We start from the raw sequence: 65,470 nt of genomic DNA on the forward strand, positions 1-65,470 counted from the left end.
TAAAAATTTGGGCAGCAGTTAGATGTTAATTTTTCTCCATTAACAAAACCGCTTAAGAATAGAATCCCAAACCAAAAAAGATAAATGCTTTACTTTTTTTAATCCAAATAAACAAAATTCCGCCCTATTGAAAGAAAAACGAAAACCAAATCCAAGCGGCAAAATCCCAAAGCATTACGTAAATTCCTTTTTTTCTTTAAAAAGAAGAAGACGAAGAAGAAGATTCGGCGACGAAATACAAACCTCGCTAAGATAACGCTTGTGGGAATGGAAGTTGTCGAGGTAGACCTCATCCTCCGGATCTCTCCCCCTCTTCCCGTTCGGCGACGCCACCGACGGCGACGACGAACACGCGCTCGCTGCCGCCGACGCGCCGCCTCCCCGCCCCCGCCTCCCATCTCGCCGCTCTTCTTCCCCGTCTCTCGTGACTCAGTACCAAAATATATAAAGGAGGGAAAAAAGGAGAGAGAGAGGAAAAGCATCTCTCTCGGTACCGCTCCGGGGGCCTCCATGTTAAACATATGACGGTCAAAAAAGTTCAGGTTTAATCAACTTAATTTACTACCAATACCATTATTTTTCTGTTAGTATTAGTCTAATAAATATTCACTATCAAAGCTATTAGGGAAAAAATTTTCAATTAGGACCTTTGCGGTGCGGGTTGTGGACCACAGAATACTCTGCAATCTCTGGATCGCCGTCTATCTTCACCATCAAAAAATGGACGGCTATCCACAATTATACAGCATTCCACGGTGCCACGTGCATACCATGCATGTACTTGGCTAAAATTTAAGAGTTTTTTTGTGTGAATATTTTTTACAAATTTAAATTTACTAAATATTTTATAAAATTTATATTTATTGCTGTATTTTTATAAATACTATTTTTGTATATAATTGTTCTTCTCAATAAAAATCATATTTATTTTAATTAAAAATAAAATAAAATTTTGAAATTATATTTTTGTTTTTCATTACGACCATTATTATGCATATTTTTTTACATTTATTCGTTAAAATATTTTAATTATTTTAATTTAAAATTGTTAATTTTTTAACGACATTAAATAATATAGATACATATGCAAAAATAAGAATAAAAAATAAAAGAGTAAAATGAGTGTTTAAGAGGATATATATATATAAATATTAATTTTAAAAAGATATTTATGTAAAATTTGATATTAGAAAAATATTTATAAAAAAATCAATAAATTAATGAAATACTTTTCTCTCCCCGTTGGTACGCATCTATTGCTGGATCATGAAATAATCGCTTTAAGAGCTGTGCAATCCAAAAAAAAATTGAAGCGCTTTAATATATGTGTGGAGAGATCCATCATTTTGCTGCGCGAAAGATTACAACCGAATCCGTAGTTGCCAGCCTAACGACGCCACCTCAGCAGCAAAGATGGTTCGTGTTTGAGCCCTTTAGCTAACGGCTTCAGAGAATAGGGATCCAAGGGAAGCCCTCTCCTGTTTACAGACGTCCCCATGCGGCGCGCAGGCGCCGAATCCATGGACGAAAGAGACGGAGATTTCGATCGGACGGCCAACGTTTTTTTGTAAGCCCATATGATGGTTGATGATCCGTTGGATGAGCTGGTTACACTTCCATAATCGAAGAAAAATCATGATGCCGGCTTGCGTTATATGGGGTTCTTGGAATAGGGGTGTATAAATTTCTTTCTGCTTCAACTTGCATGTAGAACTATTTCCCCAACATAGTATATCATGTTTGATTAAATCTAGTTAAGCCAAGTCCTTCTGAAATCTTGATCAAAGTAAACAAGGGTTTGGTCATGAAAACTAGCAAAAGGATTGATTTGTACAAATGGATAACTTTACATGAATATTGATATTTGTATGAAAAAACAGTGGGACTAATATGCAAAACACTTATTGCCCATTCTGTCCAACATAAGCTCTTCCAAATCAATAGAACCATGTTTAAGTTTGACTAACAAAATTCAATAATTTAACCACACTTCACCTCTGTACCAAAACAAGGCAAAAGATCTTGATTACATAGGTTATGCAGCTATAGCACTCGACCTAATCATGAAATATTTAGGCTACCAATTCTGCATCACTTACAGATGAAACTATGCAACATAATATGTAGTTGGACAGAAAAAGGTTAGCAAGAAGGACCATGGTGATCTACTAGAGTGGTACAGCATCCACCCAAGCTGAAGCTTAGCTGAAGCCTTAATCATGTTTGCAATAAGCCACTTTACAATAACCAGCTTTTAACTACAACCACCTTGTCAGGAGAAAAGATGAGGTAAAATTATTTTTTAAAGGAAAAAAATAGTTCAGCAGAATTATTTGCACATAGTGTCTTCTAAAAGCCCTTCCAATATGTGTACATGGTTCATGGAAACTATGAAATTATTCTAGAGCCATGTCAAATGCATCCTTCAAATGAGTTCGTTCATCCAAACTCTTAAGGGGGAAAGGAAGGGAATTATTAAGATCCTTGCACAACAAATAAGCCTAAATGGAGATCTTATTCCATGCAAGTGGGTACACCACAGCAGGGTGTTTTAATGCAATTTGTCATCAAAAAAGTCATATACATCCACATAAGTGTCCCTTAGAACCTAAGTACTGGGGAGAAAAGGCTAAAGCCACAAGGGTGCAAGTGCAACCATTCACAGATCAACATATCCTGCAAAGGTAATTATAAATGATGTCAATAGTCACAAGACAATATGAAGTGACATTATCCTGGGAGTATAAAAAACTGAGAACAGGTCACATCATTGGATTGTGGCCTAATATGTCAACAACTGAAGATCGCCCCTGGCTGGCTGGCTGCCTCTCAGAATGTGGATGTAGAAAACAAATAACCATAGCCAAAGACTAGGGCTCATCACCCAAGATTTTCCTACGCTTCTACATTCAAGACTTTTAAGCCAGTACCCCATATAAATGGAGAAGGGAATGATCCATTAGACATAAGGTTTAAGATTGAAATGCTAAAACCTAAGCTCCCTTTCTCTCCCTGCAAAAGACGACATGTGGAATGATGGAACTCATTAGACTGCATTTAAGTATGCAAGTTATGACAGTCAGAAGAACAGATTTTAAAGTAACTATGATTTACCAATGGAACTAGCTCCTAGGAAATACTAGATGATCAGATACTCAAAATTTCAATCTCTACAATTGATTACCACGACTACCATCCATCATAGCAATGAGCATAAATGCTTAACCAACAAAGACATCAGTCCAAATTCAGATGTGACCTTCACCAGAATCAAGCCAACAAATTAATTGACTTTATTACTTAAGAATGATGTGAGTGATGCCATCTATTGAAGCAAGGTCCATACAAATATCAAGAGGAGGATCTAATTAAGTTCAGAGAAAAATTAACTAACTTAGCTAATAGTAAATTGATATTCTCCTTCAACTCAAACATCAAAAAGATCTATAAGGGAAAGGAACTTTTGTGTAGTTGAACTACACGTGATGTTTAAACTCAGGGAAAATGATAGATTTGGCCTGATAGCAGGAAAATCAGAATGCTTCATGTTCTAACAGGTTTTCTAGATTTCTTCAAAATAACCCCTGATTCTGAATGTTTGTTGTTACTGATTAAAGGAAGAGAGAAGGAAGATAAATATTATGCAGGCGCAATCTTTAGGTGCGACCTGTGTAAATGATAAATAACTGAACTTTTTTGCTCTTTTCCATCACCAGGATTGACCGGAGCATCGTCTAATACTTGATTTGAGACGTGCAATGTCAGTGGTTCTTTCTCAGTCCAGGTTGTCATATATGTAATACTTTTGCAGACGAGTCTGCATAATCAACAAAAAAATGTTACAATATAATGATACCATGCAAAAATCAAACATAATGTAAACAGTGGTCATGTAAAATATCCTCCAGGAGAATCTTCCTCAATATGAGAAACAATGAAGAAAAAGTGAAGCACTTCTTCCATTGGACAAAATCATGGGCAACTCTCATAATTTGCCTTTATTTAAAGAGGTTTGGCCTTAATTACTTTGGTTTAAATGCTTGACCCCTCTAGGTTGTGAAGTGGAACATGATTTACTAGCTCGAATTTTGAAATTGACCCCATCAGGATGATTTCAAAAAAGGATATGATGCTTGGTACCCATGTGATTTAGCAGGAAAATTGCAAGGAGAGGAACTTGAGGGATTTTAGAACACAATTTATTTTGTGGACACTCTGTCGCATGTGACCATCCACCATTTGTATTGAGCATTATAGAACTTTTGAACTTCTTCTTTCTATGTTTTTTACTCTTCATTGTTCTTCTCTTTCCTCTTACTCTCTTGGTAAGGAACAGAGAAGAAATTTTTGTTCTTCACCTTGATAATGAATGCTTTTGACACATGCACACAGAGGATAAGAATGAAGCATAAACGTGTCATTGGATCTCATACATGTTAAAAATTCCCCTTAATTTCCTCACATTCGACAATCCCACCTGGTGCCTCACAGCCCATCATAGGATGAGAGTTCTTAATAGTTAATCTCATCCATCCATGTGGAACTACACATGGCACCTCGTATTTACAGATCATCTCATGCCATGTCCTAGATCCTAACTATCCATCCTACCTCCACAAAATAGTGCCTCCAATCAACCCCTGCAAAAAAGAAGAAAAAAAAAGAGACACTTTCAAGGAAAAAATTAGCAAATTGTAGGAGGCTCTACTACTATTCTTTTGGAAGACCTTTACATTCTTTTGCAAGTGGTCTGAAGGAAAAAGAGCCACTGTCACCTCCTTGGTTAGGAATAAACGTAGATCCAATATGAAGAAGGTTTGGGTGGGGGAAGCAATAAAGGAGTAAGTGACTATCATGATTGCCAGATATCTCCTATGCTGCTTCCTCTCTCCTTTCATCATTTTTTTTAATTTTCTTTCTCATTTCTTTTCTCATTGAAAGCCTAAGAAAATTTAGTTAGGGATCCATCTTTGCCGGTAGAGGGATGTTCCTTAAGACCGTCCCTCGTTTTAATCAATTAAGCCCTTTTCTTTGATTTTTAAACTAATCTTAGAATATCAAAGAATCTAAATCTGATGGGGAAACCTGTGAAAGTATAGTAAACATCAAATATCTCGAAGGTCTTACAAAATAGTGAAGTAGCTAATCCCCCACCAGCTAAGATGGGTCTCTAAATAGGTCTTTTTAGGCATTCTATGTTGAGGTAAAGATAACGCGGCGCGGGGGGGGGGGGTGGCGGCGGGGGGCGAGCGAGCGAGAGAGAAACAAGAAAAGAGAGGAGAGGTAAGATGTCTCATTCACTTCCTCCTGCCAAACCTCCTAGCTATTAGGTCTCTATATGGTAGACCCCTAACCAAGGAGGTGGAGTCTTTTCCTCAAGTTGCCCTCAAAGGAGCCATGAGGTCCTTCATTGTGTAAGGTTCTAGGTAGAGGAGGGTGAAGGCTATGGTAGAACTAAGAAAAGGATAGCAAAAATGGTGGAGAAAATCCTCAATTAGAGAAGTATAGCATATGGTAGCCTCCTTGAATATCTAAGTTTCACCTTATTTTCTGTCTTAAAAGGAGAGGGGTTTTTTTAGGGGGGGATGGGGGGTACTTACAGAGGAAGCTAGGGAAGTTTAAGGATTAGAATGATATTGTAGAAGCTTATTGGCTGGAAGAACAGTGCAAGGATTGCTTAAAGGGGTGGCATGAGATGATTAAGGATAGAGGATGCCATAAAATTTGCTCCATGGATGGTTGAATTAGCTTCTTGAAACTTCTCATCCAATAATGGAGGATAAAAGGTGTTTTGGAATATGGGGGTGTTTGCTCCATAAAATTTACACCTACATGGAATTTAGAATATTTGGTTGTTAAGACAAAAGATGTTTTCTTGGGGGTAAGACAAAGGGCTAACCCCATAGTGGCTAGCCTTGAGAGGCATCCATTTGCATACCAATGTTCTGCATAAGTTGCCCTTGTCTCAGCCAACAAAACACTAACATCCCATAATGGAACAGAGGTAGCACAAGAAGTTGGCCCATGTGATCATAATAGCAAATTATCCACCAGTAAATCCTATACTCATGCAAAACCATCAAAATATGTTTTCAATCAAATAGTTGGTTGGCCAAAAAACGAGAAGGTTGTTAAAACACAGTATGGGGAGTTTGTCACTACAACGAATCAGCCAGTACCAACACTGTAGCAGCATGATACCAATATTGGTACCGAAACTAGTACCGCGAATTTAGGCCTGACCAAATTCACAAGGGGGGAAGGAGATAATAAGGCCAATATTCATTGACAAAGACAAGTGCCATCCTAAGCATTCCTTCAACAATTAATAATGCACCCTCAAAGAACTTTATATTTATACCCTTCCAAAATTGCCATGATATATTAACCAGCCTAGTCCAATTACAGTCATCATTCGTGTCGGTAGGTGTTTGATTGAGGAAAGCCCAAATTGATCCTAATCAATTAGCCGATGAACCCATATATCAAAATGAGTAACCAAGTAAAGCCTCCACAAAACATCAGCTCGAGCGCAATGGGAGGAAATTTTTTTTGAGGCTTCAATGTTAAAAGAACCATCAATGCAACCATGTATGTGAATGCAATCTCTTGATTGCACTTCCAATATGTGGTTACCATATGCCACCGAGCTACAAATGAGCCATATAAGAAAGCTACCTCATCATTATGGGCCAAGTGTGGTTAACATCATATAGCCACATATGCAGCTCGCTTAATATTATGCTGCCACATACGCAGCCTATCATATGTGAGCAGATGTGAACAGCAAGGATTTAGTCAATTGGTGGTAGGATACAAGTTGTCTGAGATTGTCATAAGCATTGTTAATAATATCAATTCATCAATAATATTAAATAACTGCTATTAAATATTAAATATGAAGTAGTATTAGTAAATGGTAGTTATTATTGTTATTAATGTTACTATCATTATCATTTGTATTTTTCTACATCTGTATTTTTATTTATTTAAAATATTTAAACTCCCACCCAAATATGCATCTTCGCATATGTGACATGTAGTCCCCTAACTGCTTGCATACTGTAGCTTCCTTTTAAAACATTGCAAGACATGATGACAATTTTCAAGAGAGAAGAGGATATTGGAAGCAAAAGCAAAAAGGAGGCAAAACATAGAACATTCAAAATGGCAAGTCCATGTATTTTTTTTATGCAGGGAATGTTGTTAGTACATATGGAAGTTCATGAAAGAAAATCTTGGGCTGATTCTCTAACAAGTGGCTCGGATATGTGGGGAGAGCGTCAAAAGATAAAAAATTAGGGCAAGAGGGTAATGCAGTACGAGGGGAGAAGTAGTGAAGCTTGGCTGTTGAAATGAGCTGACACCTAAAATCTAGATTAAGGAGGGTTGTGTGGTGTATTCCTACAATTAAGTTGGTGGGTAGATGGGAGCAATCTTAGGTGGAATAGAAATGGTTTGGGGTGAGTTGACTAATATGAATGGATGACTCAGTAGGTGATGATGGGTGAATTAGAACATAGATGAATAAACTAGTGCGTGTAGATAGGTGAATTAAAGAGCCTCAAGGTTCGCCGTCTCGGTACCGGATCCCGTACCGGTGCCACACTAGTATAATGTCGGTATGGTACTGTTACGGGGGAACTTAGCCACCATGCCCCACGTGACCGGCACGCGCGCCCAGGAAGACTACGGCAGCCCCTTGATCCAGCAATCCGACCCCGAGTCGGACATCTTCGGCTCCGCAGCCCGACCCCGAGTCGGCAGCCCCTTGATCCAGCAATCCGACCCCGAGTCGGACATCTTCGGCTCCGCAGCCCGACCCCGAGTCGGCTGCCCCTTGATCCAGCAATCCGACCCCGAGTCGGACATCTTCGTCTCCGCAGCCCGACCCCGAGTCGGACATCTCTCGACAACGACAGGCTATTCCCCAGAGGCACGCCGCGGCCCTCTGCTCCACTACACCCAGCAACGGTCGTATCCGGTGCTGCTCCACGATCCCCTGTAACAGCCGTACAAAGCGGAGCTCCACTACGCCCTGTCATGGCCGTACCCAGCGCTGCCCCACGACGCCCTGTAACGGCCATGTCAGTGGCAGCTCCATCGTGCTACACGATGACCAACCCCCCAAAAGGACCCCCCAGCCTGGTATATATGCGGCTGGGGGGAGAACGGGGGAGGTGAGCAAGAACTTCCAGAGCATTCTCTTACTTGCTACTATTATCTCTCCTTCTCCTCCAATCTCCTCTGACTTGATCGTCGGAGGGCCCCCACTACCCCAGTGGTGGTGCGAGGCTTGCTTGCAGGTTTCCCGGTGGAAGGTGGAGCGCAATCAACACCAACCAAGGCAACTCAAACGGAACCCCGTTCACACCGCTGTGCCAATCGTTCTCGGTTTGGACCACCAGCAACAGTTGGCGCTAGAGGAAGGGCCGAATCTCAGAGCGATCGTAATGGCACGGCGAGGTGGTCGTGGAGCTTCCAATGCCTCCGGTCGCGGGGCCTCTCGCGCCTCCGGCCGGGAGGCCGCTGCGTCTCCAACACATTCTCAGCAACACTCCACCGCTCCACCTCCCATTCAGATGGTCGAAGCCGCTCAGTTCGACCAGTTAGCCCAGCAGGTTCGCACCCTCGCGGAGGCAGTGCAGAACCTGCAGGGTGTGATGTCTCGGGCGCCGCAGCGGGCCCAGGAGCCGCTGCTCCCTGAGCGCTCACCTGTCCTCCTCAACCCGCGCTCCTTCCTCTCCCATGGGGAGGAGCGCCGGCGCGAGGAAGATTCTCGAGCACGGTCCATTCTGCCGGGACCTTCCCATCGGAGTTGCGCGGGGTACGAGAGGCGGGCCCGGGCGCGTTCCCAGACCCCCCAGTCCTCAAGGAACCCGCGCTCCAGTCGGTCCCCCTCTCGGTGCTCCTTGTCTCCCACCCATCGGTCGCGCTCCCTGGACCGGCGGGTGGACGATCTCCACCGACAACTCCAGGTCCTGAAGGGCCACTCCAAAGATCCCTTCGCCGACTTGGAGATCTCCTCCCAGCCGGCGCTTGCCTCGAGGATCCTGCGGACCCCGAATCCGCCGGGGTTTAAAATGCCGGCGATCGAGCCCTATGACGGGGCGGCGGACCCGCGGGATCACGTCGAGAGTTTCAGGACCCTTATGCTCCTCCACGGAGCATTAGATCCTCTCCTCTGCAAGGCCTTCCCGGCGACCCTCTGTGGCCCGGCAAGGGCGTGGTTCGCCGGCATGGAGGCTAACTCAATCCAGTCCTTCGACCAGTTTACTCGCCTCTTCATCACCCATTTCGCCGTCAGTAGCCGGCGGCGACTGGTCTCCGACTCCCTCTTTGATGTCCGGCAAAACGAGGGAGAAAGCTTGCGGGATTATCTTACCCGCTTCAACAAGGCTACGCTGGAAGTCCGGAACCTGAGCCAGGAGGTGGCTCTTTCAGCCCTGAAGCGTGGCTTCCGAAAGGGCAGACTCACCTTCTCCCTGGACAAACGCCTGCCGCGGAGCTTCCCGGAGCTGTTGTCCCGGGCGAACCAGTATGCGGACGCCGAGGAGGCGGCCGCCCACCGGAGCAAGGAGGCCGCCGAGATCCCTCCAAAGCTCGGGAAGAAAAGGCGAAAAGAGGCACGCCAGAGGAGGAGCCCGACGCCTCAATGTCAGCGCAGAAGCCTGTCGCCGGCGAGGAACCACGGTGCCCTACGCCCTCGTTCTCCGCCCCGACGTTTCAACCGGTACACTCCTCTCCTGACTCCCCGGGCCCAGATCCTCATGGAAATCAAGGGGCGGGAGGACCTCCCGGTCCCGAGACAGATGAAGAAGATTCCTGGGAGGAGGCCCTCTCGGGCGTACTGTGAGTACCACCGGGACCACGGCCACGACACCGAAGACTGCTTCCAGCTTCGGGACGAGATCGAGGCTCTCATCCGCCGAGGGCGTCTCGGTCGATATGTGAACGACCGACGTCCCCCCGCAGACCCGCGTCCGGCCGACCCGGCCCCTCAGGAGCCTCGGGAGCAGAATCGACCCGTCGCGGGCGTGATCCACACTATCACTGGGGGCTGCCCCCGGCCCGAGAGGAACGCAGGGGGCTCGACTGAAGCGTCAGGGGCAGCCGTCGCAAAGAGGCAGAGGGTCGATAATGTAATCACTTTTTGTGATGAAGATGTAAAGGGGGTTCAGACCCCCCACGATGACGCCATGGTGATCTCCCTCACTATGGCAAACTATGATGTAAGGCGTGTTCTTGTGGATAGTGGAAGCTCAGCTGATATTTTGTTTTACGAGGCCTTCCAAAAGATGAGCTTGTCCAGACAATTGTTGCACAAAACATCCACCCCCCTCATAGGATTCACTGGTGACGCTATCTCGGCCGAAGGTGTCGTTGAGCTACCTGTGACTGCGGGCGTTGCACCCGCAGAAGCCACGGTGCGGCTCGGGTTCTTGGTCGTCCGTGTTCCCTCGGCCTACAACGCTATCCTCGGACGACCCGGACTGAACGCCCTTCGCGCGGTGGTCTCTACGTACCACTTGCTCATGCGGTTCCCCACGGCGGCCGGGATTGGAGAGGTCCGAGGTGACCAACCGACCGCAAGGCAATGTCTCCTAGCAACTCTCAAAGGGAAGAAGCCCGTAGAAGCCTTAAGCGTCGAGTCCCTCGACGCCAGAGACGAGGTGGCCTTGCGGCACGGGGAGCCGGCCGAGGGTGTGATCGAAGTTCCCCTCGAGGAAGGTCGCCCGGACAGGACGATCCGGGTCGGCGCCAATCTCGACCTGGGAGCTCGGGCCCGGTTGGTGGAATTCCTCCGAGCCAATGTCGATGTGTTTGCCTGGTCGGCGGCCGATGTACCTGGGATCGACCCGGAGGTCATTTCTCACGCCCTCAACGTCGACCAGACCCACCGACCGGTAAAACAGAAGAAGAGACACTGTGCCCCGGATCGGATCCGAGTGGTCGACCAGGAGGTAGACAAGCTCTTGGAGGCAGGATTCATAAGGGAGGTCAGCTACCCCGAATGGCTGGCAAATGTCGTACTTGTCCGGAAGGCGAGCGGAAAGTGGAGGATGTGCGTCGACTACACCGACCTGAACAAGGCATGCCCCAAGGATAGCTTTCCGCTTCCGCGGATAGACCAACTGGTCGACGCGACTTCCGGATATCAGCTGCTGTCTTTCATGGACGCCTTCTCCGGCTACAACCAGATAATGATGGCTCCACAGGACGAGGAGAAAACTGCCTTTATAACAGACCGGGGGCTGTACTGTTACAAGGTAATGCCCTTCGGTCTGAAGAATGCTGGCGCCACTTACCAGCGCCTCGTCAACAAAATCTTCAAAGAGCAAATCGGCCGGAACATGGAGGTGTACGTGGACGATATGCTGGTGAAGAGCCGCCATGCAGACCAGCACATCGCGGATCTGGAGGAGACTTTCGCCACCTTGCGGAAGTTTCGCATGAAGCTGAACCCAGCGAAGTGCGCCTTTGGCGCTTCGGCCGGGAGGTTCCTCGGTTTCATTGTCAACCAGCGGGGGATCGAAGCCAACCCGGACAAAATCAAGGCCATCCAAGATATGTCCCCTCCGACCAAAGTGAAGGAGGTTCAGGAGCTCGCTGGGAGGGTCGCCGCGCTCGGACGATTTGTGGCAAAATCGGCCGAACGCTGCCAACCTTTCTTCAAGGTGTTGAAACGCCCGAAAGACTTCCTCTGGACGGCCGAATGTCAAGCAGCATTCGACCAGCTCAAGGAATACTTAGCGTCTCCTCCCCTGCTGTCCAAGCCGCAAGAAGGGGAGATGCTCTACCTCTATCTGGCGGTCTCTCCAACCGCAGTCAGTGCGGTACTGGTTCAGGAAGAGGCAAAGCTCCAGAAGCCTGTGTACTACATCAGTCGGGTCCTACGGGATGCCGAGACGCGGTATACGAAGGCTGAAAAGATCGCCTTCGCGCTGCTGACCGCGACCAGGAGGCTTCGCCCCAATTTCCAGGCCCATTCTGTCACCCTCTTGACCGATCAACCGCTGCGGCAGATCCTCAGCAATCCTGAGAATGCGGGACGGCTGGTGAAGTGGGCAGTAGAACTTGGTGAGTTCGACATCCGCTACCAGCCCCGACCCGCCATCAAGGCCCAGGCGCTCGCGGATTTCCTCGCTGAGTGCACGGTGCAGGAGGCGGAACCTAGGTCGCCGGAAACACCCAGCCTCGACCTCCCGATTTGGACGCTTCACATCGATGGGTCGTCGAACCCCGAAGGTGGAGGGGCCGGGCTGGTCCTTACCAGTCCTGATGGAGTGATAGCCGAGTACGCCTTGAGGTTCGGATTTCCAGTGACCAACAACGAGGCGGAGTACGAGGCCCTAGTCACGGGACTCAAACTCACCAAGGAGCTCGGCATCCGGCGCCTGAAGGTCTTCACCGACTCCCAGCTGGTGGTCGGGCAGGTCTGTGGGGAGTTCGAGGCCCGGAACCCGACCATGCAGAATTACGTCCGGAAGGTGCAAGCACTCATTCCCGACCTCGGCAGTGTCGACATCCAGCAGGTCCCAAGAAGTGAAAATGCCAGGGCCGACAGGTTGTCCCGCTTAGTGGGCGCAGACGCGCACAACTTGTCGAGGGCGATCTACCTGGAGACCCTGGATGCCCCGAGCATCGGCGAGGCTGGAGCGGTGATGGCGATTGATCCGGAGCCGTCTTGGATGGACCCGCTTGTCGCCTACCTCGCCGAAGGGATCCTCCCTGAAGACGAAGATCAAGCTCGGCGACTTGTTATAAAGTCCGCCCACTACGTACTCTATGAAGGGAGGCTGTATCGGACCTCGTTCACCGCCCCCCTCTTAAAGTGCCTCCGCCCCTCGGAAGCGGCCTACGTCCTCGGCGAAGTCCACGAAGGCGTTTGCGGATCACACTTGGGGGCTAGGTCCTTGGCGCACAAGATCATGAGGCAAGGCTATTATTGGCCTACCTTGTTGGAGGACTCAAAGGATCATGTACGGAAATGCGACGCCTGCCAGCGCCACGCCAACGTCCAGAGAGTCCCTTCTGTCCCCTTGGCACCAATCACTGCACCCTGGCCCTTCGCCCAGTGGGGAATGGATATCCTCGGACCATTCTCCGTCGCTTCAGCTCAGCGGAAATTTTTGATTGTTGCAATCGACTACTTCACCAAGTGGGTGGAGGCAGAGCCGCTGGCCACTATCACGGAGACGCAAGTCCGGAAGTTCGTGAAGAAGAACATCATTGTCCGATTTGGGGTACCTCGGGTCCTCATCTCGGATAATGGTCGACAGTTCGACAACAAGCATTTCCGTGACTTCTGCGAGGAGTTCGGGATCGAGCATCGGTTCACATCTGTGTCGCATCCCCAGACCAACGGCGAGGCCGAGGTCACAAATCGGACAATCCTCCAAGGAATCAAAGCGCGAATCGGTCGGACGGGGCAAGCTTGGGTCGAAGAACTCGAGAATGTCCTTTGGGCGTATCGGACCACGCATCGGACCCCTACCGGGGAGACGCCTTTCAGCCTAACCTATGGCACGGAAGCCGTTGTCCCCGTGGAGCTCGGACTCCCCTCACCTCGGGTGGCCGCGCACCGACCCGAGGCCAATTCGGAGCAACTCCGAGGGAACCTGGATCTCTTGGAAGAAGCGAGGGAAATGGCGCAGGTTCGGATGGCGATGTATCAGCGGAGGGTGGCACGATATTACAACTCCAAGGTCCGACCGAAGCTTTTCAGAATCGGAGATCTGGTGCTAAGGCGAGCTAAAGCATCTCAACCTGCGGAAGGTGGGAAGCTAGCGCCAAATTGGGAAGGCCCGTACAGGGTTCGCTGGGTAAACCGACCTGGCTCCTACCAGTTGGAGGCCCTAGATGGTCGAGAAATTCCAAGGAGCTGGAATTCCGCTAACCTGCGGATGTATTACCAGTAGAACGACAATGCCAGAAAGACAGTTCAAAAATGTATAACACTTTTCATTTCAATAATTTCTGGTTACAATGGCGTGCTCGTGTGATTACAAGAAATTCCTAGAGGGGAATTAGGGTGTAAAAAAAGTAAAGAAGAGGTGGAGACTCCGAGGAGCTGAAGATCTGGGATCCCGAAACCTCCATCCGAAGCGGCTGCAATCCCACCGGAAGTGGGTGCTTCCAACCGGAGGTGCCATCGACGTCTCAAGAAAAAGACGAAGAGCCGGCGCGGATGAAGAAGAAGTGGACGAAGGAGAAGTCCACACTGCTCCTACCCAGAGGCGCCATCCACGCCTCACGAAAAAGACGAGGAGCCGCCGCAGAAGAAGCTCCCGCTGCCTACAGGGGAACGCCACCTCCAAGGGATATTCTGGTCCTCCCCAGTGTTAGGGGAGAGAAGGGATACAAGGGAGAAGAGCATATGGAGGCGCGGTCCCGGATCAAGCGTCTGGCGCGGAGCTCAATCGGGAGGCTGAACTTCAAGGAGGGGAGACGTGATCCCGGATGAAACGCCTAGAGCGGAGTTCCGCCGGGGAGAACCTCCTTGTTGATCCCAGATGAAACGGCTAGTTGGCGGAAGTCGCGAAGGGCGCGCCTCCCGTTCCTTCGGTAGGGGTCTCTCAACCATGCGCCGGAGAGGAGGCCCACGATCCATGGCAACCTGAACAGCTCCGGCTTGGCAGGCTCCATCGCACCTGCACCTATATTTATAGCCAAACTGCGGCCCCCCGGTCGTTCCGATGCGGGTGGCTCCAATAAATGCGGGCGCATTGAATCCGGAGCCGATCCGGCTCTCGAGGCGTATCTTCCCGCGATTTCCTAAGCGTTATTCTCCTTAATCGCATTCTTTGTGCAGGACACTCCGGGTGGCCTGTACCCCTAGGTCCACATATCTCCGCTCGCGCCCAGGCCGCATCCGCCTCGAAGAACGCGCGTATCGCGGCCGCTTAACTGACACTCCTCGCAAGCAGCAACTGGCGATCCGATTTCCCAGGTAACCCCTCAATTAGCATTTAATGCCCATCTGGTGTTCCCCAGGCGACGCTTGGAGAGGAGGAGAAACACGATCGCAGCTGGCCACGGAGAAATCCCGTCGGGCGGCAAGCGACAGGCGCACGACCAGCGAGCGGAATTTCCCGAGGCTCGGCCCTCGGATGCCAGGCTAACCCGATGATCATCCCGGGAACAGACTAGCCTGAAGCCCCGACCGGTCGCCTCGGCTTGCGCCAGCCTTGGCCGACCAACGAGCGGAATTTTCCGAGGCTCGGCCCTCGGATGCCAGGCTAACCCGATGATCATCCCGGGAGCAGACTAGCCTGAAGCCCCGACCGGTCGCCTCGGCTTGCGCCAGCCTTGGCCGACCAACGAGCGGAATTTCCCGAGGCTCGGCCCTCGGATGCCAGGCTAACCCGATGATCATCCCGGGAGCAGACTAGCCTGAAGCCCCGACCGGTCGCCTCGGCTTGCGCCAGCCTTGGCCGACCAACGAGCGGAATTTCCTGAGGCCTGACAACCCTCAGATGCCAGGCTAACCCGATGATCATCCCGGGAGCAGACTAGCCTAAAGCCCCGACCGGTCGCCTCGGCTTGCGCCAGCCTTGGCCGACCAACGAGCGGAATTTCCCGAGGCTCGGCCCTCGGATGCCAGGCTAACCCGATGATCATCCCGGGAGCAGACTAGCCTGAAGCCCCGACCGGTCGCCTCGGCTTGCGCCAGCCTTGGCCGACCAACGAGCGGAATCTCCCGAGGCTTAGCCCTCGGATGCCAGGCTAACCCGATGATCATCCCGGGAGCAGACTAGCCTGAAGCCCCGACCGGTCGCCTCGGCTTGCGCCAGCCTTGGCCGACCAACGAGCGAAATTTTCGAGGCTCGGCCCTCGGATGCCAGGCTAACCCGATGATCATCCCGGGAGCAGACTAGCCTGAAGCCCCGACCGGTCGCCTCGGCTTGCGCCAGCCTTGGCCGACCAACGAGCGGAATTTCCTGAGGCCTGACAACCCTCAGATGCCAGGCTAACCCGATGATCATCCCGGGAGCAGACTAGCCTGAAGCCCCGACCGGTCGCCTCGGCTTGCGCCAGCCTTGGCCGACCAACGAGCGGAATTTTCCGAGGCTCGGCCCTCGGATGCCAGGCTAACCCGATGATCATCCCGGGAGCAGACTAGCCTGAAGCCCCGACCGGTCGCCTCGGCTTGCGCCAGCCTTGGCCGACCAACGAGCGGAATCTCCCGAGGCTTGGCCCTCGGATGCCAGGCTAACCCGATGATCATCCCGAGAGCAAACTAGCCTGAAGCCCCGACCGGTCGCCTCGGCTTGCGCCAGCCTTGGCCGACCAACGAGCGGAATTTCCTGAGGCCTAACCCTCGGATGCCTGGCTTAGCGCCGGAAGAAGTTCCTGAAGAAGTTCCTGAGGCCTAACCCTCGGATGCCTGGCTTAGCGCCGGAAGAAGTTCCTGAGGCCTAACCCTCGGATGCCTGGCTTAGTGCCGGAAGAATTTCCTGAGGCCTAACCCTCGGATGCCTGGCCTAGTGCCGGAAGAATTTCCTGAGGCCTAACCCTCGGATGCCTGGCCTAGTGCCGGAAGAATTTCCTGAGGCCCAACCCTCGGATGCCTGGCTTAGCGCCGGAAGAATTTCCTGAGGCCTAACCCTCGGATGCCTGGCTTAGTGCCGGAAGAATTTCCTGAGGCCTAACCCTCGGATGCCCGGCTTAGCGCCGGAAGAAGTTCCTGAGGCCTAACCCTCGGATGCCTGGCTTAGCGCCGGAAGAATTCCCTGAGGCCTAACCCTCCGATACCTGGCCTAGCGCCAGAAGAATTTCAAGAGTCGGAAGTCAGCGAGACGCTACCAAGAGTTAAAAAGAAGAAGGACGAAAGTGAAATGAAGAAACTCTATTTGCATTAACTTTCATTGTTTCAGGGCCGAGACCCATACAACTTGGCAAAACGCCAACACACAAAGAAAAGAACAAAAATACAGAAGGTCAGCTTGGAGGAACCCCCGGGTCGGGAACGCCGGGCACGTCCGCAGGGGGTAGGGAGGCGGTTGGAGAATCAGCAGGCAATGGCGCCGGAGAGGAGTCTAGAAGAGAGATCCCACTCAGGTCAATTTCGGGGTACTTAGCCGACACCCTTGTCAGGCCTTCCTCGAAGCCTAAGATAAAGGAGTCGGACCCCGCGTCCGACATGTCACGGACGAACTCGTCAGACTGACGATAGGCCTGTACCGCCTCCGACATATCACGGGTGAACTCGGCGGACTGACGATAAGCCTGTACCGCCTGACGCCCGATTTCCGCACTCTTCTCGGCCAGCGCTGCCTCTGCCCGCTCCATAATCTGAGCTTTCGCCTCCAAGACCTTCGCCACAATCCGGTCGTCCGCCTCGGAGGAGACCCTCAGCAGATCAGCCTGAGCCTCCTTGTGCTTCGCCTCGGCAGCAATGCGAGCAGCCTCAGCCTCAGCCTCCTCCAGGCGCGAATGAAGCTCCTGGTCGCTCGCGCGGGACTTCTCCAAGGCCGACTCCAATTCGCCCAGCTTGGCTTCAAGAGACCGGGTTCGGTTGCGGGCGTTGTCGGCTGACCGCTGGGCCTTCTCCCACCTCTTCCGGTAGTCGGCAGCCTTCCGGGACTGCTTCTCGGCCCGCTCCTCCGCCTTCTTGATCTCGCCCTCGAGACCCGAGGCAACCTTGAGTTGCTCCTGAGCCTCCAACAGTTGCTTCTCGAGGGTGACGAAGCCGAGTGCCCGCTCTTCGGCCACCTGGAGCCTCATCTCGAGGTCCCTGGTCGTCCTCCCCACCGCAGCCTGACCTCCCTCCTCTACTGCCTTCAGTTGGCTCTCGGCCCTCGCCAGAAGCCTCGCCTGTTCCTCGTAGCACTCCTCCAGGCGGATCATGTACTGGGCGAGCTAAGAGATAGGAAAAACGAGGGCGTCAGGCGGGGATCAACAGAGCCTATAAATGATGAAAGCGACCAAAAGAACACTCACCGACATGAGACAGACGCAGCTGGCAGCCCCAACGTCAGGGACCCTCATCTCCCGGACCTGCCTGCGGTCCTTCTCCAGCAGCACCGTCTCGATGAGGTTTCGGGCGCCGGCGAAAGTGAAGGCCGACCCCGACTTCTCCCCGGAGTCGGACGGTGGTTCTGCAGCCTTACCCTTACCCATCGCTTGGGGAAGAGTCATGCTGACCATGCTCGGGGCGGGGACCGCCCCTGGAATTGACAGGGTCCCGCTCGGCCGGGGCCTCGGCGCGTCCCTCCTCGTATCATCCGGAGCCGACCGAGTCGAAGGCTGGGCTGGGGACCGATCACGTCCGACCCGTCCATCTCGGGCGCGCCCGGGTGATGCCTCCGGAGAAACGGTAGTCTCGGCATCGGAGGGCTGATACAGCGTCAACTGCCGGTCCGCGCCCGCGGCGTCCCCCTGATCGGTGGGTCCGGACCCGTCTGTCGGCGTCGGAGTCGCCTGTCGGCGGGACTTCTTCGCCGGTGGGGCCCCGCTCGGAGGAGCTCGTTTCTTCCTCCGGACTGCTTCCAGTAGGGACGTCCTACCAACAGCCGTTGCCTTGTCCGACCGCATGACGTCGTCGATCTCTGCAAAAAGGACGAGGTGGTCGGAGGTTGAGAAACTGAAGGAAAGAACGAGACGAAAGAGGAGAAAAGAGCTAAAAAAGAAATGGTGGCGGGCTCACGGTCAGCGGGGACCGAGCTCAGACCGACGTTCACCAAGGTATCCTCGGAAATAAGGCGAGCCACCGGGGGGAGCCGGCCCTCGGCAACCAACCCCTTCAAGACGGCGACGCCATCGGATTCCTCCCTCGACAACCTCGATAGGCCAATCGGGGACTTCATCGGCGTCTCCCAGGTTGCCCTGATTCCCCAAGAGGGATCTGCGTCAACGAAAAAGAAGCGCCCCTTCCAGCCGTGAATGGAGGTAGGAGCCTCCTTGACGAGGCCGCACCCTCGCCGCGCCGCAAAGCACCACCACCCTTTGTCCTGGGGGTGGCCGCTCAGGCCGTAGCATTCCCAAAAGACATTCAGGGTGGCGGGAACCTCGTGCATGCGGCAGAGAACCTGAAAGGCCGTCAGGGCGCGCCATGAGTTCGGCACCAGTTGCGTCGGCGCCACTCTTAAACCCCGAAGCACCTGAACGACTAAGTCCGAGGGGGGAAAGCGGAACCCGGCCTGAAGAATGCCCTCATTGATGGCAACCTTCCCTGGAGGAGGATGGGACATCCTCTCCTCAGGCCCCGGGAGCGTAACATTGCAGGCCTCGAGAAGGTGGTATCGAGCCACGAACCTATCTAGGTCTTCGGCGACCAGCTCCGACTTAATGCGGTCTGCTCTCACTTCGCCCATCCCTAATGGCCAGTGAATCTACGGTCAGGACGGGGTCAAGAAGGGGGAAAGGACCGGAACGACTGGAGTACACTAATACAAAAGGAGAAAGTATAGAGAGCCTTAAATTGAAGAATGGGGCAACTCACCGGAAGAGAAGGAAGAACGGCTCCGAGAGCGTCAAAGGAGGAGCAAGCGAACAGTCCGACGGCAATGACGGCAGCGCAAAGGAGAAACTCGAAGATGTCTGTAAAGAGAAAGGCGGACGGAGGAGGGCCCCCGGTTAAATAGGCGGAAAGGTGGGTGACGCCTCGGTGACGCCAGAGGACGCCTGGCTGCCGAAGGGTCGCTCGCGCCCCAAAGGCGAATCGACGCCATTAAGGAAGGATGTCCGCCGAAATCCTCAGACTGCCAGGTCAGCAACAACCGCCATACGCCATAAAGAAGGCGGGGAGCTCGAAGCGCGCGCGCCTCTCCGAGGGATGGCGGTAATCTCGAAGCATCACTCCCTTCACCCGTTCTCCTTGTGGTTCCAGGCTCGGAAGTGGGGGGCTACTGTTACGGGGGAACTTAGCCACCATGCCCCACGTGACCGGCACGCGCGCCCAGGAAGACTACGGCAGCCCCTTGATCCAGCAATCCGACCCCGAGTCGGACATCTTCGGCTCCGCAGCCCGACCCCGAGTCGGCTGCCCCTTGATCCAGCAATCCGACCCCGAGTCGGACATCTTCGTCTCCGCAGCCCGACCCCGAGTCGGACATCTCTCGACAACGACAGGCTATTCCCCAGAGGCACGCCGCGGCCCTCTGCTCCACTACACCCAGCAACGGTCGTATCCGGCGCTGCTCCACGATCCCCTGTAACAGCCGTACAAAGCGGAGCTCCACTACGCCCTGTCATGGCCGTACCCAGCGCTGCCCCACGACGCCCTGTAACGGCCATGTCAGTGGCAGCTCCATCGTGCTACACGATGACCAACCCCCCAAAAGGACCCCCCAGCCTGGTATATATGCGGCTGGGGGGAGAAGGGGGGAGGTGAGCAAGAACTTCCAGAGCATTCTCTTACTTGCTACTATTATCTCTCCTTCTCCTCCAATCTCCTCTGACTTGATCGTCGGAGGGCCCCCACTACCCCAGTGGTGGTGCGAGGCTTGCTTGCAGGTTTCTCGGTGGAAGGTGGAGCGCAATCAACACCAACCAAGGCAACTCAAACAGAACCCCGTTCACACCGCTGTGCCAATCGTTCTCGGTTTGGACCACCAGCAACAGGTACGATATAGTATGGATTTTTTTGGGCGTATCGAGTGTCTGTACACCACCCATACCGGTACCGGTACCGAACTGGTATGGTACCGTACACCCCGTACCAACCGGTATGGTATGGTACAGCATACCAGAGAGAGCCTAAATAGATTTATTAATAACCATAGATTGATGAAACTTCTATAGATATTTATTGTGATTGAACCCTAATTAATCCCCTAGAATAGATTAGCTTTGCGTGGGATTAGCTTCAGAGTCCATTAGATACCATTTATAACAAATAATGATAAGTTGTTCCCAAAATTTCAATGATGGAAAGTCCTGGAAAAAATCAACAATCGTGTGAGATGATTTCAACAAGCTAATTTTGTAAATCCACATATATTTAGCTTCCTTGTGGAATAGATAAATCTAAAGTAAGAAGAAAGCTAGAAAAGTAATACATTTTTGGAGTTTGCATTTCAGGATTGAAGTGAAATAGGGACTGAATTCATTGTCACAAAACAAACTTTAATATCTCCCATCTAAAGGTTAAAAGATTTGCATATTATGTGCTCACATAATCAGTACACCATCCAAACTACTGCATTTTATTATTCATAGTATATAAATCAAAAAACAAAATCCTTTATGTCCTATCTGAGGCAGAACAAGATTATATGAATTTTTCTAGTGCTTAATTAAATGTTATTGAAGCAAAATGAAAAGGTCACTGACCCAGCTACTATGTTTGCTGCACTACACTAAGACCTGGCTCTGCACTCTTGTTTCTCAATATAGTTACAATAATGTTTTGAAGTAAAACGAACTCAGTCTATGCTAGGATATTGAATCACCAGATAAGATCATGTTGTAATTAAAATAAGAACCACTATTCTATTTTGCAAATCCAAACCTCCTAATGCCTGGCCTCTATATAGACATAAAATTTTAACTAACATACATTGAAACAATAGTCCAAAGAAGAAAAAACCCACATAAGACTTCCAGTAAGACATGTTGAGACATGAAGATTAATAAGCCAATGGCTTTTTAATAGGCACTGTCGAGGATAACCTCATAAAACTTATGGCAAAGAAAATGTCAAGGTCTAGAAAATGCACCTCCTGCAGAACTAAGAATTAGTTAATGCCAACTAGACGAACCTCAAACAATGATGAGAAGAAAACAGTAAGTATAACAACACACACAGAGAAAAAAGGGAACCAGGAAAACAGAAAGTAAAATGCACTGAACCAAAAAAATGAAGATAGTTCTGGTGAAAATACAAAGTGACTAGGAACCTGAGTCTCCTATGGCTCAACTGTTGTCACCTGCTGCCACTCGCCATCCACTGCCTCTTTCCACAGTGTAACATTGTTGTTGCCATCCGCCACAGCCAATATATTCCCAGTCAATGACCATGACACCCTCCAGACAGGGTTCTTGAAATCATTCAGAACCTTACCCTCCCACTGCTCCCCTCCTTTGCCATTGTCCATATAACCACCATACCATCCTGTGAAGCACTTGCCATGGTCGACTTTGGAAGGCCTAAATTTGGTGCCCAGGCCACATCCCTCACCCAATCCGTGTGCAACTGAAGGGCAGGAGAACAGTCCAATTTCCAGCTCCCATTGTACAATCTCCAAACCTTAACCGTGTTGTCACAACCACCAGATGCAATCTTATATGTAAGCTCCCCAGACCCAATAAGTGAGCCAGGGGGTGTCGCTGGCGCCCACGAGACAGAGGTGACACCAACTGGATGTGCCAATTCAATCCCCGTGGTATCCCAACTGCCATCAGACTGAGCTGTGAAGACTGATATAGACCCATCTGAGGACCCACAAGCAAGGCAAAGGCCGAGCTCATAAGGAGCCCAGGCAATCGAATTGACGGACGATTTGTGGTCAGTGAACACATGGAACTGCACCCACTGGTTTGAGGTGGTGCCTTCCTTCCAGATGATCACACGGCCATCATAGCTGCAGGAGGCAAGGATGGAGCCAAACTTGGGATGGGCCCATGCAACCTCCCAGACAGGTCCTTGGTGGCCGCTCAGCGTGGCCAGAAGCTGAGATGGGGAGGAGGCGCTACCAACGGTGATGACATTGATGGTAGAGTCAGAGGAGGCTGTAGCAAGGCGCTTGCCATAGTAATCCATGGCAACATCATGGACCATGTCCTGGTGACCGGTCTCAATCTTTTGAGAAGGCATGATTCCAACTTATAGAACTGACTCTATAATCTCTGCTCCCTTATTCTGCTCATGGTAAGAAAATCAGAAATTAGTTTCCTGAAACGAATTTTCATTTTTAATGTCTAACAATTCAAATCCATAGAGAATTGCAACCTACAAAACAAAGATGGATATCAATTACAGATTTCACATAAATTTTGTGTTATTAAAATAAAATCCTGTCACCTTTATCAATCAAGAGATATAATCTATGTCTCAGCTCACTCTTTCGCCAGTTTCATCCAGATCAAGACTACTTCTCCGCAAGCAAAATTATCTTTTTTATGTCTTTTTGTAAATTTCTAACAAATCAGTCCCACTTAGTGTTTCAATTTACACCGACCAAAAAAAAAGATTAAAAATAATTGATTTCGCATACGTTTTTGTTTTTTGAAACAAAAAATCTGTTATTTTTACCAAATAACGGATTCAACATTGTGAGATGGCATGACACTAGCTCTTACTTCCAAAATACCTGGGCCTCTGCTCACTTTCCTCGATTGCGGTGATCATATCAAACATTGTTTTCAAGAAAAAAAAATCATTATTATGTTCCACAATTCAGATTCGCAAATGAATTCAGGAAGCGATCAGACAAAGATGAATCAGACCATTAATTTCATGCAAATTTCGTTTTTTCCTGAATAAAAGATCGATCGTTCTCACAAAGCAACTAGATCCTAAATTTAGAAATAACTAAAAAATCGAGAAAGACAGCGGCTTCCCTAATAATCCAAGAAAAATGGCACGGCGGATCGTAAAATCTCACTCAAAATACGAAACACAAAAATCCGAATCCATCTGGCTCGCGTGGCCCTTGGATCAACCAGAATTGCGTTTCTTTAGGGCTTTTTGGATCAGGGAAACCCTAAACTATCCAGAGGCAGCTGGACTCCGATCAAACGGAAAGAGATTCCGATCACACAAACCCTAACCCTAGATCCTACTGAATCTAATTAAGAGAGAGAGAGAAAGATGGAAATACCTCGCGAGATCGAGATGAAGACGGAAATCGAGCAGAGCTCTCCGATGCCGGAACAGGAGAACGCTTCGGATTTTTAGGCCTTCTTCCGCCTCCGTTTGCTGGCGTCGTTCCGAAAAGGATGCGGAAAGCGGGTCCGGAAGGATCCACTTGATCCGACCCGGACTCGAGGGTTTGGACTTTGGACCCATTTGTTGGGTTTGGTTAGTAGACATGACGCGGTCTAACACGCTTGAAAAATAGCCCAAAAATGTGAGCATAGTTGCAGACCATAATGACAGCTTTGGTGCACCCTACTTAGGTTGTAAGCTTATTGGTGATACAATAATTTGACAACTATCATAACCAAGTCATGATTATTATAATAATTTCACGTAGCATATTAATTTATTTTTTCTAGCTATTTCACTGATTATTTATGAGTTATAATTTTTGAAATAAAAATCTTGAACTTTTTTTTTTTCGGGAGGGGGGTGGGAGAGATTGGTGCAATAATATCATCTCGAATTAGCACTTGTAGGGTCAAGCTACAATCACATTGTCTGCTGCACCAATAATTGACAATAATTCATGTGATGATGAAAATTTAGAACAAAAATTTTGATTTTTTCAATCAAAACATGATATGTTACATCATCATAAGGATCGATAAGGATTTTAGACTAGGTCATCGAACGAGGGGGAGAGAGAGAGAGAGAGAGATTGGTGCAATAATATCATCTTGAATTAGCACCTGTAGGGTCGAGCTACAACCACATTGTCTGATGCAGTAATAATTAACAATAATTCATGTGATCATGAAAATTTAGAACAAATATTTTGATTTTTTCAATCAAAACATGATCTGTTACATCGTTATAAGGATTGATAAGGATTTTAGAGTAAGTCATTGAACAATTGAATAGAAAATTTAGATACGATGCGGACTTAGCAAGATTGTGTATCGTATGAGTCCAAATATTAGATGAGACATCACTTAAAGCCGAGTTATTCGAATGCGGGCAAGCTAAATGCTTGCACCTTGTTCACACGTTGAGGTTGACTCCATGGAGAGATGAACTGCCTTAATTCCATGTACATTGTCTATGTTTACTACAGCAGTATTTATAATAGGATATTGCTATAACTTTCTTGAGCCAAAGTTGTATCAATTTATTTGATCTTTAACCTAATTGTGGCAGTTTTTTTTTTCCACTTCCACAGCTTCCAAAGTCCTCCCAACATATATTGCTAATTTCTTCTAATGATAGTCTAAAGGCCTTGAGGCCCGTGAAGAACTTGGTATTTTGTATTTAATATTACCATTTGGTATTAAAGTTTTGTGTCCCTTTTTTTTTGGTACAAAAGAGGCATGGCCTGTAGAAAATTACATCCTTAGAAAACTAGGTCTTTGGGCATCAGGTGCAAGTTTTTACTAAAATGACCAAGGAAACAGATCACTTGCCTGCAAGTTAACATCAACCTCCTGTGCATGCTTGGCAAAGTTTTGTTTGCCTTTATTGGAGAATGAATTCAGTAATCATGGTTGCGTGCAAATTCCTTGCCATTGATTACTTTTGGTTGGAGAAAACCATTGCATGCCAGTACATTTGAGATGCAAATTAGTCTAACTTGTTCTAGATTGCAGCCAAACAGTGATGAATTAACCACTTTAGAATCGTAGGGAGTTAGTGCCCAAACATCACAAGGAGGAGGGTTGTATCTTTAGTTCAAAAGAATGATTCCCCTTTCTTTGCACGAATCCACTGATGGATCGCCCACCACATATATAGATCTCAAAGCGGTTCAAACTCTTTCATACTCAGTCATTCATCCATCAGCTTGAGATCTATATGGTACATGATCCAACCGTGGATTTGTGCAAAGAAAGATGAATTCTTCTTTGATATGAAAAATACACTCCACATCACAAAACTTAGCGGCTAAGTTGTGCTTTCTATCTTGTGTCCCTTACCTAGGGTCACCGCCCTTCTTCTTTTTTTTTTTTTTTTTACTTTTGATGATGGTTATTTTCCATTACTTAAATTTGAGCTCGAGACCACTCGCTTGACTGTTATTCGTATTGTCATTTTGAATGTTAATTTTTTCTCTAGTTCGTGTCTCGTCTTCTCTCTACTACATGCACAACTTATACAACGATTTTGCAAAAAAAATAATAAAGTAATTCAGGGAGATAATAATAGCTCTAATATTAAAAGAAGTATATGGAAATGGTGAAATAGTTTGGTACAAAAGAAATGGATAAGTAGAGAGATCATGAATCCTAGCACGATATATGATTGGTGACATTCAAACCATCAAATAATTTGATGAGTTACAAGACTTACCCTGTGTTGGTGTGGTCCCTCCTCATGTGGGACCCACATCATTTAAAATAAAAAAAGGGAAAAGAATGAAACTGCGGTCTGGGTGAGGATAATCGCAAAGAAACCTTTAGGCGCGGGGCTCTACGTAACAGGAGAATAAAAAAAAATAGAGGAGAAGAAAAAAAAGGTGTTATTTTGTCGGATGATCGGATAGTTGATTGTATCTAAATTTGGCTGAAATTTTAGTATGTTATTTCGACACTGAAAGCTAAAGATTGAACGGTTGGAACAACCTTGAAAGGTCTTTTCTATTGATTATTTCAAGCATCAACACTGATGAGATCTATTCCCTATTTTGATGTTTATTGTTGAAATCCGTCTAATTGGTGATTAATGTTCTTATTGTGGAAGTCAAAATTAAATTTTGTTGATGCTGGTGCAGCCTCTAGTTGAACTAGCGATGATCTATTATAATCTCATTATTCTATATAGTGGAAGTTTTTAGCTAGACTGGATCCCGTAGTTTTTTTCCTTCACATAAAAGGGTTTTCCACGTTAAAAATTGTGTTGCCTCTTGTTTATAGATTGCTTGATTATTTTATCTGCTAATTGCTTGAGTAGATTGTAGAGATTATTGTTTCTTGGTAAATGATATCCTATTTAATTACACAAAGAGGAAAAAAAAGTTTGTGGCATCATTATTTTTTATTGCATTTTTTCTAATGAAGTGGTATCAGCGTAGGTTGCTAGTAACTGAAATGTTTTTGTGTTGATTAAATGGAAGAGCATTCAGGTGGTAGTATGGTTAAATTTACATATTCTAATTATTCAATTTGGAAGTCTTGAATAGAACATTTACTATTTTGCAAAGATTTATATGATCCTATTGAAGAAGACAGTACCAAACTAAGTGACAAAACTCTGCAAATGTGGGAGAAAATGAATAGGAAGATGGTTGGATTAATCAGGCAGTGAATAGATGATAGTGTTTCATCATGTTGCTATGGAGACTAATGCCCATAGTTTATGAAAGAAATTAGAGTCTCTATGAGCGGAAGGTTGCACAGAATATGTCATTCATGATCAGAAAGCTTGTGAATATGAAGTATAAGGAGGGAAGTTCAGTGGCCAAGCATTTGAGTAAATTTTAGGATATAATAAATCAGCTAAATACTATGAAGATGACATTAGATGATGAGTTGCAAGCATTATTATTGCTCAGCTCTTTGCCCGATAATTGGAAAACTCTGGTTGTATCACTTAGTAATTCAGCTCCTAATGGTGTAGTAACATTAGGAATGATAAAAGCTTAATGAAGAGACCAGGAGAAAGAAATATGGTGTTACCACACAGTCAGAGGCATTAGTTATAGAAAGACGGAAGAGGAGTAAAACTAAAATCTTGCACAATTCTAACAATCATGGTAAGTCAAGCGGAAGGTCTAAATTCAGAAAAGAGATCAAATGTTTTTAGTATGGCAAGCCAAGAAACATGAAAAAAGAGTGCAAAAAATTTAAAAGAGAACGTATAAGGACAATAGGTGAGAAAAAGAATAAAGAAAATGATACAACAATAGTTGCATTAGATGGTGATGTCGATATTATTTGTGATGATGCTTATATAAATCTTACATGCCAGAATTATACTTGGGTTGTTGACTCATGTGCCTCTTTTCATATTACTTCTCAACAGGACTTCTTCACATCCTACACTAGTAGTGATTTTGGCAATATCAAGATGGGAAATAATGGAGTAACTAAGATTGTGGGCATGTGAGACGATTGCTTGGAGACCAGTATTGGGTGCAACTATTACTGAAAAATGTGAGACATGTTCCAGATATCTGCCTCCACTTGGTTTCTACTAGAGTACATGATGATGAAGGTTACCACAACCACTTCAGTGAAGGAAAATGGAAGCTTACCAAAGGTTCTCTAGTAGTAGTAGCAAGAGGAAAGAAATCAAACACACTTTACATGATGCAAGCAAAATTGTGCAAAGGAGAGATGAATGCAGTTAAAGACTCCTCCATTGAATTATGGCATAAGTAGCTTGGACACATGAGTAAGAAGAGACCTAATATTCTGGCCAAAAAGAAACTCCTTTCTATAAAAGATACGTCCCTAAAGACTTGTAATCATTATTTAGCTGGCAAACAATATAGAGTTGCATTTCATAAATCTCCTCCACATAGAAGATCACATATTTTGGATTTAATTCACACTGATATTTGCACTATGGATGCTAGAACTCTTGGTGGTGCTTTATATTTTGTTACTTTTATTGATGATCATTCCAGAAAAGTATGAGCCTTTGGTTTAAAATTTAAAAACTAGGTGCTCGATGTATTCAAGCATTTTTTATGCTAGTGTTGAAAGAGAAATGGAAAGACAACTAAAATTTATTCGAGCAGATAATGGTTGTAAATACAGAGGTCCATCAGGCTTAAGAAAACTATTCCTAAAACACCTCAACATAATGGAGTTATTGAGAGAATAAATCGTACTATTTGTTAAAGAGTTCGGAGTATGCTCTCTTATGCTAAATTGCCTAAATTTTTTTGGGGTGAAGCAATGAGAACTGCAGTGGATTTGATTAACCTTTCTCCTTTAGTTCTTCTTCAATGTGATGTACGAGAAAGAGTATGGATTGAGAAAGATGTGTCATATAATCACTTGAGAGTGTTTGGCTACAGGGCATTTATTCACATTCCTAAAGATGAGAGATCTAAGCTTGATAGCAAGTCTAAATAGTGATCTTCCTGGGTTATGCATATGAAGAGTTTGGTTATAGATTATGGGATCCAGTTGATAAAAAAGTTATCAGAAGCAGAGATGTTGTGTTTCGAGATGACCAGACTATTGAAAATTTTGAAAAGGTTGAGAAGCCAAAGTCTATTAGTAGAAATTATGTTGATCTGGGTCCAGTACCTCCAACCATGATGAATGATGACAATAGAAAAGATGCATAGAAAGATGATGGTAACACAATTGATGAGCCCACACCTGACAATAATGTGCTGGATGAGCATGTTGAGCAAGCCTCTCCAGAACTACCAGTTGAGCCTTAGTTGAGAAAATCTACTAGAGAGCACCGACCTTTTCAGAGATATTCTCCTCATGAGTACGTGATGATCATTGATAGGGGAGAACCAGAATGCTACCAAGAGGCTATAAATCATGAACAAAAGAGAGAATGGTTAAAAGCTATGCAGAAGGAGATAAAATCCTCGCATCAGAACTACGCATTTAAGTTGATGAAACTACCTAAGGGTAAAAGAGCACTCAAAAATAAGTAAGTGTTCAAGTTGAAGAATGAAAAAAAGAGTACATAGCTAAGGTACAAGGCATGGTTGGTTGTGAAAGGTTTTGGTCGGAAAAAAGGGTATTGACTTTAAAAAAAAATTCTCACTTGTGGTCAAAATGTCTTCAATCCGAGTTATTCTTGGTTTATCTACAAGCATAAATTTAGAGATTGAACAACTTGATGTGAAAATTGCCTTAGTCTATGGTGACTTAGAGGAGAAAATTTACGTAAAACAGCCAGAAGGGGTCATAGTTAAAGATAAAGAACATCTCGTGTGCAGACTAAAGAAGAGTTTGTATGGACTCAAGCAACCACCTCGGCAGTGGTATAAAAAGTTTGATTCATTTATGATGGACCATAGGTATAGTAAAACTGCTTCTGATCATTGTGTGTTTATGAAGAGATTCTTGTATGATGATTTTATTATTTTCTTGCTTTATGTGGATGACATGTTGATTGTTGGTCATGATGCTAAGAAGATTGAAAGCTTGAAAAGATAGTTAAACAAGTTCTTTGCCATATAGGACTTGGGGTCGGCTAAACAAATTCTTGACATGAGAATTACTCGTGACAGGAAGAATGGAAAGCTTTGGTTATCTCAAGAGAGATATATCGGAAAAGTGTTAGAAAAGTTCAACATGAGCAAGTCCAAACTAGTTTGTTCTCCACTTTCAGGTTGCTTCAAGTTAAGTTCCAATTAGTGTCCTACAAATTAGAAAGATAAAGAAGAAATGAAGATGATTCCTTATGCATCTGTAGTTGGTAGTTTGATATACGTCATGATGTGTACAAGGTCGAATATTGCTCATATAGTTAGTGTTGTAAGTCGGTTTCTTTCTAACCCTGGTGAGAAACATTGAGCAGCTGTCAAATGGATTTTCAGGTATCTTAGAGGCATTTCTAGAGTCTATCTATGTTTTGGTAATGGTAAACCTATGTTGGATGGGTACGCAAATGCAGATATGGCTGGTGATATAGATTTTAGAAAGTCAACATTAGGGATGACTTTTTCAGGGGGAGCAGTGTCATGGCAATCTAAGCTAAAAAAAAGTATTGTTTTGTCCACTATGGAGGTCGAATATATTGTAGTTATAGAAGCTTGTAAAGAACTTTTGTGGATAAAAAATTTTCTGCAAGAGTTGGGCCAAGAACAAGAGAAATATATACTTTATTTTGATAGTCAAAGTGTTATCCATCTCTCAAAGAATCCAACATTTCATTCAAGATCCAAGCATATTGATGTAAGATATCATTGGGTTTGGGATGCTTTGGGAAGTTACTGTGCCTTGAAAAAATTCATATTGATGATAATGGGTCATATATGATGACTAAAATCTTATCTATGGAAAAAATTATTGCTTGTAGAGAGAAAGCGGGCTTGGTAGAACCCCCCACATGAGTCGGAAGGGGGAGATTTGTTAGTGTGGTCCCTCCTCATGTGGGACCCACATCATTTAAATAAAAAAAGGATAAGAATGAAATCGCGACTTGGTGAGGCTAATCACAAAGAAACCTTGGGGCGCGGGGCTCTACGGAAGCAGGAGAAAAAAAAAGAGGAGAAATAGAGAAGAAGAAAAAAAAGGTGATGCTTTGTCGGATGATCGGATGGTTGATTGTATCCAAATTTGGCTAAAATTTCAGTAAGTTGTTTTCAGCATTGAGAGCTACAAATTGAACAGTTTGAATCATTAAAAAATATTTTCTATTGATTATTTCAAGCATTAACACTTGATGATATCTATTCCCTATTTTGATGTTTATTGTTGAAATTCGCCTTATTGGTGATGAATGTTCATGTTGTGGAAGCCAAGATTAAATTTTGTTGATGCTTGTGTAACCTCTAGTTGAACTAGAAAAAATCTATTGTAATTCCATTATTCTATATAGTGGAAGTTTTACTTGGTGAGTGATATCCTATTTAATTACACAAAGAGAAAAAAGAAGCTTGTGGTATCATTATTTTTTATTGCATTTTTTTCCACCACCCCGCAACTTATTTAGTTTGCCATGAGCTAGTTTAAGCCTACCAATCAAATTACCCAATAAGTCAACCAGAAAATCTAGGTACCATTGAGCTAGTTTAAGCCTACTTTTATATATTTTTTTTAGAACAAAATATAAATTTTTGTATTATATTTAAAAATATAGATATATTTGGTATAGTTAATTACTTTTAAAGCATAAACATATCATTCATAACATTGATGGTGGCAGTGTAGTGAAGAGATGGCTGTGGTATTATTGATGGTGAGGTGGTGGTAGTGCGGTTGAGACAATGATAGCAATGACAAAGCGATAATTAGGAGTGGCAAAATATGATCCGATCTGCCAATCCGATCCATGTTCGACCCACCATAAACATGTTTGGGTTTGGCCTAAACAGGTTCGGGTCGTAAACAGGTCGATCCATTTAACCTATTTATTAATTGGGTCGGATACGGGTTTTAGATGTTTGACCCGTTTAAACCGTTTAACCCGTTTAACTGTTGGGTACGTTAAACAGGTCTAAACAAGTTAAACGGGTTAAACAAGTTAAAATGATCTAAATAGATCTAAACAGATCGGGTTGGGCAGTTTAAATAGGTTGGGTTGGGCAGATTAAACAGGTCTAAACATGTTAAACGGGTCAGGTTGGGCAAACAGGTTAAATAGATTGGGTCGGGTTGGGCAAACAGGTTACCTGTTTATTAAATAGGTTAAATGGGTCGGATCGAGTTACCTGTTTATTAAACATGACAGGTTCAGGTTGTAATTTTTGACCTGTTTAATCTGATCTATTTATGACTCGACCCAATCCGATTGCCACCCCTAGCGATAATGATGGTAGCAATGAATGATGACTATGATATGGTAGAAATGGCAACGATAATAGTGGTAACGTAGAGTGATGGAGTTAGCAACGGCAAGAGTGCCAACATATAACAAAGGATGCAAAAATAGCACTTGTGGCGTGGCAAACGTGATGGCCAGTGAACAAGAGTAGCGGCGGCGGTTGTTGTGATGTGAGAGTGATGGAGACAATAGCGGCAGCGGCAGCGGTAGTTGCGATGGATGTGTTAACAACAGCAGCACGATGATGATAACAATAATAATAATTAAATTAAGGACAACGATAGCAATAGTAATAAGAATATTACTTTATTATTTTTTAAAAAATAGAAGTAGAGATTATCTACTTTTAATTTTAGAAATAATAAAAATATTTTTTGAGAAATAAAGTAGCAGCACCAAATTTATCTTGATTTATACATTTTTTAAAAATAAAAGCATTGCCAGGTAGAGCTTTCTGATATTTTATTAGAAATCTCATCTGATCGGCCAACTTCACTTTGTTTACTATTTGACCTATTCCGTATGGTCGGAGTGACGCTCATTTGGTTCCCATGATTTTGGTGACGGGTGCTGAATTTGGTACAGTGTACCTCCAAATTAATAAAAAGAGAAGCAAAGATCAGAGCCATCCCCACTAAGATCAAGAGGCATCTAGCTATATTCTGCACTACAGTGTACCGCTCATTGGAGCTGAGCGTAATAGACCGGTCACTAGAACATTTAACAACCCATCAAAGGTGCGAGTTAAGTCTGATATGAATATTCCTGCAAGAATCGGGATCCATATACCTACCCAATCTGAAATCTTCTAAAGCCTCATCCAAATCCCTGTATGTGCTGGCCTGTGAGCACATTAACTAGAATGGAGAAAAAAAATAATCAAAAATTTTCTCTCCTACAAAAATCGAGCGATAAGAATTATTCTTAAATGAACTGCCTAATCTACGAATTCGATTACACAAACAATCTAGGATGACCTAAAAACATGTTTCGTCAACGGCCTCATCACCGCGCATGCCCTCTCCTCAAAACCCTAAACTGGCACAGAATCTAGAATATATGTTTCTCTGGTAAATGTAGAAATATATGTAATCTGAATATATTTATTATGATCTGTGAACACATATTACGATTTGTGTTTTGAGGTAATTGTCATCCCAATTTCGTCCAGCAGCAGCGTCCAGATCAAAAATCTTTAAACCTAGCATGACACGGCTCAAATTGATTGGATCAAGCTTCGACTCAAATTTTGAGGCTTGGCTCAGACCAACACCCAATCCAACCACCTGCATGGACCCACGGTCCTCAAGTCTAATAATTAGCTACACTGCTCGCATCTACGCGCTGTGGAGTGAAGGATGGTCCCCTGATCCAAGTCTAGTAACTTTAAGAGGAAAGTGACAACTATTAGAACCCAAAACCAAACACAAAATCCAACAGTCGCCATCAATGACATAAGCTTAACTTATCCCATACCCATATAATCGTTTCCCGAGCGCATCTCCCCGTTTCCCACACATTGCAATGAAAGGAATAGAAACCTTTCCAACGTTTCGTTCGTTTCCCGTTTCCCCAGCCAAGGAATAAAATGATGGTTACTCATTAGTGAAAGCGTTTAATTACGTAATCTAATGCGTCTAAATACCGCCCCCAAACATGTCACGTGGTCGACGTCCTTTTCTCATCAAGAGACGAAGTAAATCCGGACTTAAGTACCAGCTAATTAATTTTTTTTTGCATTAATTAATAATGCTTAACCACCTAGCTGGCACCGTTTACATCCCAAACGGCTCTTCGTAACGGAAGAAAGACGGCGTTTACTTCAAAAAAAAAAAAAATTCTTAAAAGGGCCTGAAATTACCAAACTAACATTAATCTCGCTTTTTTCAGAACCATAGAGACTGGGGATTACAGCAGTAATTCCACTGATAAAGGAAAAAAAAAGGGAAAATATACAACTCATTTAGTGGGTTTATCTGGGCATAACGGAAGAGAGACGGCGTCGATTACCTGGAGGAGACGGGGTGAAGGGTACGGGCGAGGCCGTTAATGGCGCCGTAGCTCCGGGAGCTGAAGCCCAAGCAACCGAGAAGCCCCTGGCGGTAGGGCAGGAACGTCTTCCGCCGCATCTCCTCCGCCTGCGCCCGGTTCGCCGTGTAGTGACGCTCGTGCGGCGACGGCGTCGGGCCCCTCCGCCGCCCCAACCCGTTCACCGACTTCGCCGCCGTCCTCTTCGAAGACCGGCCGGTCGCCGGCGGCGGGTTCTTTGATTTCGTCTTGTCCTCGCCCGAGACTGCGGTGGCCGGCGGAGGGTTGTTGGAAGAAGAGCCGGTGGCGGAGAAAGGTCTGGATTTTTCTTTGGATTGGGAGAAAGAGATCGTGTGCCAGAACTTCTCTAGGGTGTGGCCTCTCTCTCTTCCCTCGCTCCTGCTTCTGTAAAGGAGATCTTTGAGGAAGATCCACTTCTTGGAGGTTCTTCCGGAGGAGGAGGAGGAGGACGTGGAGGAGGAGCGGGAGGACGAAGCCGAGACGGAGGGAGTGGCCGCCTCCGCCTCGAGCTGCTTCGGATCTGAATCCGGATCTAGATCTTTGGCTCTCTCTTCTCGTTCTTCGACCTCCATTTGCCAATGAAGCGGCGCGTTCCGAAGGGGAGAATGGGATCTCGCCCGCCGGTGGATCGATCGGCTCCGGAGCTTCAGATCTCGGCCCCTGGGGGCCATTTCCGGCCGGCGACAGTCAGATTTGTCGTCATCGTCTTCTTCTTCGTTGAGATCGAAGAGCGGGGCAAGGACCTGGGGCCGCTGGAGGTGGGAGGAGAGCTTCATGGGCCGGATCTGGCCGTTGAGGAAGAGCTCGTCGGCGGAGGTCATGGATCCAGGGGCAGATGCGGCGGAGGATGGGAAGCGGGCGGAGAATTCAAACTCGAAGGAGTTGCCGACGGACGCGTCAGGGAAGTCGAAGGAGGGGGAGCCGCCGGCGGAGGTTGCGGCTGGAGAGGAAAGGACGTAGTGCATGGGGCTGGTGGGGGCGCTGAAGAAGTAACAGCCGGAGACGCCGCCGCGGCCGGGACTAGAGGGGGCGCTGACGTAGGGGGTGGAGCAGGCGCTGTCAATGTCGTCGGGGGGGTCGAAGTGGGGTTCCCCATGGCCGGGGTTTTGGAGGTCGGAGCTCGGCGGATCGCCATTGCTAGGGTTTTGGAGCTCCATTCTCACTCCAACAGTCTAACTCTATTTCTCTTTCTCGCTCTAGAGACTATGAAGACAGAGAGGGAGAGGACGGACGCGGAGGGCGCCGGCTTCTTGTTGGACACGCAATTGTGGCGGAAGCCGGGGATGGAGTTTATAAGAGAGGAAGAGGTGAGAGAGAGAGATCTCGAAACGCTTTTTGGGTTAATAGCCTTAGATTTGCATTAATTATCAAAACAGCCACTAAAGATTTGTTTATTATCTTATGAAAAAGGTGCATATACTTTGCAGATGAGCCCTTCACTATTTTATTATTCATTATAGCCACTTTACTTGGTACCAAAAAAGATCAAGTTTGAAACAGGGAAAAGTATAGGTAGTGGTACGTAGGCTACGAAGAATATAAATTTAAGATCATATTCGTGACGAGGACTGACACGACGGTGGCCTCAACGTCAGCTGACGTGGCTAAGTTGCCGTCCCGAGACCAGATTCCCGAACGGATCCGCTGCGCGACCTCTCAGTTCATTCGCCGTTCCACGCTGGACACGTCGCCGTGTATTTCGATTCTCTCCAGGGTCGAGAAGCCTCGCGAACGTCGGAAGCAACCGATGCGAGACCGTTAATGCCGTCGTTCGGGCAACCGCCGCGTGACAAGTGGCTCGGTGGGACCACGCTGTCCTGTTGCCGTCCGATTTAGATCGTACAGTGGATCTTCGCCATATCCTATCGGAAAGGACAGTTGTAATCATTCAGTCCGATTTAGGCCTCCGAGGCCAGGATCCTTCCGCTACTTCTATGCAAACCGGCGTTCTCAGCTCGCGCATAGAATCTTCCATGCGTTTACAGATCTGCCACCGTTAACGGATTCAATGGATCTGCCCTTACTTCAGCTTCTCTGACTGTTATATATATATATATATATATATATATATATATATATATATATATATATATATATATATATATATATATATATATATATATATATATATGGTCTTTTCTTTGGTCATTGTTTATGTTATCTTATTTTGAGTTCTCATATTAAGTCAGAAAATGTTACATTACAACGACATAACTAAAAAGAATAGGTTGCTTTTTATCATTGTTCTACCTTTGTTTTTATTTTTTATTATATGATATTAAAGTATTGATCATCAATTCACATTGTTTTGACCTATGAAAAACTACTCAAATGCTAGAGTCAAAGACTATAAAAAAAAAATGGTTATTGTATTTTTCTTTCGTGTGATGTATATTTGTTTTGTGAGTAATGGTTTTCAACAAGTGCTTAGACAACATTATAAAACATTATCAAGGCTCTTCATCAGTTACAGATATAGTTTATTTTGCAGTATCTAATATATAATAAATAGATCCATAATGGCTATTATTTAATCAAGCATGTCATTATGATAGGTATTGCGATAATTTTATTATTTTATCTAGCCAAAGATATTTTTATATTTTATTGGATAGAAATGATTTATAGAGAATGACCTATCTACTAGGAAGTCTCCTGGTGAAGGTGAGATTGCACTCTAGATTATTTTAACATAATTACCAAAAATTTTATTGAAGCATTAATTCGTTAGCTTTTATTTTAACCAAGTTTAAGATCAAGCTTAACTCACAAAAGCTTAAATATAGCTCAAGTTAAATAAATTAGGCTTGATTCGACAAAATAATCTCAAAATTAATTTCGAGTCGAGACAAAAATCAATTTGATTTTGTCAAGCTCTACTCGATAAAACTCTAACACATTTATATGATATCATAGATGATAGACCATTGGATTAAGATTTCAAGCATGGTATCAATCAGCATACTTTTAATTATTTCAATCAGTGACCAAACTAGATTGTAGTTTGAATTCTTTCGAACTTGATTCAAGATTATCAAATTTCATTTATTTAGCGCTGTGTCGAGCTCTCTTCGAAATTACCTACAAATTGAACTCGGAATAGTGGTAAATAAATGTGGCCTCGGAGTTTAAGATCCAAAATTAATTCCAACTCCGAAGTTCTTCCGATTCCCGCATAAATGATACTATGCGTGCACTTGTACTTTCTTTCCATCCACTGGAAAAGACGGGCATCCCCACGCGAAGCCCGAAGAACTTTCGGCATTCCCAAAACGGGCCGGTCGGGATCGGGGGCATTTTGGGAAGAAAAAAAGGACAGAGAGAGAGAGGGAAGAACGTGGGAAGGAGTTGGGTTCCCCAGGCCGGCCCGGAGGCAGCAGCATATGATGCTGACCTTTTGTGCTCGTTTTTCCAAGCAGTGCAACCTCCCCTCCACCACCTATAGATCCTCTCACACTAATTTATTAATTATTAAGCATACACCTCAACCTTACTCAAAATAAAGAAAAAATTGTTCAGGGATTAACATAACAAATCCATAACACTATATGCTCCTTGTTTAATCTAATTTAAGTAATAGTAGGGTGCTAGGGGTTGTGGACTTGTAGATTTCAGTGCAGGATTCATGAATTACTTAGTTGAATAGGCATAGACCTAGGCAGTATAATTGACATGGGAACCATGTTGGCTTATATCTATGCATTAATAAAAATTTGTAGCAAGGTTATCCTCACTGCACTTTATTTTATTTTATGGCATATATTGTGGTCCAATAATTGATGTAAGAGAACATTAGTTTTAGACATCATATGTAGATAAGGAGAGAGAGCCATAAGCATGACACAATGTTTTGAGATAGATTTAACGAGCCTAGGTGAGGAAAATGAAGAGCTAAGTTTTAACGAACTTGTCCTCGAGCATTGTTCATATCCTTATCACAGATGTAAATATTTTGTAAGCTTCCTTGACCTACCGATGCGACGTGTTAGCACGCTGATAAGTACATACAAGATGTGGACCGCATCATCGATGAAATAAGTTAATGTTACCATGAGTAGGTGACCAACAATTACCGCATAACGAATTGTACCATATACCAATAAGGACTTTGTGATTCATTCTGAAAACAATATCGAAGGCATGCCAAGTTCCATGTTAATACAGAAATTCTCATTGGAATTATCCAAACTAGTGAATTCCTAAGTGCAATGCATTTGATGAATTGATGCAATTCCATCATATTTCTTACCACGAGACCATTTTAAATCACTTGTAAATTGATAGATTCAATCATCATTTCATTGAAATGTGCCTCTCAATGCATGGCTCACAACCATGCTGAATTGTCACCATCACGCATGGCAACATATGCCTTCTAAGCATTACAATAATTGAAGGTCTCTGAAGGTGCCAGCTAGCTTGTAGGTGAGAACTCTTGATTGTTGTACCAGAGAATTAAGATCAAGTCTCACCTCCATTAGAATCAAGGACAAGTAGGAGTAACAGGGGAGGACTCACCCTTGGTGTAGCCCAAAATGACATGTGGGACTCTACCATCCAAAGAGTGTACAAGTTTGTGGACATACCTGAAATCCTCTGCTTTTGTACCATATGATGACAGATGAGGTCCCCACAAAATTGAAGGACAATTTGATACAAGGGATTTAGTGTCATTGAGGGTGGGAGAGCCTGATGTCCAGAGTAACACCTAAAAAAAATTTAATATAATCTAACTTCACATGTCAGGATCTATTAGTTTATTGATATACTTGGGGAAGTCAAGGGGCAAACACAAGAACAGGGACAGAAATATAGTTTATGCAAGGTTAGAGACAAAATATTTGTTCAATGGTGAGGGAATGCTGAGTTCTAAGTCAGGACTGCCGAGTGGATTGGATCAGCAATGCCTAGAGACTCAGAATAGCCAAGTCCAATGCAATCCATTGTGACTCCTCTGTTTACTTCTGTTGAAAATTAAATTTTAGCATGAGATCAAGAGTAGAAAATATATTTCACTTATGGCAGTTTTGTTGCAGAGTAAAACGCTATGCTTGCCTTCATGCACCATAAATGGTCATAAAACTACTGGGAGACAAGAAACTTCATGAGTGGTCCACATAAACCTTCGACTGTAGACTCTGTTTAATGGAAACAACTAGAGTCACCAAAAGAAAATACCAAAGAAGTGGTTACAAAAAAAATTGAGAACCGCAAAAATATCTGTTAAGCTGAGAATTTCTTCCCTTTGAGATTCACAAATGAACAGAAAATGTGAAAGACGAAGTAACATGACATGTTTCAAACAAACTAAATCATTTTCCAAGAGAAAACATATTTAATTATTGCCTGCACTTTGGACAAAGTTCTTTGAACTTTTAAAATAGAACTGCAACTCTCATATTTTTAAATGCAAAATCTCAATAAAATTGCAATCTCTTTTTTTCTTTTGCCTGGAAATTCTCTAGAACAGAAGTCTTTTTGTCCTATCACAATGTATAGAGCAGCTTGATGTTGACACAGGGCAAAAGAGATCGGCTAAGAACAACGTAATTAGAATAGTCAAAATATATGGGCACCATATTTTGATTGGAAGAAAGAAAGAAATATATATATCTTAAGTGGGTAACTTACAGTTGAGTGGAAACATAGGCATGCTACAATTGAACTTGTATCATAAAATCAGCAACTACTTCATCAACCAAGGAGTTTAATATCCCCATCCCCATCTCTACTCCAGCTTCAAATGTTTCAATTTCAAAGTCAACCCACCTTCCCAAGTGATTACTCATGTCTCTCTCAACAAGCTCATCCACCATCCACTCTCCCATGCTCCTCCACCCTGATATCTCCCTGTATAGTTCTTCTGTCAAATCCTTCATGACAACTGCCATTCCTTTAGCCCACATCCGATATCCAGCATGGAAGTAGCGACTACATTTCAAATCCAAGCACTCATTCACACAATCAAATAACATTTTCCTTCTCATCCTGAAGTCCCTTTCCTCTCCTTCCTGTGCAGTCAGGCTTCCACCGGTTTCCAACTTGTCGAAAAGAAGCGGATCAAGGATCCCACTGTCATGGTCCATTTGACACAAATCTAAGTTCTTGAACAGAGATTTCGTGTTGCTTAATATCTCTCTCACATATTCCTGCTCCTGATTGCATGCATTTGTATGGGCCGTCCTGCTGATTTCTGTGGACGATGAGGAGATTGAGTCAGATAATTCCATTTCAGCTTCCACTGAAGGAGTTTTGTTGAAGCAATTCAAATCAACAATATGTTGAGCCTGAATTGATGAATCATGCATTTTGCTTCCTGGAAAAAGAAGCATCATTTCATAATATGCCAAACATCAAACTAAAGGATCAAGTAACATTCTAAATTGTCTGCTTAATTTTTACCATTTGAACTTTCCCAGCTCTCTGATGAGCTGCAACTTTCATTTGAAAAAGGAGCTTCGAAAATGGAAATAGGGCTCTGATGTTGATGCTCCGGCACCTTTCGGTCCTCACTGCTGCTGCTACATTCCATCCTTTCTGCCTCCTGATAACAGAAATGGTGCCATCAGAAGTTGTCAGTCAGCCAAGCCATTCATCAACCCAGTAAAAGTAGCAAGAAATAATCTTTAACTCTAAAAATCATCCTAAACAAGTGATGGAGTAAAAATAATTGATAGACATGACATGCTAGAGGAGACAATGGTTAAATCCAACAGATCTATGGCTTGAGAATCAAACAAAGAAATATATGACTAATAGATGCAGTATTGCATCTTCAAAAATTATCATTAGCAACGTTGCGGGCATCCAGAACTTTCAAGTTGGAAAAAACCACTAGCATAAGTTTGAAACATGGTGAAAAAAAGGACAGCTAAGGCAGATAAAGTAAAAAATTCTGAATACAAACAAATCAATTGTGCCAAGAGAAAATGTTTGGCCGAACAGGAAGCATTTTTAATAGGTCTATAGATATACAGAACTATATGCTAGCTAGCATGAATGAACTATGCACGAGGGAAGCAGACAGTCAAACTACACCAGATTCAGTTTAGTAATCGAACAGATTGGCATGAACAAACATGGTGTATGTTCCTGCTGAAAGACTAAAGTAACTAGAACTGTTCTAAGCTCTTTGGTTCAATATAGTCTTAAAGTCTCAAAACATATGACATGAAAAGTTAAATGTGCACCCACTAATTAGTATCTATAATCGGCAGAACTAAGATTTATTATGCTAAAGAACAAGCTGTCATTTTGCAGTTCAATGAAATGATTTTTCATTCTCAAATCTTATGCCTCACATTTGATACTAATTGTCTTGCAACAACAACAACAATATAAATGGGAGCCCTTCAACATTTCATTCTTTTTGATCCTTTGTTTTAGCCACTCTAATCGAAGGTTTAGTGTTCCAATTTTGATTTTGGAACATGAAAGGTAAAGAAATTTGGTTCTACTTGACTGTGGAACGAATCCTTGATAACATTTCATCTGCACACGCAATGTCTGCTTGACATTCTTTTAAGATATCTTCTTCATCTTCTCAGATAAGCTTGCCTACTGCATGCATATGCAGAAGAGCCACCTACATTGATAGATTTGTTGTCATGAAATTTAAGGTGCAGCGAATGGTCTGTTGTTCAGCCATCTTGGACTTACTATCCATCTAAGACCTCTATGATCATACTGCCTAGAAAAAACTGCCCTCTTCCAAGTAATCAAAATCACCATCAGCTTGGCTACCTACTTTATGGAATCTGTAATAGACGTTAGAAGCAAAGATATTTAATTACGCTGTTGACCATTCCCACTGCTTTCCTAGTTATGCTCCTCACGCCATTATGAGCAAAATAAAATTTATTGTTCCTTTTGTCATATGCTATTCAACTTGCATGCTCCCCAATGGTTAAGATATTTGGTATTGAATGTGTTACTTCAGCTTGAGGACAAACCAAGCTATCACTCGTCTCTGTATTTCAAGCAACTTGCTTACAGAAGGAATAAATAGGATTCATCTGCATAATTTTCAATGGTACACAATCCTTAGTTCGAGGTTAATGTTGATAGAGGACAATATAATAATCACGACAATCTTCCTTTTAAGTTTTTCGGATGTCTAAGTAATGAGTGATTAAACTTGAACTTTTCATTACGATGCACATGCATAGCCTTTTTGTTTTATGTTAACATTAATTTGACCTCGTCTCCTGGGACGATCATGTAATCTAGGAAACTCCTTACAGTAGTGCAAATCAATAAACTTGATTTGAAGTCGTTTCCTGAGTTTCAGTATATTAAATCTCAATTTGTAATCTGACTATCAAAATCTTACTCCCTAAAAACACATCAAGAAGGTTTTCTCATATTTCCTCATTTTTGGATCACATGTAGGCATACCAGAATACAAAACAAGGCTTGATTACCTTAGCCACATCAACCCCATAAACATCCCAAATTCCTATAACAGTTCTAGGATGATAGCAACAGGTGAAAACTATGCACTTTGTATGCTTTTATATGTGCTATGTTTCTATTTCCCTTTCCTACGTAATTACCTGTATACATTATGATAGTAGTATGATATGTTTTGAGTATGCCGAAGTTACTTTGATCAAATATGCAAGTGCAGTGGAATCATCTATCATAGTTCTTGTTCCACAATTGATCAAATTATCCATGATAAATTGAATAAAAAGTTACTGAATCAATGTTCAAAAGTGTTGACTGTATTGATAAACTAAAAACAATAGTGCTTTACAGGATTATGCCACAATTATATTGTTATATATCCAAACATCATTAGACCCAAAATTTGTTCATTCACTAACTATCAAACCCACAAAATCTATGCAGGTGTAAAATCCAGCGACTGGTTCTCGTGTAAGCTGCATGGTAATGGTACAAATGTGGAAAGTGACCACATAAGGGAGTCCCTTGAGATGGCAGGTGGAGTAGCTTAAATTGACTTACATATTGCATAATAACATCCAGTAAATATTATAAACAATAACCTGTAGAAAAACAAGATACAAGCTTTGACATTTTACCTGGAGCCAGCTTTTTCAATTTTATCTCAAAATTTGTTCGCTTACAACATGTACTTCTCTGAATTCAAAAGTAACTTTTCAAAAATTAATCTCACTATTTTAATGTGATTATCCTTATTAATTTCACCCTCAGTTCTTCAATCAACCGTACAGTTGGCTTTCTAATGATTTCCTACTTTCCTCATTGACACTTCAATTTATATGCTTGCATGTTTGACATTACCAATTTTAGCTTTCCCTTTCATTTCTTAGGTTATGCTAGATTTGGTCCAAATTTCCATTCAATTTGAAACTAATTGGTCTTTCCATTCTATATATTCAAAGAAAAACGGTTGATTTTTCATGCTCTCCCTGGTGGTTAGCAAGATTAGAGGATGTCTGCATTAGTGGTCAAAAGAAGCTCTCAGTTATATCAGATTCAAGTGCATCTGTCACACAACACATCTTATATTACAAAAATCTGAGACATGCTATCATTATTTCTTTGCGACACTAAAAGAGAAGTAATCAGTAAAAATGGCATGCATTTCTGAGTGAACATAAAAAATGAGATCCTTAGAGGGTTTGAAGGACAGATATATAATTGACCTGAGTGAGGGCATGCATCTAGACTTTGTGTTTTATTTTGTTACAAGCCTATATCAGTAACTTAAAAGGTCTTCCTAAATTAAATATATAAATTTATTTTAATCTTACAGTGATATATCAAAAAAAATTTGCAGACATCCAAATGACCTACTAAGATCAAGTGCCAGCTGCATTATATATTATCTGTCTGCTTCTTGTTAGTATAGTTTTTACCTATTTGAACAATGCAATAGTAACTTTGTGCTCAAACAACTACAGGCAAGGGTTTAGGAAAAGCAAAGCATTAAAGCCATCATAAATAAGTATAAATAAGGGCAACATACCAGCATATGATGGCTCATATTCAACATCTGATCAATAGGTAACGAGAAGCTAGACTCAATGATTTCACCCGGTTCATCTTTACAAGAACTGACAAAAGGATCCCTTTCACGTTCCATAGGTGCAATTTCTTGGATATCAACTGCAGATACTGAATCTTGCGAAACAGGTGCAGCAGCTGTGATGTTACCTCTGACTAATCTACGGTAGGGCGAGTCAGCTCCAGATGTTAATTCTCTCAACTTCTGTTCCAAAAGAAGGCCCAAAAATTCCCCTCCTATCACATCCGATCTGAGAGATGATAGGTTTCTGTTGTCTGAATCGAAAACATTCTTTTCACAATCAGTATCAAAACAGTGCTCATTATGCTTGTCTTCTTTTTCCACCACATTAGTAGAGAACTGAGATCCAGGCAATGGTTTTATCATGGGGGAGGTAAATGTAAAGGATACAACATCTGTACCATTTCTTCTTTTATCCCCACTCCATCTTGGCTGTTCATCCATCACAACGGTATGCTGAACATGCTTTACATGCCTATCCACTAAAACACCATCAGAAGCCTCAGAAGAGGAGCCCCGCTCTATCAATCTTTTCTTGCGAGGCAAGTTCTTGCTATCTGATGACAACACTTTCTTTGTGTGGTCAGGAGTGACTAAACCTTCCTTCTTGAATCCGATTCGGGTGTTTCCTGAAAGCTTATTCACAATCTTGTTCTTTCCAGAAGAAGCATCTCTGGAAAGAACTTTTCTTCCCTGCTGGTCAGAAACCGATGGTCTTGAAGATAACTTGTTTTTACTTGCCAGGCAGTTCTGCTTCTGATAATTTTGCCTGAGCACACAGGAAACATTGGTTGCTGCCCTTTTCTGCAGGTTATTCTTTGGGTTACTTGGTTGACTTTTTAATAGTTTGTTTGATTTACATTTATTATCGTCCATATGCACTGATGCACTCCTATTGCTCATGCTTAAACCGTCCCTTCTCCGGACATTCACCTTAGCCTGAACCGCAAGCGAGATAGATTTTCCCTTACTTTTTGCACCAGCTGGATTGGTTTCAGCTGTACTTGGAGAGGGCCTATAAACAATAGTTTCATCTGAACCAATGCAACTTGTGCTCACAGGTTGTCCTCTAAGAGACCTTATGACAGCTGATTCAACAGATCTTCTGGATGATTCTGCAAGCTTTGTTGTCCTCTGAGAAGCTGCCATTATCTCTTGTGAATCGCGAGCTTTTATAGGATTTGGAAGTGACACCAAAGACTGAAATCTACACTTTGTACCTGTCTGAACCTCAGGCTCAAGAATCTTTGCTGCTGCTTCCATGATACGAGCTGCATCCTTTGCTGAGATGAAACCAGGATTTTTTGTTGGCGACAGTAACTTGTGGCATGTAATTGGGACAGATTTTGCTAATCTAGGAGGCAATGCTTCTGTTTGGAACCTCTCAATTGGGCTGCTTGGCATCTTTTGGGACCTCAATCCCACCGGTTTCCTTGAATAGGCCTCAGATCTCTTAATCACATGATTGAATTGATCATTGATGTAGAACTCGGGACCTCTTCGCTGGCTATGGTTATCTTGAAGGGATCGCGAGTCATGTAAGGGGGTGGAATAGGGTACGGAAGCGCCTGATATGGGCATGGAATCCAAACCCATAAGCCTTGCTACCACTCCTGGGGCCCTAGTTGCATTTCCTTCTTCATCAGTCACTGAAGAAGTACAACTATGGTCACTGCTTCCCCTTGCACTTGATACTCCAATCATCTCATCCTCATCAATCTGGTAAATTAATCAGGTAAAATTAGCAAAGCTAGGATACAGCTGGTACAAAAAAAAAGGACATATAAATCTCACCAGGCGAAGCTGTGAGGTTGATGTATTATCATCAATTTTCTTCCCTTGTATCACCCCTTCTGTAGAGAAAACAAAAGGACAGTGTGAGATGTAATTTTCCCATGAGAGAAAAAAATGAACTTTCTCGCTCAGTATATCTTTCTGAACCAAAGAAAGCAGACTTACCGGACGAAGCACTTCCATTGGAGAACAATTTTTTCTTCGACTTCCTATTCCAATCAAACAAGTTAAAGAAAGCACTCGAACCTCCCTTTTCTGCCCCCATTTTCTCACTCTAAGATCAACAACAGCCACTGCTACGTTACTAATTACAATAAACCAGCTGCACAAAAAAAAAAAAAAATCAATTTGCCATACCATCGGCACCTCTCAAATACAGATGAATTAAACACAGCTAGCTGATCATATATGAATTATATACGAATTCAGATTCCTCAAAGCGACTAATTTCGGAGGAAAAAGTAATGGTTGTCAAAACAAAAAAAAAAAAGAAGTTTTTTAACGAAAAATAAAATGCTGACAAATAGATAAAATCCAGTGAGACGTATGATGGAACAGCACAAAAAAAAACCCTCAAATGGAACCCAATTTAACTTCGCGTTGAAACGCCTCAATCAATACCCAGATCATTCAATACCATTATATAGAATCCTCCATAAAGGCAATAACAAAAAGCATTTTGACCAACTGAAGGAACAAAACTAGCTTAACTGCATCGAATCAACCCACATTCCACCAAGATTTCCCCAAAGCCCTAACCTCCAAGCACCCAAACTAGATAATCAGAAGCGACAAGACCAAATCGAACTGATCCCTACACACTCAGTTGCAACGAAGAAACTCAAACCCTAAAAAAGAAGAGGGGGGGAGAGAGAGAGAGAGGGCTCACGGCGTCTGAGATGATGCGAGCGCTTCCGCAATCACCGTTCTCACCTCCAATGCAGCTCCTACGAACGATTTCGGTTCGCCTTGGTGCTAAAGCTAGGGTTAGGGTTTCAGTAGAGGAGAGCCGAGGAAGGAGCCACGAAGGCAAAAGAAAAAGAAAGAAGCGTGACGGCCGAAGCCATTAATGGCGCTCAGAGAGAGAGAGAGAGAGAGTAATAAATTTTAAAAACTCAGGATTGCATGACTCGCCGAATTACGCTGATAGTTAGAATAACGGAAGGTAAGGGGGAAGAATTGAGGAAGGTGGGATTTCAAATTCCGAATAGTGACGTATTAGACATTTGGGATGACCAAACAAAAAAGGTGGTCCAACTTAGGAACGAGTAAGATATATCTTGGGACCCGTACATGCTATTCGTCCCATGCATCCACCATGACGGTGGGATAGGAGAAACATGATATTGCTACTGTAATTCAGAACTAGCTATCCATTGTCCCGGCGTTCACCTCCGACAAACATCCCAATAATTTAGGAGACAGGAGCAGCTGATTTTATTGACTCCAAGATCACATGTAAGCTTAAAATGGTTGGGGAGTGGAGGTTTTAAAACTTCTCACAAAAGAGTTGTTAATTTTTTACACGATTGTTGCACTTGCTGTACTTTTTATGAGTTGTACCTCAAGTTATCTTCCACCAAGCTTAGAAAAATAGTGAATGTAACTTGCATGATTTATTGGATCCATGCTACATACGTATGTTTAGTTTTCACTTTACAACTATTTTCGCCAGGCCAAATTCATGCACAATATGCTCTTGAATTAGATGGAATGCTTGAGATCAAATACTTCCAAAATTACTTTTATAAACTAGTTATTGTACCTATAAAAATTCGGATGGGCATAATATTTGGGTAGTTATACGGAATTCAAAATTTTAAATAATATCTTCCGACTAATTTTTTTGGATAATCTCTTAGATTATAACAAATGGTCTCAGGGCTATTCTGATTTATGGCTTATATAGACTAAAAAATAACGCCATACAAATTTATGAAGGTTGATTTACGCCGATCGTAGTACTTACTGTTAGATTTGAATAAATTTAAATTTTTAATTAATAAAAATAAAATGTATATTTAATTTTATATTGGTTATGAAACAGATAAATTTTAAGTATTCGCAGGTTTTAGACTACAAGGAACCTTGAATTGTAGGTGGTTCCATTTATTTGGGTGGATGAGAGAAGAAGGCATCAGTGTCGACAGGGGCAGAAAATCAAATCAGTGGTTGGACGGCATGAATGTGGGAATGTGGAGAAGGACAGGGAGAAGCACCAAACCGGAGGAGCTTTTTGGCTTTTCTTGCTGCAAAGGCAGTCACAAAGAGGTCAAATCATAGAGCTTCACATGCCACATGTCGCAAGCTGCAGGGGACTGATATCTACGTCACGAGGAACTGCTAATTGTTTCACTGCATCAGCTTGTTGGTTGCCAGATGGAAATCTCTTAAATTATTCTCCTGCTCACTTGCTTGGCACATGATACTTGCTTATTCTTTAAACCCTAATGGATGTGTGAGATCTCTGACTGTGGCTTAAAATATGTAATGTTTATGGCCCAGCTGTTATTGATTGCTTAATATTATGTCTGTGTGCTCTTGGAGTCAAATGAATTAAGTGTGCTTGGGCAGGAAGCTTCTGCAGGTAAATATATTGAGTTCTTTGGGAGCACATTCTCATGTGGGCCTGTTTCTGTTCCTATGAGAAGATGATACTCTTCTGAGAAGTATTAGAATAATTTTAAAATATAAATTTTTATTGATTATTTATTTTTGTTTTATAAAATAGATTGGACGTATGGCTTATAACGGTACTATGATTAAGTCCAATATAATGTGTGATCATTTTGTTTTGTAGGCTTTGGTGCATCTTGGATATATAGGATTGAGTCCTATTTATTGTGAAAATTTTAGTATGTAGTCTAGAAAATCTAATTAGAGTTTGGAGCCCTTATCGACATAAGATCAAAAGTCTCAGGCTCCATGTAACTCGTAAGATCAAATGAATTATGTGTGCTTGGTTACCTCAGCAGGAAGCTTCTGCAGTTAAATATATTGAGTACTTTGGGAGCACATTCTCATGTGGGCCTGTTTCTGTTCCTATTGAACAACACTCTTCGAAGAAGCCTAGCCATGTGTACAATATGATGAATTTCTAGAGGTTGAGATTGGAAACTGATGAAATAAAAAAATGTGGTGGTCTTGGACTTGTTTTGTTTTTTTTTTATAGAAAAAAAGGTGGGGTGGGGTGCTATTTGGATCTCCAGTGACCCTATCCATGTGAGAAGCAGGGTGGTTGTGGTAGCCAGCCAAGAATACATGCTTTTGTTGGGCCGACAAGTTTTCCAATCAGTCTGGACATGCATGATCTGTCATGCAGACAAATTTTGCTTTGATGGACACTTTATTCTTGTTGACTACTCCTGCATCAGTCTATGCTATAAGGATGGAAGTTGTTGAGGAGAGGGTGAAAGATTAAAGAAAGAGAGAAGTGTAGAATTGCCATAAGATCATTTCAACATTAGCTTTGTTAGATAATGAACTTAATTTTAATAGGTGTTCTTTTGCACCATGAAACTCACAAAATTTGTTCTGAGAGAAGGAAGAATTTGCTCAACCCACTGAATTCTAATCTCTCAAAAGAAATTTAGAAAAACAATAAAAAAGTTAGAGAAAGTAGAGTTTAGGTCCTCTTTCTTTCATTTATGATTCTCTAAAAACTGATGTCTATGGCCTTTATTTATAATAATGAGATTCACCATTGTATAATTCGGATCGGATTTTTCTTCTATTCCGAATAGGACCAGCTTTCCAAAATAAATATAATTTATAGAAATAAATATGAAAAACTAGAATCATGTATGAGGTAGACCTCAACTCCTACATAAACTTTGCGTTCTATCACTCTGTCTAATTCTTCATAGATTAGAAAATACACTCGGTTAATTTTTTTTTTTAAAAAAAAAAATCAGTTTGGTTGGTTTGTTTGAAAGCCCAAATGATAGCATTTGAGCCTGATCGCTGGCTACGCGACCATTTGAAGGTGTGCTATTCATAGATCTTGAAAAGTTATCCAATTTTTTTTTTCAAAAAAAAAAATCTCAATCGGGTATTATATGATCAAGTCATTGTGTTTGAAAATTTGGCATGTAATTCAACTTCTGGTGTGACGGATCTCGGTCCAACTCTATCCATAGTAGTTAAAGTAGTCCACATCCAGTCTCGTGATTCTCCTGAATCATTCGCCACTGCTACCACCAAATTCATCTTCATGTTGTTGTGGGAGATATCACTAGGATAAGTAGGCTGCCATCGCTATATGCCCAAAATATATCTTTCATTTTTTTTTTCATTTTAAAGCTCGCAAGAAGAGAGTAGAATTGATTCTTTGAAAAACAATCATTCTAGTAAGAATGCTAATCGTTTGTAGATGAGAGCTAGATATATATTGATATTACAGGTTACCTGGTTGACAGAACATTCCTAATTGGTGCCTATAGCTTGTTTTGGGTGGTAAGAGTTAAATTTGTTGGGTATTAGCAATATTGTACAAGCATTTACAATTAGTTCAATGCAAGCATTTTGACAAAGTATTCTAATGAAACGAGTTACTTGAGTTGAGGTATTCAAATGCAAAATTCATCGACATAAAGCATCAAAAACAACGATAAAAAGAAATGCATATGCATGTGTATGCAAAAGCATGCTAGAAGAATGTTCGCCCAAAATTAGTGCGCTTATTCTATAAAAAGATATGTTGCAAGTTTAGTTTGTATTGTTTTGAACAAATTGATGAGATAAATCTAGCTTGAAAGAGATATTTTCTTTTTTTTCTCCTTCCGATAGAAGGGAAAATATGAGAAAGCAAAAGCCAGTATAGGAATAACAACGGACAAATGTTGTTACGGGACATACACAGGTTGTTGAGAAGATGTGGCTTCTTTCGGGCCACTCATATCTATCGAGAGATAAACAGAGCTAGTGACTGGGTCACCTTTTTTACTGCTCAACATTCAAGTAGGATCCTTTGGAGAATTACTATCTTTTTTCTCTTTGTCAATTTCTTTTTTTTTGACTTTATCGACCATACTTATGCAGGATCGTGTGTGAGTCGCCGTTGTATCGAAAGAAAAAAAAAAATACTTTCCCCATTTTCATCCTAGCAACACTGGTCCATTACAAGGTAGATAAGGGATAGGATTATGAAACATGATCATCCAAGCATTTCCCTTTTTTCGTATTGCCACGTAGGTAATCACATAGGTAGTTGTATAGCCAAGAAATTTAACTTTATATCTATGGTAATCATCAAATCTTTGCCATCATTGTTTTGATTAATTGACCAATCACCATCCAATTTTAATTAAAATAATATACTTCATTATACAAGTTAAATATTCTAGGAATTGTCCAGCAACTAAAATTGTTTTATCCACACAAGCATGGTGATGTGAAACTCTCCCTCTAATATCCTTTTCCTATTTCGATCTGAGCTGGCTTTGACAGCTAACAAGAGTCATTAAATAGATGCCCCTTTTTTATGAATAACAAGAATATAAAGCTTTCATTAGACTCCCATATGAGCCTTCAGCTCCAATATTGTGGCCTATTGTGGCCAATGCATCTTGATGCTCCCAATACGCACCTTAAGGCCAGAATTTCCTTGCGAAAGTTCAAGCCAAGTTGAATTCCATGCGTGCGGATCCTGTACCTTGCAGATAGTGGGCACTTGAACATTATCTAACATATAGAACTTGTTGGGTTTGCGGAAAAAAGAGAAAAAAAAGTGTGATCAACGAAAAAATTAAATTTTTTTTAGTTTTTTAAAAGAAGAGAGGTGAAAAAGTAATATTTTTATAAAAATAAAATTTTCATATTTCACAGAAAAGAAAAATTTATAAGAAATATGGGAAGGTTACTTTTCCGCCTATTGAAAATTGAGTTTTTTTTCAAAACTGTCTTTAATCCATCAAAACTCAAGGATAAATTTTTTTTTATTATTAAGAGTATAATAAATATTTCAGAAAGTAGTTGTTCGGCCAAATATAAGTCAATTTAGAATATATCATTTTTTTCATGACCAACCAAATATGTCAAAATAATTTTTTTCAGAAAAATCAGCTTTTTAGAAAAAAAATATTCTGATGAATTTATTTATTTTTGGACCTGTGTGGACGTGTGTTTAGTCCCATCTCCATTATTCATTGGGTAGATCTTGGGTACTTATATAGGATCAAAAAACCCAAACAATACCTTCTGGCTAGCTATTTTAGGTGAGATCCTATATTGTTACAAATAGTATCAGAGCAGACCTGGCTCATAACTTATGTGAACTAGGAGATATTGCCGCACAGATTTATTGGGGCTGATCACGGGCCGATTGTAGTGTTTGTAAATAGATTTGAATGGACGTCAAAACTTGAATAGGAGGAGTATGTGAGGACCCGTGTGAACGTGTGTTTAGTCTCATCTCGGTTATTTGTTGGGTAGATCTTGAATACTTATACAGGATCAAAAAATTCAAATAATATATTTTGACTAACTATTTTGGGTAAGATACTGTGCTGTCACAAAATGAGTTCATAATGAAACAATAGAGAGAACTATTTTGTTAAAAAGTCAAGAATACGACAATAACTAATTATAAAACTAAATGTTTCAAAAAGTAGATGGATATTAAGCTGAATGGAGCAAAGCAAGAATTTACATATAAATTCTGATTTACTTTGTCTCTTTTCCCTATCTCTTCGGTAGTTACTCTTTTGCCATCGTAAGGATTGACCGAAGGAGCTGATGGCCATCACCTTTGCAAAGATTTCTTGTCCTTGGAAGGAAATTTATAATAAATCCCGGATATAAACTCTGTGAGTTGGCAAATTATTTTATTGGTATGGTGAGCTCAAATGTAAAGCCAATGACTTCTAAATCTGAAGTTGGCAAGAAGTTGTGATATTTATTTTTTTAAATACCGGCCACTTTTGTTGACTCATAACTAATGGGAGGTAGCGTAAGTCATAGAACTTGGAATCCATACCCGAAGGATATGGAATGCATCCAATAGAGGGTCGCTAGGAAACGATGGTTATTTCTCAATGTGCCTCTAATAATTACCTTTTATCTACATAAAATAATGTATAGCACAGAGTTGTACTGTAGAAAGTTGCAACACTAAGTCCTTGTTTGGATATTTTTATAGGATTGGACTGAAAATCCTTCAGAATTCGTAAATTGGGTTGTCCAGCCAACCTAAATCTTGTGGAAAGAAAAAAAAATTTCTTTCTGCAGCCTAAAGGTTAGGATCTGAATTGGATTTAATTAGGTTCTTAGAAAATACAAGCTAGATGGGCCAACAGGCTCAATTTCTACAAATGTATAGTCTATAATCTTATAAAAATATTCAAACAGGAGCTAAATGGTGGAGAAATACATTACCTTTTGTCGATACAAAATAAATGCCTAACCCTTGCCCTCTAGCTGTCCAAGTTAAGCTATCCTTATTCTCAACTTCTACCATAGCCCATACTATGGAGAACATATTGTTACTTCCATCCTCTGCAACTTCTATCAGCAGCTATCAAACAATAGTTCCTTTCAAGTGGCACCTATCCAAGCCAACGATGGATCTCCATCCTGCTACAGACTCCTTCTTGCAAGCTGCAAGGCATACTAATTTTTTTTATGAAAAATGATGGCCCATTCTTTCTTGGTTAGCATTTCATCAGCATCATTGTACAAGGATTTGGCAGTACTCCTAAAACTTGCCATATTGACCCCAAAATAGTGGGGTTGTGGCAGATTTTTAAGACACCCATCAGGGTACAATTGGGAACCAAACAAGCAGTTCATGCCTGTAGTATTAATAGTGCAAATCATAAAGAAAGGTTAAGACAATAGGGACCACTTATCACTCATGCCACTAATACTTGACATCAAGTATTCAACAAAATAGTGCACCAAATAACCTGTGGTTAGTCAGTGTATTAATGTTATGTGATGAAAAAAAAAATGTTGGTTGCCTGGCCTACCATTGTTGGCTCGATAGAAATGCTCAAGTCTTCGAGAGTAGCAGTCCTCATCTAAGGGTGGTGGCGGCCAGAGCTCTATTACATGCAGTGGAGATCATCGGCACCACTGCGGCGTCACCTACTAGGTTGACTAGGGACATATGGGGACCCCATTATGCTCTTGCAGCATCCAGGCCTGTACTTGTATCCTGAGTGCCCCCACCCCTATTTTTCTTAAGGTGAACTTCGATGGTAATATGGCCGAGAACGGAAGATGCGGAGGTGTAGACTTCGTCATCAGGGATCACGATGTCAGACTAGTGACGGCGGGGGGTTGGCGGATCTTCAACTCATCTGTGGTGTGCGTCAAGGTTAGAGCCGCCTGGGAGGGTATTTTCTATGCTAGGTGGACACCGGGCGCGGACCGTCTCTTCCTCGAGAGGGATTCAGCCACGATAATCGAGTGGATCCGGGGTTGGGGATGTACAGGCGAGGACCGACCGCTGCTCCACGACATTCGCAGATTACTAGAGAAGTGTGACTTCCACCAGGCCATGCACGTCTATAAGGAGGCAAACGGTGCCGTAGACTGGATTACTACCTTTGCGACTCACCATTCTGGAGGTTTCGTCTGGGCGGACCGCGAGTCAGTGCCAGAGCCCTTAGATAGTTTTTTGTTTTTTAATTTTGTTGACCGCATTCACACTCATCATGTGTGAGCCGCCGTTGTAAAAAAAAAAAAAAAAAAAAAAAAAGGAAAGGAAAAAACAACGAAGAAATAGGATTAGGTTAAGCCAACTGATTTTAGAAATCTGGTTTTGGATTAGGATGGGGAAATACCTTTAGTGTCTAGTTTCAGTGCAAGTGTCTCAGTCCCCTGGATTTATTTGAGGCCCATAAATTTAATCAAAGCATCTGCACTGCGCGTGCTGGAATCCACTAAACTATAACCAAGCCAACCCTGTCGCCCTCTCTCGGACTTTCTTTCTGGTTTTTTTTTTTTGTTTTTTGGGTTAAAACCTTTCTTTCTGGTTCGAAAGCCCTAAATCTCTGTGTCTCACCCTCTCCCGCCATGAGCGCGAGCTTCGGAGCGGCGGCGGAACAGCTCTTCCGCTGCACGGCAGCGGCGGCGGGAAGGCCCGTCGATCGGCAGCCGTCTGCTTTCGGCGCGATTCCCGTCAACCGGATTCGGCTGCCCCGGGGGTCGCTGCGGATGGCGGCGCCGGCGAAGGACCGGAAGGAGCGGAGGAGGATCGGGGGATTGGAAATCTCGTGTTCTAAGGGCGGCGATGGAGGTCGAGGTCTCACTTATAAGGACGCCGGCGTGGATATCGACGCCGGGACGGAGCTGGTTCGGAGGATCGCCAAGATGGCCCCCGGGGTCGGAGGGTTCGGCGGTCTCTTCCCTTTGGGTATCTCCCTTTCCTTAGTTCTGATTAGAATTTAGTTCTATTATGTGAAATTTTATCTTGTTTTGGGTTTTCTTTTTTTGATGTTTTCCTATAAAGTTCTTTTTTGGGAAGCATAAAGGTTGGGTTTTTGAAGCATTTTGTACATATAAAAACCAAAAAATCTTTTTTTTATTTTAAATTTTGGATTGTGTTCCGGTTGTGGTTTATTTTGATGGCCTTTACGTCCAGATTGTTGGTTATTTATTACGTTGGACGGTAAATTGCCATTACATGCTGAAAAAGAAATATAGGTGGAGAGGAGGCTTATTTCATCATGGTCGAAATATGGTCGTTGGGTGGTTGGAGACTGATAAATCTGAATTCCTGGATTTAGACTAATGTACTATGTTTTATAATATGAAATGCTAAATTTAAGTTCTTCGACTTATACTACTATACTAGTATACTATTTTATAATGTCAAGTTTCATGGATGTTGCTATTAAAAAAATGTTTTATTAATCATTAGGAAGTGCCAATTTTAAATCCGTGACATATTTTCAGTTTTTTTCCCTCCCCATTGCAATGATAAACATGTTGCTGCAGCTTGTGATTCTGGAATGTTAAGAATTTTTTGAATGTTTTCCATCAAAGAAGAAGTTTGATCCTTAACATCTGGCAGGCAAGAAACTATGAAATCATGTGTCTAGGAGCTAGGGAACTCATTATTAGTTCTTCATTTTGTTGTCGGAGCTTCACCTATGCGCATTCTACTGCTTTGCTGTTTTGTAGACTTTAACCATGGATATAATGGGCATGATACGTACCCATAATGCCCTTGTTGCACTTTGCTGTATTATGATGATGTCCATCTATATGTTCTCTTTTGTATAACTAATTTCATATGATGAACACAACTCTCCTATGTATAATGCATAAATTTGCCAACTACAAATGAAAGCTATTACTCTGCTTTTCAATATTCTTACCGTAACCATGTTACTAACCTCTTCTTGAACCCTTTCATTAGGCACCAAAAATAAGTTTCTAAGGAAAAAAGCTGGCAAAACTGTCATGTTGGCAAGACTCTGCCAGTCATTTTGATCATTGACAGAATTCTGTTGCAGTGCAAGGTGATTGGTTCATGATGATTGTTTCGCATAATAGAGCCTCTGGCTCATTGCATCTTAAAAATATTTTAGTAGCAAGGTGATTGGCTCAAACAAAATATTTGGTAGAATATTTTAACGAGCAACTTATTTGGTCGATTATTGCAATGCAACATTCATTGACAGAAAACATTGTAAGCACACATATAGGAAACATACAAATGCAAGTGTGCATGCATGTTCATGTCTTGCAGGAAAATTTCTCGCCCAGATATTTTTCTTATAAATTATGACAAATGATTATTTTAAAATTATATTTTGCATACCTAAAAAATAGGCGGGAGAGTCTCTTTGATGAAAGAAATCTTCTTCTTCTTTTTTATAAAAAAGAAAAAAAAAGAAAGTTATAGCTCTCTTCCTGTTTTCCATGATTGTCACATTAGTCAATGCTGAGTAAATAAGGAACATGTTTAGTTCCAAGTAACATGGACATCACAAAATCACTTTTCCTCTTGTTTTTATTCCACTACTTTTTAATATTCATACATAAAACTTATGATTAAACCTAGTCTTAACTTCCCCTTGAACCCATTGTTGAGGCACCAAATATCAGATCCCAAGACAAAAAAAAGCACTCTGATTGTCTTTCTAAAATGAACAGAAAAGGAAATAGTGCTAGCTATTTTTCTAATTGACAGATCAATGTATATTGAGCAATGCCGGAACAGTTTTGATACCTTCTTGCTTGACCGTATATATCTACAAGGATATGTCGCATATTAGTGTAACTCAAAACCTCAGGCATACCCAACTAACACTTTTCTGTCATAAGAGGTAACCTAAGAGAAATGCTATGACTATGCAATCACTCAATTTCATGTAACTAATTTACAATTAGATGGATGCAATCATAATGAAACCAATTAGATCAGTGTTACCACAATTTAACTGCCGTAACTTTTCTAATAAACCAAATTGCTACATCCTCAGTATGGGTAGTTCTCAGTTTAATTACACCACTTCCCATAATTTAGGATCTCTATGCTTCATATATCTTCCCTCGTGTCATTCTCTAAGTACTAAGCATCATCCTTGTATTGTCTCACTGCTACCTGTAGGCACATATAATATCACTGTGTTTTGATGCAAATATATGGGCATGGCTGTATGGTGCTGCCTGATACTGTTCCTGTAGTATAATGAGCATAAAGCATGGGACGAATTTTGGACCAAAACTTAACTCATATATATTTTACATGTCTAGTATTGTACTTCAACATTTTAAAATTTATGTTGATCTTACTGCAAAATCTTTTACTCATTAATATGCAAAGTTTTTGATTCTTTTTTCAAGTACTAGACATGTAGAACATATAGATTGAAGTCTAAATTATATGGTTCATAAAGAGTTATACTTCAAGCATATTAGTTGTTTATCCTGATGATTACAGGCGGTTCAGTGGATACTCCTAATACATTACCATTTTCTGATTTGACTTCTATGTTCTCTTGGACAGGAGATTCGTACCTTGTTGCTGGCACGGATGGTGTGGGCACCAAACTGAAGCTTGCATTTGAAACTGGTATCCATGATACCATTGGGATTGATTTGGTATATCCATGCCTTGTTTTGCATAGTTAATGTAGCTTTTTTTTGGAGGTAACTAAAAATTAATTGCGCTTTCTAATAGGTGGCCATGAGTGTGAATGACATTGTTACCTCTGGAGCAAAACCATTATTCTTCCTTGATTACTTTGCGACAAGTAATTTAGATGTGGATCTTGCGGAGAAGGTATTCAGAAACACTATCTGCTTTGTCCTATCGTAACACTCGAATGCTGATAATTAAAATTCCTCTAATCTAGATTTGTTTTGAACTCTAGACATATACACGAACAGGGCCATAAGGAACTGGCAAACTCATTTTCTTGTTTTTATCATGTAGGTAATAAAGGGGATTGTTGATGGATGCCAGCAGTCTGATTGTGTTCTGTTAGGTGGGGAGGTAAGCTGTTGGCATTTAATAAAATGTTGGATTTTCAGTTGAAACTTCTGAGAACATGAACTGCATGTGTGTCTCTTAAATTACCTCTTGTAATGGATAATGTAATTTTTCTGGCAGACAGCCGAAATGCCTGATTTCTATGCAAAAGGAGAATATGATCTTAGTGGTTTTGCTGTTGGCATTGTTAAAAAGGATTCAGTAATTGATGGGAAAAATATCAAGGTTGGAGATGTTCTCATAGGTCTTCCATCAAGTGGTGTTCATTCGAATGGGTTTTCTCTTGTGAGAAGGTTGGTAACCATCTGTTACTGATAGCCAGCTATTCATCGTGTTGCTAGAACGAAATAGATGATTAAACATTCAGAACTTTTTAGTTGTTTGAAGTAAATTATGCCTACATAAATGGGTTATGTCTTTGATTCCGAGTTACTTGTGTCTACAGGGTTCTGGCACAAAGTGGTCTCTCTTTGAATGATCAGCTTCCTGGAAATAATGGCAAACCTATAACTTTAGGTGAAGCTTTAATGGCACCTACTGTTATTTATGTTAAGCAGGTTGGCGTTTAGATAAAATCGTTTGTAATTGGTATCGAAATTAACTAAACCAGCATATAAAGGTGTTTTAACCTTGTTGGTGAAAAATGTGAAGGTGATTGATATTATTAGCAAGGGAGGTGTGAAAGGAATAGCCCACATCACTGGTGGTGGTTTTACAGACAACATTCCAAGAGTGTTTCCTTCAGGCCTTGGAGCTAAAATCTTAACAAATTCTTGGGAAGTCCCTGCTGTATTCAAATGGATGCAAGAGGTCAGGAAGCAGCTCACTTTGCAACCTTTGCAGACATAATAGATTCATCATTCCCTTAAGAAACAAACCGAAATACGTTAGCAATTTTTAGGACTTACCAGTTCAACCCTAGCATTACTGATTTTTTTTTTCCTTTTTGGCAGGCTGGAGGAATTGAGGATGCTGAGATGAGGCGGACCTTTAACATGGGTATTGGGATGGTTCTTGTTGTTAGCCGCGAGGCAGCTGATAGAATACTTTCAGAATGTCAAGGATCTAGTACAGCTTATCTCATTGGGGAGGTCATAACTGGTGAAGGTGTCGAGTTTGCCTGAAATCTGTGTAAATTGTTTTCATTTGTGGATGGTGAATGAGGCAAAGGAGGCCAATTTTGTTGTACTGGTTTCAGAACTTATATGGAGTCACCATTACTGAGGCAACCAGTGAATGCTGACTCTAAACCGTAGTTTCCAATAAAATCATAACTTATTTTGGTTTTCGGCTTATACTGGTATATATGGTTTATTCTCTACTTCTTTTGTTGCCAAGCGGATGCATTGTTGCTATGGTGGTGTGTTCTCCTCGTTTTGACCTATGACCTGGAATGAGTGACATGACTACTCTGTCCTGTTCAACTTGCATGTCGTTTCATTCCAACAATCTCACAAAGAGAGAGAGAGAGAGAGAGAGAGAGAGAGAGAGGCACAAATCTATTATCTACATTCTATCTTGTTTTCCTTCTCTTTTTCGTTACAGGAGGACCATTCTTGGGTGTTGAGTTCGGATCCATTTCTTGTTTAATCTGGCTTGCACCCTCCAGTGACAGGGAAGTCTGTGTGTGTGTTTTCAGTCCTAACTCTGAGCCTTACTAAAATGGAACACTGAAATCTCTCATAACCAATTATCATCAACCAATGCTGTCAAACAAATTGATTTGATTTGCCAAATTCTCGAACTTTCAACATTTTGTTGTATTGACTTGGTCTCAACTTTCAAATTCGAGATGCAGGCCTCATTTGTTAGAAGGTCTGGCCTTGATGTAGATTACATGTCTGGTCCGTGGCTGCGGTTTGCGTCCAACTACAGTTGGAGTTTTAGTTGCATGGCCCGCTTGCACCACCACCACTTCATCCTTCTTGTCGTTAGAACAAGCTACTTCTAGCTGAGCTTAAGGTTGTTTTAGCTCAGATAAGGGTTATCGATGCAAGATTCAGATACTTGGTAGCTTCGATGTTAGAATTCGTTTGGTTTGTTGGAAGAATTTTTTCTCACTAAAACGTTTTTCTTGAGAAGGTGATGTCTAGATAAATGATGCTTAGAAAATTAGTTTATTTTTGCATGTTTGGTTGATCGTGGAAAAACGACACATTCTATAGCAGCTTATATTTGTTTAAGCATCTAATTTTCTGAAAAAAATATACAAAATAACTGTTATATTCTTAATAAAAAAAATTTATTTTATTTTATCTAAAAATTTAAGTGCACTTTTGAAAAAATAATATCTTACATAATTTTTTTTCATGAAATATGAGAATCTTATTTTCATGGAAAAATTACTTTTCCATCTCTCTTTCTTAAAAACTCCAACCAATATAAAATATTTCTTTATTAATTTAAATAAAAATATTTTTTTTTGTTGACCATATTTTCTCTCCTCTTCTTCCGTCGTACCAAACTAGTCCAAAGATGATTGGATAGAAAACGCAGCCCCAATATACTATGCGAGGCCCATTTCATCATTATCGTCGAGCAATTGGAGGATCGATAATCTTTCATTTAATTTGAACCGGGAGAAAAGATCCTGAGCCGGCCATCTTTGGTATTATTTAAAGATGAATATTTTACAATATTTAAAGTTAGAAAACAAAGCCCGTTAACTAAGGGCACTAGGTTTGACTCCTGGTCTATTAGCCTGCCGCTCAGCTCAGGTGAGTAATTTGTGCTTGATTGACAAGAGAATCTGGATGTTTTGTGGCTCATGCATGATTGTTTTGATGTCTTCACTATGGAAGTATTTAGATACGTTAAACTGGACTGCATGTTTGTAGTGGTAAGCATGATATCTTTTACTGATCAAAAAGATGTGTTTCACTATTCTTACCTTGGGCTTTGACATATAGGTTTAATTGATACGGCATCATTCTTATCGGAACAGGAATTTTGATCATTCATAAATTCAAGGACTGTTCAATGTTTTGTTTGTAGGGTGTTGCCTTCTCTGTTATAGTCTCAGATAAGCTCTAATTCAATTGGTTGGTTATCAGAACATGAATCACTTTTAAAATAGAAGATATATTTTTTTTGATTGCATTATTTCGGCGCTATTTTTTCTTTATATATTTTGGTTGAATCTCATTTTAGGTCAGCTTTCACGCTTGCTTTACCTTGAGATGCATTCAGATTGCAGAGATTTTACCATCGTCTAAAGTTTCTTTCAAGGTCAGCCGTACCGGTACCGGTCAGCATACCGGACGCGGCCCGGACCGGTACGGTACCGGTCCGTACCAGCATGGTACCGGTCCGTACTGCTCTGTACCGATTCCGTTGAATGGCCGAGATTTGGAGTTCCGCATACCGGTTCCGTACCGGCTCCATACTGGTCCCATACCGGTTTTCCAACGATAAGCTTCCGATACTGTATTCTACACTGATCCGGTACCGATTCAGGACCGTACTGATCCGTACCGGCCAGTACGGCAGACTTTAGTTTCTTTTAAGTACATCATCATCAAATTTGCATTTGCAGCTTCTTAGTACAAATTTATGTTATCATTCCATGGGAAAGAACATATAATGTGTTTTTTGTTACCTTAATTTATTTATGACCTTTTTCTGCATAAGTTATTTCCATATAGATATGACATATAGATTCTTCCATCTGCGACTGCCTGATAGTTGACTCCACTTTTAGCATTTTTGGACTTATCAGCTGCTTAGCTATCAAATTTTGATCTCTAAGATCCTGTTGAATTGGTCCGCTGCAATTCTTCCTTTTTGATTTCTGTCCACAACCTTAATTGCTACATATCTGTTGCAGTCAATGATACCATGTTTAGTATTTCTCAGTTTAGTCTTGAGCTCCTGAGAGACCATGAATCTTGAAATTTCTTTAAGTTGCCACTTCTCTTTCTCAATGCTTGATCTTTTTCTTTTTCTTGAATTTTATTTTAATCTTTAACCCCAAGTATTTAAGATCTACTTTTCTTTAAATCTTCAACTTTTTTTTTTTTGGTACAACGGTTGATTGGAATATTAGAGATCTATGGGTTATTCAAAAGTCTAATATTTTGGCAGGTTTCCAACCTGCCAATAAAAAGCCTCTTGCACCCACTTGGCTTTTGAACAAACAAGCCTCCAAATAGGAGATGCATGAAAGAGAAACTTTCACAATTTTGTCATGTCCCAGTGAGTTTTTGTGCTTACAAGTGCTTTGTGACTTTAATCTTCAGGGATCTCATCATTGGAACTCTACTTGTGCTCAATAGGCTGCTAATATTCTTAACATCCATAACGTTCCAAACATTTGGCATGTTCCACTCTTACTTGGGTGACTTCAATATCCTGCAGTTCAAAATTTTACATAATTTATGCTTTTAATAAAATGATATGTGTCACCTAAATTCAAATACTCAAATAAAATGCTTATATATTTTTGGCTCAAGATTCTGACTGAGGGCCTTTCTCCAGAACCAACATGCAGATGAGGCTATCTTAAAGCAGTTGGGTAATCTTAGGTGAGACACATATGTTAGTTTGCACAAGAATGATACCTTCAAGCACCATATAAACTTCTAGGCATGGTCTGTCATACCACCATGTATAGGGCGACCGCACCGTAATGAAAAATCGGTACCAAATATACCTTCAAGCTGGTACAAGCCACGTACTGCCTGTACTGAGACACCGCTCTATACCGAGGTGTACTGACCTGTAGTGAGGCATATCGAGGTGCATACCGATCCGTAGCGAGATAAAAATTGAAAAAAATAATTATAGAGCTATTTTGGTACAGAGATGTATCGTACCATACCGTACCGTATTAATAAGTTATCGATACGGTATCCAGAACCGAGATTACGGACCTTGCTTGTAGGATTATTTATCGAAGCTTTGTTTCAGTATTGCTACTCCCCAGATTTAAGAGAGTGGACACCAATGGTAGAGACATATGAGAACCTCACCAGCTCTGTTAGTATTATCAACAACCTGTCATGCTGTGCGCTGATATTTTTATTTTCTAGTCCTATGACCGATAAAGGCACCATTATTCTGCAGGTTAAAATTGCTATGGTTGGATAGCATACTGGCATGACAGACTCTCACTTATCTGTAATGAAGGTGCAACTTGAACTATGGAATTCATGTTTTGATTTGGTTTTTCTATGGAAAGGTTTCTTAGCACCTATCATTATGGCAGCTTGCAGTTTTGAGATGCTAAAACTGCAACTTTTATGCATGAAGAATTTCATCAGTCTTATAATTCTAGTAAAGTAATTCAGGTACTTTAAGAATCATAAAATTTGTAGTGTATAAGTGTGGTTAAAAATTTGCAATTTAATGTCTTTTTTTGTGTCACAACCAATATAGCAGTTGCTTTTACAATTTTTCAAAATCACAACATTTTAGGATGACTGTCTTGTCAGCCAAAGAAAGGACCGGCTTCACGTATTGCACTAGTTATAAGGAGCTGTGCGAGCATGTATTTAGCCGCCTCTTGGTTATTTGCTTGGTAGATCTTGGGTACTTATACTGGATCAAGAAACCCAAATAATACCTACCGGTTAGCCTTTTAGGTAAGATCCTGGATTGTTACAAATGGTATCAGAGCGAACCCAGCCCATAACCTATGTGGACTAGGGGACACTACAACACGGATTCCTTGAGGCTAATTACGGGTCGATCGTGGTGCTTGTCATTAGATTTGAATGGATTTGAACCATTAGCCTAACGAAGACGTTAGGGATTAAATGAAGGGAGTAATCGGTTACTCGCTGGGTAGATCTTAAGTACCTATATAGGATCAAGGAGTCCAAATAATACCTTCCGGCTAGCCTTTTTGGGTGAGGTCCTGCTTTACACTAGTTCCATCAAATCTATACTGATCCCACCTTTTCAAACCCTTAAATCCTAGTTCATAACTCTTGTTTTACTAATAGAGTTCAATCTTGTTAGTTTATGTGATCACAGAGTTAGTTAAAAATTAGTAACACATGTTCCTGGAGTAAAGTAAGTGGCTGTTCCATTGGGAATCAAATGAATGTGCACCCAGCTGATTTGTGCATGTTGCTTTTCGTATCCGTCAGAAACTCACCCACTAAAATTTCTACTTCAATTTATTTTCTCTTTGAATCAGATTCACATGCTGGATGGCATTCGCATATGACAAGCTGGACCATCTATCAGAAACAAGAACTCGAATAGTATCTCCAGTGGAAAAGACAATGTAAGAAAAGAAAAATCAAAATAAATAGGTAGAGTTATAAGAAAATAAATATTATGTTTATATCTCCCTAATGTTACATTATTTTCACTCTTTTTAAATATTTATCAGTTCTTCCACATGCAAAACCTGTTGACTAGTTTCTTATAAACCACATAAACGAGCTACAGATGTGTTTATCTTCGTTCCCGTTTCTTCTCAGTCAGCTTCACAAATTTTATCTGGAAAGGTTCTTCATTAAAAAACTTCGTAGAATATAGCCGTTATTTGAGCTAAGACTACTGAGGCTGAAAAAGTGATGTCTAATTGTATCTTTTGTGCCATGTAAGAAAATATAAAATATATAAATAAATCCTATCTCATTTTATCAATTTAAGCTTTTGGGGCAAGTCGTAATTTTAACATGATAAATTTCACATGTTGGGGCTCACCTATTAAAAAAAAAAATCCGGCTCACATATAAGAAGAAATATCAGAAAATATAAAATATATAAATAAATCTACCTCATCCTATTAGTTTAAGCCTTTGGAACAAGTGGTGAATTTTGACAGCGTCGTACTTCACATGGCAGGCCCTTCTAGATGCCTATGTTTCTTGCTCATTAGACCATCAATTCAATGGATTGCGGCAATCTGACCTCGAAGATGAAAGTGCAAACTGTAAATTTTACTTGCCATTTACAACAAAGGATGTCTGGTGTTACCTTTTTAAATTAATATGTC

The 65,470-nt window shown here is 42.4% G+C and overlaps 3 protein-coding genes and 1 pseudogene across 4 annotated transcripts; 1 reads left to right on the plus strand and 3 right to left on the minus strand.

The window, feature by feature from the left end:
* Nucleotides 1–21,575: 21,575 nt before the first annotated feature.
* On the minus strand, nt 21,576–23,891 carry LOC120103656 (annotated as a pseudogene).
* A 10,156-nt stretch (nt 23,892–34,047) lies between these two features.
* On the minus strand, nt 34,048–35,534 carry LOC103712441. The gene has a single exon (XM_008798964.4). The coding sequence runs from the start codon at nt 35,413–35,415 to the stop codon at nt 34,216–34,218; it is 1,200 nt and encodes a 399-aa protein (XP_008797186.1). The 5' UTR covers nt 35,416–35,534; the 3' UTR covers nt 34,048–34,215.
* Nucleotides 35,535–39,838: 4,304 nt separating this feature from the next.
* Nucleotides 39,839–47,386, minus strand: LOC120109154. 2 transcript variants are annotated; one of them, XM_039122903.1, is made up of 6 exons: nt 46,960–47,386; nt 46,236–46,392; nt 46,071–46,129; nt 44,217–45,995; nt 40,661–40,802; nt 39,839–40,451 (listed from the first exon to the last, which is right to left on the minus strand). In XM_039122903.1, the coding sequence occupies exons 2-6, from the start codon at nt 46,333–46,335 to the stop codon at nt 39,913–39,915; spliced, it is 2,619 nt and encodes an 872-aa protein (XP_038978831.1). In that variant the 5' UTR covers nt 46,336–46,392; nt 46,960–47,386; the 3' UTR covers nt 39,839–39,912. The 2 variants fall into 2 exon arrangements, with proteins under 2 accessions (XP_038978831.1, XP_038978830.1); XM_039122902.1 differs by having other exon boundaries at nt 39,839–40,574; nt 46,960–47,381.
* A 7,602-nt stretch (nt 47,387–54,988) lies between these two features.
* On the plus strand, nt 54,989–59,813 carry LOC103697006 (phosphoribosylformylglycinamidine cyclo-ligase, chloroplastic/mitochondrial). The gene is made up of 8 exons (XM_008778767.4): nt 54,989–55,428; nt 58,033–58,127; nt 58,207–58,308; nt 58,462–58,521; nt 58,639–58,811; nt 58,964–59,075; nt 59,170–59,328; nt 59,472–59,813. Exons 1-8 carry the CDS (start codon nt 55,089–55,091, stop codon nt 59,640–59,642), a joined length of 1,212 nt encoding a protein of 403 aa, XP_008776989.1. The 5' UTR covers nt 54,989–55,088; the 3' UTR covers nt 59,643–59,813.
* The last annotated feature ends 5,657 nt before the right edge of the window (nt 59,814–65,470 follow it).

Source organism: Phoenix dactylifera, unplaced genomic scaffold (assembly GCF_009389715.1).
Source record: "Phoenix dactylifera cultivar Barhee BC4 unplaced genomic scaffold, palm_55x_up_171113_PBpolish2nd_filt_p 001867F, whole genome shotgun sequence".
In the NCBI taxonomy this organism is placed as follows: Eukaryota; Viridiplantae; Streptophyta; class Magnoliopsida; order Arecales; family Arecaceae; genus Phoenix; species Phoenix dactylifera.

Coding starts and splice junctions, on each gene's coding strand:
- LOC103712441 (XM_008798964.4), bottom strand. CDS start 35,415: ATGGAGCTCCAAAACCCTAGCAATGGCGATCCGCCGAGCTCCGACCTC.
- LOC103697006 (XM_008778767.4), top strand. CDS start 55,089: ATGAGCGCGAGCTTCGGAGCGGCGGCGGAACAGCTCTTCCGCTGCACG. Junction 58,128..58,206: donor ATACCATTGGGATTGATTTG/GTATATCCATGC, acceptor GCTTTCTAATAG/GTGGCCATGAGTGTGAATGA. Junction 59,329..59,471: donor TATTCAAATGGATGCAAGAG/GTCAGGAAGCAG, acceptor CCTTTTTGGCAG/GCTGGAGGAATTGAGGATGC.
- LOC120109154 (XM_039122902.1), bottom strand. CDS start 46,335: ATGGGGGCAGAAAAGGGAGGTTCGAGTGCTTTCTTTAACTTGTTTGAT. Junction 46,130..46,235: donor CAATGGAAGTGCTTCGTCCG/GTAAGTCTGCTT, acceptor TTTTCTCTACAG/AAGGGGTGATACAAGGGAAG. Junction 40,803..44,216: donor ATATGAGCCATCATATGCTG/GTATGTTGCCCT, acceptor TTCTGTTATCAG/GAGGCAGAAAGGATGGAATG.